This window comes from Salvelinus namaycush, chromosome 36 (genome assembly GCF_016432855.1).
Source record: "Salvelinus namaycush isolate Seneca chromosome 36, SaNama_1.0, whole genome shotgun sequence".
NCBI classification, from domain to species: domain Eukaryota; kingdom Metazoa; phylum Chordata; class Actinopteri; order Salmoniformes; family Salmonidae; genus Salvelinus; species Salvelinus namaycush.
The window spans coordinates 23,304,396-23,365,128 of NC_052342.1; the positions used below are offsets into that span (position 1 = coordinate 23,304,396).

General features: G+C 41.6%; 2 protein-coding genes across 6 annotated transcripts; one reads left to right on the top strand and one right to left on the bottom strand.

Annotated features, from left to right (window-relative positions):
- The first annotated feature begins 2,992 nt into the window (after positions 1–2,992).
- LOC120030498 (butyrophilin subfamily 1 member A1-like) lies at positions 2,993–15,109 on the top strand. The gene is made up of 6 exons (XM_038975906.1): positions 2,993–3,233; positions 3,611–3,690; positions 10,482–10,820; positions 11,886–12,185; positions 13,125–13,244; positions 14,580–15,109. Exons 1-6 carry the CDS (start codon positions 3,172–3,174, stop codon positions 15,107–15,109), a joined length of 1,431 nt encoding a protein of 476 aa, XP_038831834.1. The 5' UTR covers positions 2,993–3,171.
- A 1,075-nt stretch (positions 15,110–16,184) lies between these two features.
- On the bottom strand, positions 16,185–52,551 carry LOC120030137 (butyrophilin subfamily 1 member A1-like). Of its 5 annotated transcripts, XM_038975458.1 has the most exons (9): positions 50,935–51,153; positions 50,716–50,804; positions 50,556–50,585; positions 50,432–50,461; positions 45,742–45,813; positions 45,511–45,549; positions 45,378–45,404; positions 44,756–45,215; positions 16,185–16,268 (listed from the first exon to the last, which is right to left on the bottom strand). In XM_038975458.1, exons 2-9 carry the CDS (start codon positions 50,738–50,740, stop codon positions 16,202–16,204), a joined length of 750 nt encoding a protein of 249 aa, XP_038831386.1. In that variant the 5' UTR covers positions 50,741–50,804; positions 50,935–51,153; the 3' UTR covers positions 16,185–16,201. The 5 variants fall into 5 exon arrangements, with proteins under 5 accessions (XP_038831386.1, XP_038831387.1, XP_038831385.1 ...); XM_038975459.1 differs by lacking the exons at positions 16,185–16,268; positions 50,716–50,804; positions 50,935–51,153 and adding exons at positions 51,160–51,253; positions 52,355–52,551 and having other exon boundaries at positions 44,181–45,215; XM_038975457.1 differs by lacking the exon at positions 16,185–16,268 and having other exon boundaries at positions 44,181–45,215.
- Positions 52,552–60,733: the final 8,182 nt, after the last annotated feature.

A 60,733-nucleotide genomic window follows, 5' to 3' on the forward strand; every position in this document is an offset into this window, starting at 1 on the left:
TTTATACAGTATAAACGCAATGCTAATTTTGGATTTACATTTATGAGTGTTGAGGCAGACAATTGACATAAATGAGTTGTTCTACTAAGACAACGATACGCTCACTATACATTCAAAACCGAACTGTTGAATGCAAACCTAGTTATGCTATATACGGTGACGGCCAAATAAATTGACACCCTTGCACATTTATATTTCTTCTTAAATAAGTTGAAATTGAAAAAGACTTTGGTCCACATTGTTATATTTTCAACATCATTACAGAAACTATTTTAAGCAGTTTTTAAAACTTAAGTTTACAATTTTAATTTAGAAATTAAAAACAAATTGCATGGACAAAAAAATAGCACCCAAGAGCTTAAACGCTGGCTAGACCGGGCACGCCATTGCGCGCATGTTGGTTGTGTCCATCCACACCAGAGGAAATTGGGACTCACAGTTTGAAATATCAAAATGAACTCTGAAGCAACTATATTAATTTTGGGACAGGTCGAAACACATGAAACATTCATGGACATTTAGCTAGCTAGCTTGCTGTTGCTAGTTAATTTGTCCTGGGATATAAACCTTGTGTTGTTATTTTACCTGAAATGCACAAGGTCCTTTTTTTCATGATCTTTGTAGAATTTTGACCCATTTTGAGTCACACAAAATAATTGTTGTTCTCTACGCCAACAATTAATCCACAGATAAAAAGGGAAACCTAGTTAGTTTCTAGTAATCTAACCTCCTTCAGTCTTCTTCTTCTGTAGATTTTAAATGGCGGTTGGCAACCAACGTTAAGGTTCATTACGGCCACCAACTGGACCGGAGTAGGGACCTCAGTTCATCTTTCGATCACCCACGTGGGTATATGCGCATAAAAACCAATGAGCAGATGAGAGAGGCGGGGCTTGCAGAGCATCATGCACCAAAAATAAAACCAAGTTCTATGTTAGCGCCTGGCTATGTAGATGCTCGTTGACGCGCGCAAGCAGTTTGGATGAAATATGTGAATAACGTGTGTACATTTATTTTGCAACGCTCGCACAAGCAACATGGGTGGTGTGGTCATCATATTATACTTGGCCAAAATCTGTGTGGAGTCTTGGGTGCTAATAATTTCCCTATTATAAATCAAAATTATAAACTTAAGTTTCAAAAACCTAAATTGCTTCTGAAATGCTGAAAATCCAATAACTGAAGACCAAATTTATTTTTCAATTTACACATAAATAGTATTTTAGAAGAAACAGGGAATTATTTAAGAGAAATGCTAATATAGTACTAATATATTTGGCAGCAACTGTATATAGTTGTACATATACTGAACAAAAATATAAATGTAACATGTAAAGTGTTGGTCCCATGTTTAATGAGCTGAAATGTTACATATTCACAAAGCTTATTTCTCTCAAATTTTGTGCACACATTGGTTTACATCCCTGTCAGTGAGCATTTCTCCTTTACCAACATAATCCATCCACGTGACAGGTGTGGCATATCAAGAAGCTGATTAAAAAGCATGATCATTACACAGGTGCACCTTGTGCTGGGGACAAAAAAGGCCACTCTAAAATGTGCAGTTTTGTCACACAACACAATGCCACAGTTATCCCTATTTTGAGGGAGCGTGCAATTGGCAAACTTATCTGCATACTCGTCATCCTCACCAGGTTCTTCACCTGACTGCAGTTCGGCATTGTAACCGACTTCAGTGGGCGAATGCTCACCTTCGATGGCCACTGGCACGCTGGAGAAGTGTTCTCTTCACTGATGAACCCTGGTTTCAACTGTCCCGGGCAGATGGCAGACAGCGTGTATGGGATTGTGTGTGTGCCCGATAGTGGCGGTGGGGTTATGGTATGGGCAGACATAAGCTCCGGACAACAAACACAATTGCATTTTATTGATGGCAACTTGAATGCACAGAGATACCGTGACGAGATGCTGAGGTCTATTTATCATGCCATTCATCCGCCGCCATCACCTCATGTTTCAGCATGACAATGCACAGCCCCATATTGCAAGGATCTGTACACAATTCCTGAAAGATGAAAATGTCCCAGTTCTTCCACGGCCTGCATACTCACCAGACATGTCACCCATTGGAGCATGTTTGTGATGTTCTTGATCGACGTGTACGATAGTGTGTTCCAGTTCCCGCGGATATATACAGCAACTTCGCACAGCCATTGAAGAGAAATGGGAAAACATTCCACAGGCCACAATCAACAGCCTGATCAACTCGAAGGAGATGTGAAGGAGATGTGTCGCGCTGCATGAGGCAAATGGTGTTCACACTAGTTACTGACTGGATTTCTGATCCACGTCCCTACTTTCTTGTTGTTGTTGGTATTTGTGACCAACAGATGCATATCTGTATTCCCAGTCATGTGAAATCCATAGATGAAGGCCTAGTTAATTTATTTCAATTGAGTGACTTCCTTATAAGAACTGTAACTTAGTAAATTCTTTCAAATTGTTGAATGTTGCATTCATATTATTGTTCAGTGTATATACTGTACATAGTACCAGTCAAAACATTTGGACACACCAACTCATTCAAGGTTTTTTTTGTGTTATTTCAAAGTTTTGATGTCTTCACTATTATTCTAGATCAAAGAAAATAGTAAAAATAAAGAATATAATCCTAGAATGATTAGGTGTGTCCAAACTTTTTACTGATACTGTATATATTATGAAAACCTTTTTTGTTTTCTCTCGAGCTGTTTATGACAATGAGATTAATGATTAATAACCACCTATATATACTTTGGCATGATGGAATTAAAAAATATACTATAATCAAATATTGTAATAACAGTCACTAGATTAATTGCCAAAATAGATTTTAACCTGGCTTCATGTTTAACTAACAATTACAACATTCACAGCAGGCTAACCACACATTGTAACAAACTGGTGTATTAGAGAAACTCACCATGAACTGCTCTCACATTACCTCTGCAGCAGCCTGTAGAGGGGGCTTGTTTACCATACATCTGGGAGCTACAATATGAATACGTTATACTTTAACATACATGATAAATTTATCTAAATAATTTAATACCTATGTTCATGTTAAGACAGCTTTAACGGTAACTGAAAACCATACTATATTCTATCTTTTGAAACGTGTTTTCCCTCCTAAATGTCCAAGTGGGTGTGTGTTACAGTCATTGATGGAAAATGAAAGTGTTCTCATATCTACAACTGACTCTCCGGTATACTTTCCTGGTGCCAGCAGTCAGGTAAGAGGCTCTAGTGAATTAATGGCTAAAACATTTTATTAATAGGTATTTAATGTTTCAAAAAAAGTTGCTGTGTAATGAAAATCTAATGGTGGATTTTGTTAGGTGTCCGTTACATATTTCCATTGTATATTTTGACCATACCTTTGGTCTTGGCATTGAACTAAAACACATTGCTTCACTTCTATTAGTTTCTGTGCTTCAACTGTCATGAAAGTAAACACAATATTTGAATTGTTATTTATTTTTTATCAGCAAACATTACTCAGATGGGACTGTGAATTAAAAACAAACCAATAATTTAATGCGACTGGATACATTAGGTTATGACTTGGCAAATGCAATGATTAACAGAACCTGGTTTGTTTCCCTGACAGATGCGTAATGGAACCTTTGATTCACAAAGTCTGTTTGCTAACTTTTCTCGTCGTCTTCGATGCCACTTCATCTGTTGCAGGTAATAAATATTACAAGCATATACTGTATTAGTCCAGATATATCTAAAAACTATGGCAACTTTTTCATAAAAGCATGAATCTTGGTACACTTGTAAAGTTTGGGGCCCTGAGAATTTTCAGAAAGGGAGCCATTGCAAAAACACCTCCTGGCGGCTGTGGCAGCCATTTTGTTATGCCACCATAACCTGACAATGTATCTTCCTTCATATCTGCTGAACTAAACTAATAAAAGGTGATGTCTTCACCTATGTTTTAATGGTCAAGGATGACAATGGTGCTAAGTGCAACATAATGAGAAATTCAGATTATTATGCAAAGGTAAACTTGTGGTAAACCATTAAAAATAAATCAAATTATTTAGCTGTTTCTGACAACATACACAATATAATATTATGTCTGTTGTTGATTTGAAAATTGGACAAAACCTTTTTTCTTTACATAACGCTTGAAAGTAAAGCTCAGTTTGGGGTTTTCATTGATTGTGATGTTTTGGGGTTCCGTGTGGCTCAGTTAGTAGAACATGGTGCTTGCAATGCCAGGGTTGTGGTTAAATTCCCACGAGGGCCAAGTATGGAAAATATGTAGTGACATGACAAATTTGAAAACAAAAAAATATGAAGTTATCTGAATTTCTTTGATATGGCCAAAAATAACTTTTTGAAAAAATAAATGGTCTCCAGGTGGGTACAGAATGATTGCATCCCTTAATAAAGATGAACAAAAAAGACTATAAAATAAATAATACAAATACTGAGCTATATTGTGTGCTCAATGTTTAAATCATAAAGGCACTGAGTGTACAAAACATTAAAACAAAGACTGACCAGATGAATCCAGGTGAAAGCTATGATCCCTTATTGAGTTAAGTTAAATCCACTTAAATCAGTGTAGATGAAGGAGAGGAGACAGTTTAATTAAAGAAGGATTTTTAAGCCTTGAGACAATTGAGAAATGGTTTGTGTGTGTGCCATTCAGAGGGCAAATGGGCAAGACAAAAGATTTAAGTGCATTTGAACAAGCTATGGTAGTAGGTGGTTTGTGTCAAGAACTGCAACTCTGCTGGGTTTTTCAAGCGCAACAGTTTCCTGTGTGCATCAAGAGTCGTCCACCACCCAAATGACATCCAGCCAACTTGATACAACTGTGGGAAGTATTGGATTCAACATTGGCCAGCATCCCTGTGGAATGCTTGACACCTTGAAGAGTCCAAGTCCCAATGAATTGAGGCTGTTCTCACCCCTATCAAGAAGAAAGGGGTCAACATTATTGGATCCCCTGTTTCCAAAACCCTGGCATCCTCCTCTTGTGAGGATAACACCACAAGCCTTTTTGTAAGATGTTCTATGAGATTGGAGATATAGAAGAATCTTAGACCATTCCTCCAAACATGATCTTTCCAGATCCTTGATGTCCCTTAGAGAAAAAACACATAATTTCACCACACGTATTTGACTCAAATTGTGTATATTTATTTACAGTAAATATACATTTTATCCTCACCTGAAATTTGAACTCAAAAGCGTTTGGTTCACAGTCATTCCAATCTTCCTGCTACGCCACCATGTCTGTATTCATAATTGATTTCACCTGTATTCATACACTTTAGACTACAAAGTGATTGTCAGATTTGTTAAAAATACACATGAGGACAACTGTTATATTTATCATAGTGATACAGGAGTAACATTGAAACAGAGTAATATGCCCCGCCAACGTTAGACTATTATACAGAAAACCCTCATTAGCCTGCTGAGACCCATCAATGAATTTTTGTCCTCTCTTCTTGGTCCTTATCTCTGAGACCATACAAATCACTGTATTAAGTCCTGTTGTCCCTTTGGGAGGACAATGTGGGCTTTTCAATGATATCACGTGTGGGGGTGTGAACTTTACAACTTTATCTTCCTGGTTCTTAAAGAAATGTCTGCCTTCAAAATTAACACATTTTATGGACATTTGAAAATAAGTATGTGTAAATATTAATTATAATTTTTAGTAAGTTTGATATTCAAATTGTTTCTAGTAAATTAATATCTCAGGAGTAGTTAAGTGAGTTGTCAGGACTGTAATATGTTTTTCACAATAAATAATAGATAAGGAAGAGTAAGAGTTTATCAAGAAATGTCCTCTGTAGTGGACATCCGGATGCCACAACTACACTGAACAAAAATATAAACGCAACATGCAACAATTTAAAAAGTTTTACTGAGTTACTGTTCATGTGAGGAAATGTTTATTAATCCAAAGGGGCAGGCACAAAGGTCATAACCAGATCAGAGTTCAGGAGGTACAGAGTGGAAGACAGGCTCGTGGTCAGGCAGGCAGGTACAAAGTCCAGAAACAGGCAAGGGTCAAAACCTTGAGGACTAGAAAAAGGAGAATGCAAAAGCAGGCGAACGGGAAAACTGCTGGTTGACTTGGAAACATATAAGACGAACTGGCACAGAGAGACAGGAAACACAGGGATAAATACACTGGGGAAAACAAGTGACACCTGTAGGGGGTGGAGACAATAACGAGGACAGGTGAAACTGATCAGGGTGTGACAGCAAGAATTGTACTGTTAAGCGATTGCAGTATGTTCCCAGTAGCATTATGGCAGCTGGTTCACAGAAAGTTGAAGTTACATTTTTAATAACTTACTTTTAAATAGTGATGTGGAAAGGAAGCTTCGAGAGGAAAGGAAGCTTCCCAGCCAATTGTGTTGAAAATAGGGTCATTACACAAGGCTTTGATGTACACTAGTGGAATCTGCTGGTGAAAATAATTTAGAATAGCCAAATTACTATAGATGATGTTGCACACGCCGTAGCACGTGCTCAGGGTAGGCTTTTTGTCTTCTACCGAAACCAATATCAAACCAATCAGGTGGTTGATCAAGGAAACAAAGCTTTGGACTGATCATGTGCTTCTGAGAAAGCGATACAAACTTCAGCACGCTGATTCAAAATAAACTGCTTAGCGATTTCGACGCAGGTTCCAACTGTAGCATCACTACTGTTAACTTGCTGCAAGTGGGTTATTGTACAATTCACAGTAACAATAACATGGTGACTAGCTATAAATGAAATATTGTATGGCTATTTCACATCACATGCACTTATATAAACCTTTAACAACACTCCTAAACCAATATTGTAAAAGCTTAGTGTTTATGAAGACTAAAAAAGACTAAATTAACTGGGATGACCTTCCCTCTTATGGGACACCAAAAATACATTACTGAAAGCCACGCCTCCAATAAGCTACACCTGCAATCTTCTGATAGGCTGCCACTGCTACAGATTGCTGCCAATCAGCAAGTGACACCCATGTTGTCAACAGAAGAGTCAGTGAAGGCACAGTAGGTTACTGGCAAGGACTGCAAGTTGCCTACATGTTGCCATGACATTACTGGAAAATGCACACTAAACTCTTTACAGTGCAACACATTACAGACACATTCTCCAACATAGTTTGCAGAATAGACAGTTTTAAAGGAGGTACTGAAGTGGCATTGGCATAACCACCAAACACTTAACTCCTACAACACAGTTGCCACAAATACACATATATTTGACCATGCCCCCAAATAGGTAAATGATCCACACACTACAGTACATTGCCCCATCTATCAAAGCACAGTGATGGTTGCATCTTACATTTAAAATATTGGGTGGAAAAATGTCCAATTATATCTACAATGTACCGAACTGTACCATGTGAGTTCATTTGTGTACCTGTGAAGTTTACCCTAACCACGCCCTTGTTCTTTGAGAGAGAGTTAATACATATTCCAAGCAATACGTATGGATGTGGTGGCAATGCAGAAACAATGATGCACTCAACCAATAGGTTGCAAGTTCAAATTGCTTAAGCATTCATGTATCCTCTATGTCAAGTGTCCTTGAGCACTGATGGTTTTCTATTGATGTGACGTTGGTGGCAATGATTTGACAATTATTAACTTGCTTCTGGGCAGCTTTTATCAAAGTCCAGACCTGTTTTCTTGCCACTAAGTCTGTAGGTCTTGTCTCTTTCAGGCTCGTAGACCTGATGGTGTTGCAGGACATGTAATAAAATATTTCAGGTTGCTAGTGATCAAGAGATTACAAGTTCAAATCTCATTTCAGTGTTGTCACAGTACAAAATAATACAATATTTGTTTTATGCTAATTTAAATCAGAAGACTGAAGCATGATGTAATTGTATAGAAATAACACCTTCAAGTTAGTATATACAGCACTTTAGGCAAAGTTTAAAAATGTATTCTTTGCAATATATGCATAGCCAATCTTTTTTATGTCCACAGACCTGGTGGCACAGCAGGAATTTCGGGTAGTCGTCAACCAAGAGGTTGTCAGTACCAAGCGAGGTTGTCCCAAGCAATCAGCATACTGCAGCTTAATGTCCATTAACACCTTAACGTAGCTGTAAAAATATACTAACTTGTTTTAGATTTAATGTATTTTCACCGCACCTAGACAAAAACCTCCAGTGGACCATGACACAATGTTCTAAGCATTGTAATGAACATGTAATGTTCTCACATGTTGTCACGTGTAGTTTCATATTATCACGTTGTTTCAAATGTTGTCACATGTTATCATATTAACTTCACATAAAATCACGTGATCACACGTGAAATTCATGTGGTTATTTTGTAAGGTATCCTTTGTCTGCGTTTATGGCCTGCTCTCTTCTATTTAAACCACTGGTTGTCTGCGTTTATGGCCTGCTCTCTTCTATTTAAAACACTGGTTGTCTGCGTTTATGGCCTGCTCTCTTCTATTCAAACCACTGGTTGTCTGCGTTTATGGCCTGCTCTCTTCTATTCAAACCACTGGTTGTCTGCGTTTATGGCCTGCTCTCTTCTATTTAAACCACTGGTTGTCTGCGTTTATGGCCTGCTCTCTTCTATTTAAACCACTGGTTGTCTGCGTTTATGGCCTGCTCTCTTCTATTCAAACCACTGGTTGTCTGCGTTTATGGCCTGCTCTCTTCTATTCAAACCACTGGTTGTCTGCGTTTATGGCCTGCTCTCTTCTATTTAAACCACTGGTTGTCTGCGTTTATGGCCTGCTCTCTTCTATTTAAACCACTGGTTGTCTGCGTTTATGGCCTGCTCTCTTCTATTTAAACCACTGGTTGTCTGCGTTTATGGCCTGCTCTCTTCTATTTAAACCACTGGTTGTCTGCGTTTATGGCCTGCTCTCTTCTATTTAAACCACTGGTTGTCTGCGTTTATGGCCTGCTCTCTTCTATTTAAACCACTGGTTGTCTGCGTTTATGGCCTGCTCTCTTCTATTCAAACCACTGGTTGTCTGCGTTTATGGCCTGCTCTCTTCTATTTAAACCACTGGTTGTCTGCGTTTATGGCCTGCTCTCTTCTATTCAAACCACTGGTTGTCTGCGTTTATGGCCTGCTCTCTTCTATTCAAACCACTGGTTTTCAATGGCATACATGTCCGGAAACTGGGATGGCCATTGCAAAATGTTCATTTTGTGGTCAATTAACAATTTCTTTGTAGATTTGATGTGTGCTTGGGGTTATTGTCTTGCTAGAAGATCCACTTGTGGCCAAGTTCCAGATCCCTGGCAGAGACAACCAGGTTTTTGGCAAAAATGTCCTGGTACTTGGTGACGTTAAGATGTTAAGATGACGTTGATCTTAACAAGCACCCCAGGAGCACTGGAATCAAAATAGCCCCATAACATCAAAGATGCACCACAATATTTCACATTAAGGATGAGGTATTTTCTGCATATACATTTTTCTTTGTGCATTACCAAAGAGCTCTATTTTTATGTCATCTAACCATAGCACTGCCTGGAGTTTGCTAAACGGCATTGGCACTTGGATTGGAACCAGGCTTTGGAAATATCACACAAAAATAGAGGTCTTTGGCAACTCACACAAGCAGTGAGTTTGGCCTTCGACAGAACAATGCAGAGACATTTAAAGAAAGCTTTATGTAGAATAAACATTAGAATAGATTTTAGATTTGAAGGTAGTATTTGGTTTAATTTTGAAAAAGGCTGTACCTCAGTTGCCATGATACAAGCGTCTAGTTTTTGATTAATACACAGACTGCTTCTCAGACTCAGAAGTTACTCATTAACAGTAATAATTTATTTGCTGTAATCTTGTCATCCTTAGTTAACTATTGTGTGGACTTTGTTATAGATTTTCACATGCCAAAGACTGTTATTTTCATGTCATATAGAAAAATACTGAATGTATTACTTACTCTTTCTTTGAGCAAATGTATTAGTATTAAGTAATTGTACTTTTTTTGCTTACAATATACAGATTTAGGATCTTAATTAGAGCCAGTTTCCTACAATAGGAAAATACTATTGTGCAGCAGAAGGAAATGTGAATTATTATGTTGATTATAATTTATTAACAATTTTGTCGAGGGTGATACATTTTTTGTTAGGGCAAATCAAGTTTGAAGCTTCAAAGTGGAAATTACAAACTTTAGATTTTTTTTTTTTTTACTCAAATTAACTATAAGTTTGCATTTTCTGCTTTGTGGAAAAATTACTGTAAAAAAAAGGTGATCAAATTCATGTCCTACATCTGTAGATAAGTATTTCTATTATTATTTTATACAGTCTTTTTGCTCATCTTTATCAATGGATCCAATTATGTTTTGGGCACTGCTGGTTTAGCACTGGTAAAAGGGAACTGTGAAGATGTTACTGTCTTTGTGCTCAATATGAGCTGCTCTTAACTTTGTGACCTTCACATGCCATACTTAATACCTTCTGTAATACTTTCTCCTCTCCTCCTCTCTCCCTCCAGACCTCAGCCTCATAGTCCCTCCTGACCCTGTAGTGGCCTCTGCTGGGGATGACATCATCCTTCCCTGTCATCTCTCTCCTCAAAGTAGTGCTGTTGACATGGATATCAGGTGGTTTAAGGAGGGAGACTTCACTAACCCCCTGTATTTGTATAAGAGCAGAACGGGGGAAGACGGGGAGGGCTATAAGGGCAGAGTAAGTCTGCTCACCCAGGAGCTGGAGAGAGGCAACATGTCACTGCTGTTGAAGAATGTCAAGGTGTCAGATATGGGACGCTACAAATGTCAGGCCAGCCGCTTGGATTGGATCCAGGAACCAGCCGTTGTGCTACAAGTTACACGTAAGAGAAGCTTATCAAGATCCTAACAATTATCCAATGGAGACCCACAGTGGTGGTGTAATAATACCCATAAAACCTAGCGGTAAAACAGGGAATAGGTTCCAATCGTTTTTCCACCATTCATTTTTCCCTAAGGGATTTTTAGAAACACTTAAATTAAGGGATGTGTTTTGTGTAGACTAACCCTGGTATAACAATTTGATTTACAATGTAAATCTCTTTCGGGAAAGGTGACTTTTATCAATATATTCGGCTCTATTTAATCTCAGATTCAAAAATGCTAATTAGGATCAAAGTAGACCTCATGCAAGACTACAAATCCCTGCAAGCTCCTGCAAGTCATCTCTAGCTGACACCTTTTGCTAACAGGTATTGTGTCAATTTAAATCTTGCCCGAGACAGTTCAAAGAATACATTTTAAAGAAATGTTACCAATTTATTAGTACATTTAACTAACATTAGATAGTTAATCCAGAGATTCTTACCTTTGGCCCAATTCGTCAGTGTCGTCCAGATCATCATGGCATTTGTAATTCGTTATGATAGGCACATTAGCAGCTAAGTAGCATTTCATTTGTTGTTGGTAAATACATGTAAATACATTGATAAAAGTCACCTTGTTATCAAAATGTCATGCCAGGGTAAGCCTACAGGAAACACAGCCCTTATTTTAAGTGTTTCTAAAATCTCCTAGGGGGAAAATGTATGGTGGAATAACAATTAGAACCCTTTGCCTGTTTAATCGCTAGGTTTTATCGGTATAATGACTCATACTGTGGAACTCTATTGTCAATGGTGTCTTACCAAATTTAGACAGAATTGGTAAAAGAGATGTTATTCGTCTTTGGGTTTTTCCTGAAGATGTTGACATGCTGAATCTTAGAGAAGACAACAACTGACAGTAGATGTTTAAAATTAGGCAGTTCAGGATAATCAGAAGCTATGCAGGAACTTTCTCGTTTTGTCTGTTGACAACTCTTTGATCTAGACTAGCCTTGACAGAGCCACATAAAATCAGTTTTGGAATATCTTCCTGATTTATATACTTCCTTCCATTGTGAGCAGAGCAGGGCAGTGTCCCCAGGATCTCCATGAGGAAGCACCACAGAGTGTTCATCCAGCTCAGCTGCAGCTCAGAGAACTGGTACCCAGAGCCTCACATGCTGTGGAAGGACCGCAGTGGGAAGGAGATCACCTCAGCAGAGACAGAGAGACCCAAACAGAAGGAGGGGGGTGTCCTGTACTCCATATCCAGTCACATGAGGATAAGGATGGACCAACTGGATGGGGTCACATGTGTGGTGATGTCAAAGGGCAAGGGAACCATTCTAGAATCAGCATTACTGCAGATGACTGGTGAGTTTAGTAGTAGTAGCCACAAACAAGTGTAAAAAATGGAAACTACTGTTGATATGACATAGGATCGATCTTGACTTTGGTTCCATTTTCATGATCTAGATGTACTGCTGTGTACAGGGTTTTCTCATTAATTTTTGTAGGGCCATTGCCAAGTAGCAGTAGATCCATACCCATGGGAACAACTGGGTCTGTGGAGATCTGAGCTTCAGTCAGATGTTAAAGTGATATATCACTCATGTCACTGCAGACCTCAAAATGTGTCTAATTTCACAATGAGTCAATCATTCCAGGTCATCTGTTATGTAGATATATGCCCGCAATACCAAATGAATGAGGAAAATAGGCATTGCCTAATTGCATTATTGCAGACTGTGGGTCAAGCAGCTTCCTATGCAGACGTTTGCTAGGACGTGGAGTTACCACAGCATTAGACGACTTTTGAGTTCTGAAAACATTTGACAAACTTTTATTTTAGAGTGAAGTATCTACAGTTATTAACGTCTGTTAAAACAGGCAAGTTTAAACCAGAACATGAAGCATGATTACTAAACCAAGGAACATCACCAGGGTGACATGAATGTTTCTAAACCCAATCATCAATCATGATCCATATACATTGAACATGAATATAAATACAACATGTAAAGTGTTGGTCCCATGTTTCATGAGCTGAAATAAAAATACATTTTCCATACGCACAAAAAGCTTATTTCTCTCAAATTCTGTGCACAAATCTATGTACATCCCTGTTTGTGAGCATTATTTAAATTGACTGATTTCCTCATATGAACTGAAACTCAGTAAAATCATTGAAATTGTTGCATGTTGCATTTCTATTTTGTTCAGTATAGTTGGGTAATGTTAAACTAGAGTATTTTTTTACCTTAGAGATTTAGGAAATTGCACCCAAAACTGACCTCTGACCCTGATTGTATCTTGTTACAGAGGAGTTCTACCTCAGCAGTCTCCCTGACCGCGTCTACATCGCTGCATTTGTGATTCCTGTGTTTCTGGCACTGGTGTGTATCACTGCATCAGTGCTCTTTGTCATGCATCAGAAAAGAGGTTGGTCTCTCTTTCTATTTTAATAAGAACAAATGTAGTATTTCTCTTGAACATCTCTATTCACGTGATAAGGGTTTCACAGATCATTGAATTTAAGAGATATGTTTTCAACTTCCAGATATTCAGGAGAAACTGAAGCCTATTAGTAAGATCAAATATGTTTACTTTCATTAACTCACTTATTTAACGCATCAATAATTAATTTCATGAAATAACAGATTTGTAGTATTCAAAATCCAAAAGTTTAACAGAATGTTTTTTCTTCTTTACTGTTCATCATTACAGATGAAGTCAAAGCAGAACTAAAAAAGAAGAATAACGGTATCTAAAATGATTCCACAATGTGAATATATGAAGTATTAAGCTCGGTTTCACTCAATCTTTGTATGGTTTCATATGGATTTTCTCAGAAAGATTAACGATGTTCCTTTTACAGAACTCACCAAAAAAGATCAGTTATTTGGTATGTATATCGTGCTATACATATATGTGACATTATTTGGTTCATTAATATCAAATGCAGAATAATGTACAGTAAAAAAGTCATTTTGTATCAACACAGGAATAGCTGGAACAATTCCAGACACCGGTAACTATATGCTCTTTTCCCAAGTCAATGTGAAATCATTTGATTATTTCCCATTATATCCCATATAGTTTTGTTCATGAGACCCATTATGTAAAACATGAATTACCTCTTTCTATACAGTTTGGACCTTAATGGTGTCTCATCATGCAGGTGACACACACACACACACACAATGTATTTGAAGAGACAACTTACATATTTACTACATGTATTACTTTTGGGCAAATGTCTAGCACACACCAGGTTCATTTCAACAGTCAAGTGTTATAGCTTTCTTCAACAGTCAAGTGTTATAGCTTTCTTCAACAGTCAAGTGTTATAGCTTTCTTCAACAGTCAAGTGTTATAGCTTTCTTCAACAGTCAAGTGTTATAGCTTTCTTCAACAGTCAAGTGTTATAGCTTTCTTCAACAGTCAAGAGTTATAGCTTTCTTCAACAGTCAAGTGTTATAGCTTTCTTCAACAGTCAAGTGTTATAGCTTTCTTCAACAGTCAAGTGGTATAGCTTTCTTCAACAGTCAAGTGGTATAGCTTTCTTCAACAGTCAAGTGTTATGGCTTTCTTCAACAGTCAAGAGTTATAGCTTTCTTCAACAGTCAAGTGTTATAGCTTTCTTCAACAGTCAAGTGTTATAGCTTTCTTCAACAGTCAAGTGTTATAGCTTTCTTCAACAGTCAAGTGTTATAGCTTTCTTCAACAGTCAAGTGTTATAGCTTTCTTCAACAGTCAAATATGTATTTCTTTCAGTGCATGTGACTCTGGACCCTGACACTGCAAACCCCAGACTCACAGTATCTGACAAAAACAAGTCTGTTAAGTTTGGAGATCTACGGAAAGAAAGCAGAAATGAGAAGAGGTTTGAGGAAAAGCAGTGTGTATTGGGAATGGAGGGATATGATGCAGGTAAACATTACTGGGAGGTTGACCTGGGAGAGAAGACTCAGTGGAGTGTTGGAGTCGCCCAGGACCCAGAGAACAGAGGTTCAAACATCCAAATGATGCCAGAGAATGGCTACTGGAGCATACGTTTGGAAAACGGAGTATTGAAAACTGTTCAACAGTCTTCGAAAGTCCTTCCCATTGAACTGAAACCTGTGAAGCTGGGGGTGTTAGTGGACTATGTGGGGGGGGAGATAGTATTTTTCAACGTTGAGAAGAAATGCCACATCCACTCCTTCGCTGGAACATTTACCAAGAAACTCTATCCCTTATTTGGTCCTTTATTAGATTGTAAATTGGAACTCAAAATTTCACAAGACATAACCCTTTCAAGCTGAGAAGTGAACCTGTAAAAGATTGCAGTTGTCAGGCAAGTCCATATCATTTTATGTTCTTTCTTTGGTTACAACTGCCTGCGCCTTTATTAGTACTCTAATACCCCACAACTCTCTGTGGTTTTATTTGACCATGGGGAAAACAGCTGATGCGTAGAGTGCAATGCAGATTATCTTCCATTGTTTGAGCATTTATTTAGCTTTAGCAATTATTAACTTTGTGAAGACTGAGTTACTTACAATCTTTTACTTATTTTATCCCACACAAATTGATCTGAGCGATGTGAGATGGAATGTTTTCCCCTTTTTGTATAGCTGTACTGTTTTCTATATTTCTGTTTTCTGTTTTAGATGTAACTGTAAAAATCGACAAAAATCTCTGTTTTGATTCTGTATATACTCATAACTGTAAAGTGAGACAAAATCATTTGCTATAATGATGTATCGACTAATGTATTCCGTTTTGTCAAATTCATTTGTCATATTTTAATGTTCATATTGTATAGCCATAGTTCTTTTAAAAACAAATCAAAGAATCTCTTTATATCCCAGACTGATTGAACTAACATGTTGTTAGAAATATCTGCAATGATAATATGGTCAAACTAGATGTTACACTGGACAGGCTTCACGGGGTGAATATATTGTGTCCAGTCTCTGGCTAACTAGCTTGCATTGTTGGTCATTGTAAACATTATTATCTTTCCAATGACCAAGATAGTATTTTTAATGTGACGGATCATTACCAAACTTGTCAAAACAACTACTTATTAGCCAGTAGAAGCTAATTGTTTCTCTCAATCCTAGTAATCAATAGACCTACATCCAGATACCAAATAAGATCTTGTATTTTTCACAAATCAACATTTCATGTTTTAAAACAAAAATAGGTGTTCAATGTCACACAATAAACTACTGAAATAAAAATGTATAATACATTAATAAAGAATATGGAACACAACGTAGATGCCTGGTTAGATGACACCAAAGGATCATACAAATTAATCCACAATTCTGGATATTACTTAATCGAAAATTATTCACATAGCTTTGTACCACAATAAGCTGTTGACAGCTGTGATCATTTATGTTTTTCTAAGTTGCCGTGATGGGCAAAATTGTGATTGGTTTTGCATCATTGTTCCAGGGTGAGAAAAGTGGGTTAAGTTTACAGGTTTTATTTATTCGCACCAAAGAAAATAAGTGAAATACATAACACTGATGCAGGTTGGAAGACCAAAGGGCTGATATGAAAACAACACCACTAATATTGTAACGCTCGTCGTCCTCCTCATCTGAGGAAGAGAAGTTTGAAGGATCGGAAGACAAATATGCAGCGTGGTAAGTGTTCATCTTGATATTTATTAACACAGAGAACACTTAACGAAACTATACAAAAATAACAAACAACGAACGTGAAGCTAATGAATAATAGTGCTGACACAAAGACAATCACCCACAACTCACAATGACAAAACAGGCTACCTAAATATGGTTCCCAATCAGACACAACGACTAACACCTGCCTCTGATTGAGAACCATATCAGGCCAAACACAGAAAAAGACAAACTAGACATACAACATAGAATGCCCACTCAGATCACACCCTGACCAAACAAAACATATAAACATACAAAGCAAACTATGGTGACAAATATAAGTACAAAAATACAAGTTTGTTCAATTAGTTAAACAAAGCATATTAATTATAATTGTACATGATATACTCAGTATAGAAGAAAAAATATGTGTGTGCGTGTGTGAGAGAGAGAGAGAGAGAGAGAGTTAGGCTACATGGAGGGGATTATTGGGTAGTTTTCACTTGAAGTCATTGAGGGTTAATGATGTTTTGGCAATGTGAAGATAAGAATTCCAGAGTATGGTACCTCTGTATCTGACAGAAAATTGACTATGTGAGATGCGGCAGAGGGGAGGGTGAAGGTTATCACAGTCTTGTGTTATATAGATGGATTTCAGAATGAACCTGGAAGAATCCATTGAAGAGTTTAGGTAAACTGTCTGGGAGTTATAAGTATTTGTAGATGAAAGTAAATAATTAACGTACATTAATGTTGTAAATGGAGAAGATATTGAGTTTCTTAAACAAAGGTGCAGATGGAGCCAGGTAATTAGAGAGGGTGGCTAGTCTTGAAAATGTATTTTGTATGATGAGTAAGTTGTGAGGGGAATTTGGCATATGTACTGGCCCAGACAATATTATTACAGTTGTCGTGTCTTTGGCATCATTAAACTGAAGATTAATCTTTATAAAAAATTCTCTGTAATTATTATTACGCGATTAAACGGATTAATCATGTAACTGTAATTAACTAGGAAGTCGGGGCACCAAGGAAAATATTCAGATTACAAAGTTAGAATTTTCCTAATATAACTTTCAGATATTTTAATATCTGATCACTTAGTCTTCTGATTAATGAATTATTATTAACCTCACGTCAGTCTCATTCCAAACGTCGTAAATTGTTGGTTATCTGCACGAACTCAGTCTTCACTATGAGTCATCCATACATCAATTGTCTTAAAATAATTTATTTACTAACTAAGTACTCACAGAAATGCATAACAAACAGTAATTATGGTTACAAAGAAATGATAGGGGAATGTGTCCTAGTCGGCTAAACCGGCATGGCGGCTTGTTAGACAGAGGGACTGATAAGGGCGCAAAAGATAAGACACTACAAAGTTGATAATTATATCAATTGAAATGCTAATCATTTGCACATGAACGCTGAACTCATTCGGGAATAGTTGCAATAAATATATATATTTACGCTCAGTGTGTCGTCGGGATCTCTGTTGAATATTTGTTTCTGTTTTGAGAGTTTGTCCGCCCTCTCTCTCTCTCTCTCTCTCTGTCGTGGCTAGAATGGATAGTTCAGAGTGACATTCATTCATGTCCTTATAGATTAGATGTTTCGGTGGTTGTCGGTCTTCGCGTTCAATGATACCGAATTCCTAGCTGCAAACTAGTAATTAATATCAAAGACTTGTTCTTATTCTCTCGGTATCGATAGTCTAAGAGTTTAACCACGTGGGATGGTTAAAAGATTCAGCAATCTACTTAAACCTTATTTCCCTCTGTGATACACCTCTGTGTGGTCTCGTCTCAACCCTTAGCCCTCTCGTTATTGAGGTAAGCTGGTCTGGTGATAGAAAACCCAGGTGGGGTTTTATTCGGAACATAGAAAAGGGCTGTCTCATGACGCCAGGTCCTGCCTGTGCCCCTGGGGGCGGGCCAATGACTTAGTGAAACTTTAAACAGAAATACAAATATCTCACATTAACATCATTACATAGCATCACATCATTTCACAAATAGTTTAATCTTTACTCATTCATTTTATACAACAATTAGATGTAAGCCTCATAACTGATGCTATTGTATAAACAGCGTTATGGTAATGTGGCTGTATTGTCTCATGAGTTTCACAAAATTGTACCAAACGGACCAGTTCGTAGCTGGATTCTTCACCAATCTTTTATACATTCTCCAGAACATAAATACTGTTCGGACCTCCCGTTCTGTGAGGTGGAAGAAATTCCTTTGTTCTCTCTATGAAAACTCACTCTCTCTATACTGTCTGGCCATGAGGCAGGATTCTCATCCAGGAATTTATGACCTCTCTGACCACAGCAGCCTGAGTGTAACAGAGAGAGAGGTAGGGGGATGGTGCAGAGGTAGGGGGATGGTGCAGAGGGAGGGGGGAATAGTGCTCGCTGTACCCAAAGAGTGCAACGTCATGACACAGAAAATGAGATATGGATAAATTAAACTATAGTATAGAGTTAGGAAGCAGGCCTGATGAACCAAACCACAAATATTTCTGAAGATACCAACACTGCTGCAGACAAATAGAATATGATCTTTTCAGGATAACTTTCCATTAATTAGAACTCAGAGGAATCTAGTGGATTTTACTTGTTCCATTTCATTCCCACCGATTGAGAGTCTCTCTTATTAGATTTTTTTTATTATTTTTTATTATTATTCTTACTAGTAAATACAATAAAGTTAGATTTTTTTTTACATTTAAATATCATTTGTTTACCTGGAACCATTCAGAAAATGTATCCATACCTGAGTTGGCTTCATAAAAAATTATTGTGTGGTAAAATCCAATTGAGGTCATCAGCAAAGAAAACGGGAAGTACATTAGAAGACATAGCAGCAAGTGTATCCTGTGTGAAATGGCTAGCTAGTTAACGATACGCGCTAGTAGCGTTTGAATCGGTGACATCACTCGCTCTGAGACCTTTTAAGTAGTTGTTTCCCTTGCTCTACAAGGGTCGTGGCTTTTGTGGAGTGATGGGTAACGGTGCTTTGAGGGTGACTGTTGTCAATGTGTGCAGAGGGTCCCTGGTTTGAACCCAGGTAGGGGCGAGGAAAGGGACGGAAGCAATACTGTTACACAAGGTCATTGATATAGATTATGAATAACAAAGGTCCACTTATCGAACCCTATGGCACACCACATGATATCTTGGCCCTGGTAGATGCACAGACGTTTGCATAAACACATTGTTCTCTATCGTAAACATGACTATATAACCAATTATAAAGATGCCTAGAGCGTTTCCATTGTTGTTAACACTTCTTATGGCTGCAAGCCCGGTGTCGGTACACTTATGACAACAGCCAGCTCAAGTGCAGGGCGCGAAATTCAAAATATATTTTTTAGAAATATTTAACTTTCACACATTAACAAGTCCAATACAGCAAATGAAAGATAAACATCTTGTGAATCCAGCCAACAAGTCCGATTTTTAAAATGTTTTACAGCGAAAACACCACGTATATTTATGTTGGCTCACCACCAAATACAAAAAAGGACAGACATTTTTCACAGCACAGGTAGCATGCACAAAACCAACCTAACTAACCAAGAACCAACCAAACTAACCAAGAAACAACTTCATCAGATGACAGTCTTATAACATGTTACACAATAAATCTATGTTTTGTTCGAAAAATGTGCATATTTGAGGTATAAATCAGTTTTACATTGCAGCTACCATCACAGCTAACGTCACAAATAGCATCGAAGCAGCCAGAGTAATTACAGACACCAACATGAAATACCTAAATACTCATCATAAACCATCTCTGAAAAATACATGCTGTACAGCAAATGAAAGACAAGCATCTTGTGAATCCAGCCAATATTTCCGATTTCTTAAGTGTTTTACAGCGAAAACACAATATAGCATTATATTAGCTTACCACAATAGCCAGAAACACAAGCCATTTACCAGCAGCAAAAGTTAGCGATCGTAACAAACCGGCAAAAGATATATAATTTTTGACTAACCTTGATAAGCTTCATCAGATGACAGTCCTATAACATCAGGTTATACATACACTTATGTTTTGTTCGAAAATGTGCATATTTAGAGCTGAAATCAGTGGTTATACATTGTGCTAACGTCCCAGAATGTGCGGATATTTTTATGACACTCAACTATTCTGACCAAATAACTATTCATAAACGTTACTAAAAAATACATGTTGTATAGGAAATGATAGATACACTAGTTCTTAATGCAATCGCCGTGTTAGAATTCTAAAAATAACTTCATTACGACATCCAGCTTAGTTATAGCGAGAGAGTGCCCAAAATCTGGGCGCAAACTACTAGTACACATGTTCGACAGATATATGAAATAGCATCATAAAATGGGTCCTACTTTTGATGATCTTCCATCAGAATGTTGTACAAGGGGTCCTTTGTCGGGAACAATCGTTGTTCGGTTTTAGAATGTCCTCTTCTCCAGTCAATTAGCACGGAAAGCTAGCAAAGTGGCGCGAAGCTCTCCTTCGTGAACAAACGCAGACAAAGCAACACGCCTAACGTCCCGAAAAAATTTCAATAATCTAATAAAACTATATTGAAAAAACATACTTTACGATGATATTGTCACATTTATCAAATAAAATCAAAGCCGGAGATATTAGTCGTCTATAACGACAGCTTTACAGAAGGCAATACCAGGTCCCTTCTCGCGCGTTCCAGAAAACAGGAAATTGGGGTCACGTCATGCCAAGAGCTTTTATTCGACCTCAGATCACGCCCTGACCAGTGTATTCTCTATGTTGGTTGGGGCGTGATAGTGACTAAGGTGGGTCATCTAGGTGATTTGTTTGTCTATGTTGGCCTGGTATGGTTCCCAATCAGAGACAGCGGTTTATCGTTGTCTCTGATTGGGGATCATATTTAGGCAGCCATTTCCCCATTGTGCTTTGTGGGATATTGACAATGTATAGTTGCCTAGTAGCACTGTTAGCTTCACGTTTCATTTGTGCTTTATTGTTTTGTTTGGTGAGTTTTGATTTATTAAAATATGTGGAAATCTATGCACGCTGCGCCTTGGTCCAATCATTAATTCGAACATCGTGACAGAAGATCCCACCACCAAAGGACCAAGCAGCGTGGCCAGGAGGAGCAGGGATCCTGGGCCCGGGAGAAAAGTGAGTGGAGGACATCAAGGACATGGGAGGAGGTTATGGCAGGTGACAAGACCCTGCCATGGAAGCAGGCAGAGGCAGCGAAGGAGGATCAAAGGCAACTCCGAAGTTCACGACCACGACGGAAGCCCGATAGGCAGCCCCAAAAAAATGTTTGGGGGGAGCACACGGGTTGGTCAGCAAAGCCGAGGGGCGAGTCTGAGAGCGAAGAGGAATATTGGGATAGACTGAGCGAGGAGTATTGTGAGATAGTTGAGGGGAGTGATGAGGTAGAGTGGATGTTTTGGTGTCTGGAGCAAGACAGTTGCTGTGAGGAGCGTGGGACTAGTCAGGCACCATGTTTTGTGGTGATACGCAATGTGTCTCCAGTGCGCATCCACAGCCCGGTGTGTTCTGTGCCAGCTCCTCGCACTTGCCGTGCGAAAGGGAGCATCCATCCAGGACGGTTGTGCCGGCTCAGCGCTCCTGGTCTCCAGTACGTCTCCTCGGTCCAGGATATCCTGCACCGGCTCTACGCACTGTATAGCCAGTGCGCCTTCCCAGCCCAGTGCGTCCTGTGTCAGCGCTCCGCACTTGCCGGGCTAAAGTGAGAATCCAGCCAGGACGCGTTGTGCCAGCTCTACGCTCCAGACCTCCAATGCGCCTCCACGGCCCAGTATATCCTGCGCCGACCATACGTACTGTGTCTCCAGTGCGCCTCACAGTCCAGTACGTCCTGTACTGTCACGCCCTGACCATAGAAAGCTGTTTATTCTCTATGTTGGTTGGGGCGTGATAGTGACTAGGGTTGGACATCTAGGTAATTTGTTTGTCTATGTTGGCCTGGTATGGTTCCCAATCAGAGACAGCTGTTTATCGTTGTCTCTGATTGGGGATCATACAGTATTATACGAAGAGTGCCTTGGTCCTCCTTTCTATTTATTTGTGTTGTTCCAAATGTCTGAATAAAAATTACAGTTAGTGCGGAATGGTGTTTTTTTTTGTTTTTTGGGGAGGCGCTGAAGGGGGGGTTCGCCCAGGGAGCCATACAAACTAGAACTGCCACTGGTGTTATGATACAGAACACGTAGAGTATAGATAATGCTTGCAGTAACTAAAATGGCCATGGTGGGCAGTTTTCCTATAAAGTACTGAGGAAGCCAATAAGATACATTCTACAATACAATGTGTTGTCTTGATAAAACCTGGACCCTCCCAGTTTCCTCCCATGTGATTCTTTCTGGAAGGTGTCAACTGACTGCTTACACATTAACCAGAGGAGCTGCAGTATGTTGTCTCTTTATCAAATCTTTCTGTTCTCATATGGACACTCACTAGCATTTAGCATTAATTAGTGGGTAAATGGGTAGTTGGTATAAATAATATTTGAGACTATAGTGGTACGTATACAACAAAACAGGACAAGTGTAATTACCATAAGAACTGGAAATCTCTCTCTCTCTCTCTGATACAGTCTACTCAGTAAAATGTCAAGGTCAGCATTTGTGTCACTCATACTTGTCTCTTGGTTTTTGTTAGCAATGTGAAAAAGGCCTACCAGACGTGAAATAAGGCTGACGATTTCTTTATAGGTGCCACGGCTGACTGTTACAGAAGGACAAGACAGAGTTGTTCTGGGACTACTTAGGACTACTTCATTGTTAGCTGTTTCCATTTAGCCACCACCATGGGTAAAGCTGCTCGCATATACAAACCTAAATCATTAGCCCTAAATACATGAATTTACCCCTGACTACAATATTCAGTACAGCTAGGCTGGGTTTCTGTACAGCACTTTGTGACATCAGCTGATGTAAGAAGGGCTTCATAAGTACATGTCATTGATACATTTGATTGAGCTACAGTACATATTCCATTGGATCAAAATAAGCCACAATTCTTTCTTTCTTTTACAGGATGATGTGGATCAAATCCAGAAGAACAGAGTAAGTTTGTTTTCTTCTCTGTCACGATGTTCGTAATAATGATAGGACCAAGGCGCAGCGTGCGTAGAGTTCCACATATTTTATTATTTTAATGCTACTTGGCTACTATACATTGTCAAGATCCCACAAAGTACAATGGGGAAATGGCTGCCTAAATACGGTACATTTAAATGCCTTTACTTGTAAGGCATGTTCAATAGGAGCAAAGTTTTTCAAATCCGACGTGTTTCGGCTGCATGGCCTTCGTCAGGGATAAATAATCATAACATTTTAAACTATATAAAAATAAAAATATATACAAAAATAAGACTCATAAATATAAAAAAGAAGTAAATATTCACATATTCATGTGTTGTACACTCTTAGAAAAAAAGATGCTATCTAGAATTTAAGGTAGGGGGCAGTATTTTCACGTCCGGATGAAAAGCATGCCCAGAGTAAACTGACTTCTACTCAGCCAGAAAAGCTAGAATATGCATATTATTAGTAGATTAGGATAGAAAACACTCCAAAGTTTCCAAAACTGTCAAAATATTGTCTGTGATGCTAACAAAACTGATTTTGCAGGCAAAAACCTGAGGAAGTCTAATCCGGAAGTGCTTTTAAAATGTTTATCCCTGTTTCATTGCCTGCCCCTCTTCCATTTAAAGGGGTATCAACCAGATTCCTTTTCCAATGGCTTCCTCAGGCTGTGCCCAGGCTTTAGACATAGTTTCAGGCTTTTATTTTTTTAAATGAACGAGATTTTTCAAAAGTAATCAGGTGTCCTCTGAATAGTGCTTGCGCGCCAGAGGGGAGCTCTCCCTTTTCCTTTTGTCTCTTAAGGTTATGGTTCGGTTGAAATATTATCGATTATGTTTGTTAAAAACAACCTGAGGATTGATTATAAAAAACATTTGACATGTTTCTACGACCATAACGGATACTTTTTGGAATTTGTTGAACGGAACGAGGCTTTGGTTTTCTCAACATAACGCGCAACCCAAATGGCGTTTTTTTGTGATAAAAGTAATATTTATCGAACAAAAATAACATTTATTGTGTAACTGGGATTCTCGTGAGTGCAAGCATCCGAAGATTATCTAAGGTAAGCGATTAATTTTATTGCTTTTCTGACTTTCGTGACCATGCTAATTTGGGGCTAGCTGTTGTAGCATTGAAAGCTACACTCACAAAAGCTTGGATTTCTTTCGCTGTAAAATATATTTTCAAAATCTGACACGATAGGTGGATTAACAACAAGCTAAACTGTGTTTTGGTATATTTCACTTGTGATTGCATGATTATAAATTGTTTTAGTAATATTTTTGCATTTGGCGCCCTGCAATTCTAGCGGTTGTTTAGGAAAGTGATCCCGTAAAAGGGATCCGTAGCGCAGAGAAGTTAATGACTGTAAAAAAACATAACTCCAATACTATGAATAAAAATAAAACAAAGTGGGTACGAGGACCTGTCGCGCACCAATATAAACACGAAATCTGAAATAACAAACAATTTCTGACAAAGACAATGGGATTGAAACCAGGTGTGTCGGAAGACAAGACAAAACCAATGGAAAATGAAAAATGGATCAATGATGGCTAGAAGACCGGTTACGTCGACCGCCGAGCACCGCCCGAACAAGGAGAGGCATCGACTTAGGCAGAAGTCATGACAAAAACCCTTTAATGAATAGGTGTTCCTTAACTTTTCACCTGTAGTATATATACTGTATATATATATATATATATATATATATATATATACACATTTGAAGTCGGAAGTTTACATACACTTAGGTTGGAGTCATTACAACTCGTTTTTCAACCACTCCACAAATTTCTTGTTAACAAACTATAGTTTTGGCAAGTTGGTTAGGACATCTACTTCTTGCATGACACGAGAAGTCATGCAAGACTGTGTTGGAAAAGTCATTTTTCCAACAATTTTTTACAGACAGATAATTTCACTTATAATTCACTGTATCACAATTCCAGTGGGTCAGAAGTTTACATACACTAAGTTGACTGTGCCTTTAAACAGCTTGTAAAAATCCAGAAAAGGATATCATGGCTTTAGAAGCTTCACATAGGCTAATTGACATAATTTGAGTCAATTGGAGGTGTACCTGTGGATGTTTTTCAAGGCCTACCTTCAGACTCAGTGCCTCTTTGCTTGACATCATGGGAAAATCCAAAGAAATCAGCAAGACCTCAGAAAAATAATCAGAGACATCCACAAGTCTGGTTCATCCTTGGGAGCAATTTCCAAACGCCTGAAGGTACCACGTTCAGCTGTACAAACAATAGTACGCAAGTATAAACACCATGGGACCACGCAGCCATCATACCTCTCAGGAAGGAGACGCGTTCTGTCTCCTAGAGATGAAAGTTCTTTGGTGCGAAAAGTGCAAATCAATCCCAGATCAACTGCTAAGGATGTTGTGAAGATGCTGGAGGAAACAGGTACAAAAGTATCTATATCCACAGTAAAACTAGTTCTCTATCGACATAACCTGAAAGGGCGCCCAGCAAGGAAGAAGCCACTGCTCCAAAACCACCATAAAAAAGCCAGACTATGGTTTGCAACTCCACATGGAGACAAAGATGGTACTGTTTGGAGAAATGTCCTCTGGTCTGATAAAACAAAAGTAGAGCTGTTTGGCCATAATTATCATCGTTATGTTTGGAGGAAAAAGGGGGAGGCTTGCAACCCGAAGAACACTATTCCAACCGTGAAGCATGGGTGTGGCAGCATCATGTTGTGGGGGTGTTTTGCTGCAGGAGGGATTGGTGCACTTCACAAATAGATGGCATCATGAGGAAATTATGTGTATATATTGAAGCAACATCTCAAGACATCAGTCAGGAAAATAAAGCTTGGTCGCAAATGTGTCTTCCAAATGGACAATGGCCCCAAGCATACTTCCAAAGTTGTGGCAAAATGGCCTAAGGACAACAAAGTCAAGATATTGGAGTGGCCATCACAAAGCCCTGACCTCAATCCTATAGAACATGTGTGGGCAGAACTGAAAAAGCATGTGCGAGCAAGGTGGCCTACAAACCTGCCTCAGTTACACCAGCTCTGTCAGGAGGAATGGGCCAAAATTCATCATACTTATTGTGGGAAGCTTGTGGAAGTCTACCCAAAACATTTGACCCAAGTTAAACATTTTAAAGGCAGTGCTACCAAATACTAATTGAGTGTATGTAAACTTCTGACCCACTGGGAATGTGATGAAAGAAATAGAAGCTGAAATAAATAATTATCTCTACTATTATTCTGACATTTCACATTCTTAAAATAAAGTGGTGATCCTAACTGACCTAAGATAGGGAATTGTTTCTAGGATTGAATGTCAGGAATTGTGAAAAACTGAGTTGAAATGTGTTTGACTGAGCTGTAATTAAACTTCCAACTTCAACTGTATATACAGTATATATGTATATATATATATATATATGTGTGAGCAGATGTGCAGAAACAGGCCCTGGGAACAGAGTTGTAAATGTAATTTAGCTTGTTTGTGTAGATCAAGATTGTTCCTCGCTGCCCTTCCCACACTGCTGAATTTCTGCCGATCGTAAACACAGGTCACATACTGTGGTCGCACATAAGAGGCTCGGATTCATGAATAAGTCACACAAGACAAGGTTGTGTCAGTAAAAAGATACTACCATATAATAATGAAAAAACACCTCCACTTCGCTGATCCTCAACACTGGGGCACCACAATGATGCATGCTCAGCCCCCTCCTTTAATCCCTGTTCACCCATGACTGCGTGGCCACGCACGCCTCCAACTCAACTATCAGGTTTGCAGACGACAGTAGGCCTGATCATCAACAATGACAAGACAGCCTACTGCTTGCTCGTGTTTCTTGGCCCAAGCAAGTCTCTTCTTCTATTGGTGTCCTTTAGTTGTGGTTTCTTTGCATCAATTTTACCATATTTCTAGCTTAAACTGACAGATTTTTATGGGGATTTTTTTATTATGCTACTTAGATTTTCACGGTGGCGCAGACATCAACCTGAGGTGGTTAAGATTCACATACACACATACACACGCACTACACACACAATTCAACAGTGAAAGTGTGACATGTACACACAAGTGTGACATATGTACACACAATGACATATGTACTTACTTACAGCGGATGTGACTCTCGACCCATGCACTGCACACCCCAGACTCACTGTCATTGTAAATAACTGTCTTGCCTAGTTAAATAAATGTTAAATAAAACATATAAAACAATTGACAATCTCAAATCAGTGAAATGTGGAGACCTACGGAGAGAGAAGGGAACTGAGAAGAGGTTTGAGGAAAAGCACTGTATTTGAAATGAAGGGATATAATACAGGTAAACATTACTGGGAGGTTGACCTGGGGGAGAAGACTCAGTGGAGTGTTGGAGTCGCCCAGGACCCAGAGAAGAGAGGTACAAACATCCAAATGATTCCAGAGAACGCCTACTGGAGCATACGTTTGTAAAACAAAGTATTGAAAGCAGTCTCCTACTGTACTTCCCGCTGAACTGAAACCTGAGAAGCTGGGAGTGTTAGTGGATAGTATTTTTCAATGTTGAGAAGAAATGCCACTCCTTCACTGGAACATTTACTAAGAAACTCTATCCCTTCTTTGGCCCGTTGTTAGGTTGTAAAGAGGAACTCAAAATCTCACCCATCTGACAAGCGATATCCTCCTCATGCTGAGAAGTGAACCTGTAAAAGATTGCAGTTGACAGGCAAGGCCATATCATTGTTTGTTCAGTCTTTGGTTACTACTGCATGTGTGTGTGACTATTAGTTACTCTAAAAAAAACAAAATCTCTGTGGTCTTATTAGTACTCTAATAACTCCAAACTTTGTGGTTTTCTTAGTACTCTAATACCCCCAAACTCTCTGTGGTTTTCTTAGTACTCTAATACCCCCAAACTCTCTGTGGTTTTCTTAGTACTATAATACCCCCAAACTCGGTGGTTTTAAGTACTCTAATACCCCCAAACGCTGTGTATTTATTAGTATTCTAATACCCCCAAACTCTGTGGTTTTATTAGTACTCTAATACCCCCAAACTCTATGTGGTTTTATTAGTACTCTAATACCCCCAAACTCTGTGTTTTTATTAGTACTCTTATACCCCCAAACTCTGTGGTTTTATTAGTACCCTTTAAAAAAAAAGTTCTATGTGGTTGTATTTAACCATGGGGAAAATAACTGATGGGTAGAGTGCAAGGCGGATTATCTTCCATTGTTTGAGTATTTATTTAGCTTTAGCAGTTATCAACTTTGTGAAGATTTAAGTTACTTCAATCTTTTACATATTTTATCTCACAGAAATTGGTCTGAGCGATGTGAGATGGAATGTTTTGCCCTTTTTTTTGTCTACTGTTATCTAATGTTTTAGATGTAACTGTAAAAATCTATTAAAATCTCTATAATGATTCTATATATACTCAATATTTTAAAGTTAGTAAATATCCCTTGTTACAAAGATGTATAGACTAATGTATTCCATTTTGTCATACTCATTTGTCATATTGGTGTTTTTTTATGTTCATATCGTACAGTCATATTTCTTTTAAAAACAATATAAAGAATCACTTTATATCTCAGACTGATTGAACTAGCATGCTAGAAATGTCTGTAATACGGTCAAAATAGATGTTACACTGAACAACTTCAGGCTTTACAGGGTCAATATATTGTGTCAAATCTCTGGCAATCCAACTTTCATGCTTGGTCATTGTAAATATAATCAAAGTTTTACGTGATGGATGATTACCAAACTTGTCAAAATAACTACATACAAGCCATTAGAAGGTAGTTGTTTCTCTCAATCCTAGTCATCAATAGATCTACATCCAGATACCAAATAAGATCTTGTATTTTTCTCAAATCAACATTTAGTATTTTAAAACAAAATGTTTGTTTAATTTCATACACAAAAATCTACTGAAATAATGAACGAATAATATATTAATACAGATAATGGAACACAACGTAGATGCCTGGTTAAATGACAGCAAAGGATCAAACAAATTAATCCACAATTCTGGATATTACTTAATCGATAACTATTAACACAGCTTGATACCATGATAAGCTATTGACAGACAGGGAATGTGATCAATTTTGTTTTTCTATGTTGCTGTGATGGACAAAATTGTGATTGGTTTTGCATCATTGTTCCAGGGTGAGAAAAGTGGCAGGACATCATCCTGATAACTTGGTCCGTCGATAAATGAGTAGATGAGTGAGCCGTCATCTGCATTAAAGAAAGTCACCTTCTTTTCCTGATAATCCAGATAGATACCAACTTTATCTGGAATACCTTTCTCAAGAACATGTTCTTCATCCTCCATTGCTTTAAGTCTTTGCCCATTGGATAGTCTGATTACCCAGAAGCCACCTTTTGGTCTGAAAACCAGCGGCCCCTTCCTGTGAGCCGTTGCCTTGGTAACGCCAAGCACCCAGTCGTCCTTCTTCACTTTCACCTCCCAGTAACTCTTCCATGCACGGCCCATTTTGCCCAACACAAAAGGCTCTTCATCAAAACAGTTCTCAATGTTAATGTTTCTCTGCTGTGATTCATCTATCCACTGTAGTGATTTCCCATCTATCTTCAGCTTAGGGTGAGCTGTGTCCACATCCAGAGTAACATCCACTGTGGAGAATAGGAAAACAGATTAAATTACAAAATAATCTCCATTGATTAAAATTTGGCATGTAGGGCAAATTAAGTATTTTTATTTTATTAAGTAATTTAATTGAGTTGAAAAACTGATTCTGTTGACAGAGCCCATTACCTTCATGTGAGCGTGCTTGATTTATATCTGGAGAAAGAACAAACATTTTTAAGCGTAACAATGACAAATTCAGTGTCTCACATTTCACATTAATATTATTTGAAATTATATTGTATTTTAAAGAGACACATTACCGAACTCTGCAGTGTTCTTCCTGGAACTGGCTGATGCATCTACAATTGCAATGATAAACCAGAATAAGGTATGGAATACAAAGTTAATAACTGGGAAAGATACTGTGCAATTAAAAAATATATACTGACTTAATACTGATGCGCTTGGGTAAGAGGGTGTACTAGGGTAAGTTGGTGTAACGTTGGTGCTTACACAGAATATACACAGCACCAACTGTATTGATGTAATATACTTCACACCTTTCTTAGGAGGTGGTTTGAACTGAGTTTCTGTCTGTAAAGGGTTTTCTTGCCTTGCAATTGAGTCATAACCTTCATTTCACCAAAACAATAGAATTCTCCTTAAATAATTTTAAATATACAATCTTCATCTGAAATATTTTGTCAGACCCTGTAACTGCACATGCTTTCAATCAATGTCATGTTTGTGTTGTTTATTAGATAACACATGTTAGGTTATAACATCAAACACTAAAATATTAAGTCCTTAAGAATCAGAGATCATATTTTCAATTTACCAACTCATGATTGGCTTATTTTGTATTATGATGATGATCCACTAAATGATCCACTAAAAGTATTGATATTAAGAGACTTAAAGCTTACCTTTATCCTTTGTTGAATCCCTGATGATCGGCACTGTATAAAGTAATATGGTGTTGAATAATACAGTTTTCTTCTTTTGAAAGACAATTATCCATAATAATCTTTTCATGAAGAGAAGAAAACAAACTTACTCTGGTCTTCTGGTTTTGATCCACAACATCCTGTAAAAGAAAGAAAGAGTTGTGGCTTATTTTGATCCAGTGGAATATGTACTATAGCTGTACTGAATATAGTAGTCTGGGGTAAATTCATGTATTTAGGGTAATGATTTAGGTTTGTATCTAAGCAGCTTTACCCATGGTGGTGGCTAATTGGTAACAGCTAACAATTAAATAGTCCTAAGTAGTCCCAGAATAATTCAGTTTTTTCCAATTCTCAGCCACAGCGCCTATAAAGATATTGTCAGCCTCATTTCACGTCCACTAGACCTGATTCACATTGCTAACAAAAACCAAGAGACACATTTAAAGGAAGCATGATGCCATAAACTTTTATATTGTTACCACAAAAAGAAGTGAAAAAAATGCTTACCTTGACATTTTACTAAGTAGACTGTATCAGAGAGAGAGAGATTTCCAGTTCTGATGGTGATTATTTTTCAGATAGTTACGTTGTGTATCAATGTCTGTCCTGTTTTGTTGTATATCACCACTTAATGTCTCAAATATGATTTATACCAAGTACCCATTTACCAAATTGCTAATGCTAAATGCTGTGGCCATATGAGAACAGAAAAAATGGATAAGGAGACAACATACTGCAGCTCCTCTGGTTAATGTGTAAGCAGTCAGTTGTCACCTTCCAGCAAGAATCACATGGGAGGAAACTGGGAGGCTCCAGGTTTTATCAAGACAACACATTGTATCTTATTGGCTTCCTCAGTACTTTACAGGAAAGCTGCCCCCCATGGCCATTTTAGTTACTGCAAGTGTTATGTATAGTCAGTGTGTACTGTATCATAACACATATTCATGTGTTGTAGATCTTAGAAAAAAAGTGCTATCTAGAACCTAAAAGGGTTCTACATGGAACCAAAAAGTGTTCTACCTGGAAGCAAAAAGGTTTATCATATGGGGATAGCTTAAGAACCCTTTTGGAGCCTTTTTTCTAAGACTGTGCTGTGCCTCTTGGCATTGAGGCAGTAACACACTCTTAGACAGATTTACCAAATGTTTATGCCTTAGGGAATATTGCAACTGAAAGTATAAAGGATTTGGCAATTGATGATGAGGCTATTGATTGGAAGGATGTCTGGCAGAATACACAGTGTTTCACTCCTCAAAGAACCCAAAACATCTGTAATTGTAAGGCTGTCATAGGTCGTACTGGACACATCTTGTAAGTTTTTATACAAAACAGGCTCCAAGCCCAAACTGTGACCTATGTTACCTCTGTAACACTTTATTTCAAGGGGTCCTTTTTACAGTTTAATTACACATCCGTTTTGTAACGAAAGCCCCATATACTACCCACCACTGTGACCTGTATGCTCTCGTTGGCTGGTCCTTGCTACATATTCATCGCCAAACTCACTGGCTCCAGGTCATCTATGTCTTTGCTAGGTAAAGCTAAGCCTTATCTCAGCTCACTGGTCACCATAGCAATTCCCACCCGTAGCATGCGCTCCAGCAGGTATATTTCACTGGTCATCCCCAAAGCCAACACCTTCTTTAGCCGCCTTTCCTCCAGTTCTCTGCTGCCAATGACTACAATGAATTGCAAAAATCACTGAAGTTGGAGACTTATATCTCCCTCACTAACTTTAAGCGTCAGCTGTCAGAGCAGCTTACCGATCACTGCAGCTGTATACAGCCACTCTGTAAATAGCCCATCCAACCAACTACCTACCTCATCCCCATATTTCTTTTTGTTTTTCTGCTCTTTTGCACACCAGTATTTTTACTTGCACATCCTCATCGGCACATATATCTCTCCAGTGTAAATTGCTAAATGTAATTACTTTGCCACTATTGGACTATTTATTGCCTTACCTCCTTACTTCATTTGCACACACTGTATACAGATTTTTTTCTATTGTGTTATTGACTGAACTTTTGTTTATCCCATGTGTAACTCTGTGTTGTTTTTGTCGCACCGCTTTGTTTTATCTTGGCCAGGTCGCAGTTGTATAGGAGAACTTGTTCTCAACTGGCCTACCTGGTTAAATAAAGGTCGATAGCCATGGTTTCTCAATTGATTGCCTCGCCTGGTTCACCAACTACTTCTCTGATAGAGTTCAGTGTGTTAAATTGGAGGGCCTGTTGTCCGGGCCTCTGGCAGTCTCTATGGGGGTGCCACAGGGTTCAATTCTTCGGCCGACTCTTGGGCCGATGTCGCTCTTGCTGCTGGTGAGTCTCTGGTACACCTCCACGCAGACGACACCATTCTGTATACTTCTGGCCCTTCTTTGGACACTGTGTTAACAACCCTCCAGACGAGCTTCAATGCCATACAACTCTCCTTCCGTGGCCTCCAACTGCCCTTAAATACAAGTAAAACTAAATGCATGCTCTTCAACCAATCGCTGCGTGCACCTGCCCGCCCGTCCAGCATCACTACTCTGGACGGTTCTGACTTAGAATATGTAGACAACTACAAATACCTAGGTGTCTGGTTAGACTGTAAACTCTCCTTCCAGACTCACATCAAACATCTCCAATCCAAAGGTAAATCTAGAATTGGCTTCCTATTTCGCAACAAAGCATCCTTCACTCATGCTGCCAAACATACCCTTGTAAAACTGACCATCCTACCGATCCTCGACATCGGCGATGTCATTTACAAAATAGCCTCCAATACCCTACTCAACAAATTGGATGCAGTCTATCACAGTGCCATCCGTTTTGTTACCAAAGCCCCATATACTACCCACCACTGCGACCTGTACGCTCTCGTTGGCTGGCCCTCGCTTCATTCTCGTCGCCAAACCCACTGGCTCCAGGTCATCTACAAGACCCTGCTAGGTAAAGTTCCCCCTTATCTCAGCTCGCTGGTCACCATAGCAGCACCCACCTGTAGCACGTGGTCCAGCAGGTATATCTTTCTGGTCACCCCCAAAAGCAATTCTTCCTTTGGCCGCCTCTCCTTCCAGTTCTCTGCTTCCAATGACTGGAACGAACTACAAAAATCTCTGAAACTGGAAACAATTATCTCCCTCACTAGCTTTAAGCACCAGCTGTCAGAGCAGCTCACAGATTACTGTACCTGTACATAGGCCATCTATGTATGGCCCAAACAACTACCTCTTCCCCTACTGTATTTATTTATTTATTTTGCTCCTTTGCACCCTATTATTTCAATTACTACTTTGCACATTCTTCGACTGCAAATCAACCATTCCAGTGTTTTACTTGCTATATTGTATTTACTACGCCACCATGGCCTTTTTTTTGCCTTTACCTCCCTTATCTCACCTCATTTGCTCACATCGTATATAGACTTATTTTTCTACTGTATTATTGACTGTATGTTTGTTTTACTCCATGTGTAACTCTGTGTTGTTGTATGTGTCGAACTGCTTTGCTTTATCTTGGCCAGGTCGCAATTGTAAATGAGAACTTGTTCTCAACTTGCCTACCTGGTTAAATAACTTATTAATCAAACTGTTTAAAACTGATAACTACTGAACCAGAATTGTATAGTGCGTATATAGTTTGATAACTGGAACACTGTAAAATTCAATATTTTTACCTCATAAATGTATCAATTTGACATCAGTGTCTGTTGTAAGGTAAAACTGAATCATACTTGGATGTGGCTTTAAATACTACATCATTCTCCATCAGCCAGTGTGCTTCAATAGGACAAAGTGGAAAGAGTCACTATGTGCTACCATGATAGTGTAGTGTACAATCCACTGCTGAAATACCTGGGTTATATAGAAAAAGATTCCCCTCATCATCTGAATTTCATTGATCCACTGTCAGCTGATTAATTTCTAGCAGAGAGACAGACAGTACTGTATCAGTCACGTAGAAAAGGTGATCTTGTACAATGTTGCATGGGGAAGAAATGGCATACAACACTATACTACGTTTTTACAGTTTCCAACTGCTTTACAATACCCATATTTCTGATTATTTGTCCTAAGTATGTATTGCATAAGGATAATGAAACTGTAAGACTGACACATTTCCCAACATCCTCATAACCTGCCATTGGATACAAGTTATTATTTTAAAATGTGAGTGTCAAGTTTTTGTCAAAAACAGTTTGGAAAATTATATTTACCATCTACTATTCGTTCTATTCAGCTCTTCAAAAATAACAGCTTTGAAATGTGTATCTTGTATTCTTTGCTATTAGATGTAATGCATCACCGGGGGTAAACTACCTGCCCTCCAGGACACCTACACCACCCGATGTCACAGGAAGGCCATAAAGATCATCAAGGACAACAACCACCCCAGCCACTGCCTGTTCACCCCGCTATCATCCAGAAGGCGAGGTCAGTACAGGTGCATCAAAGCAGGGACCGAGAGACTGAAAAACAGCTTCTATCTCAAGGCCATCAGACTGTTAAACAGCCACCACTAACATTTAGTGGCTGCTGCCAACATACTGACTCAACTCCAGCCACTTTAATAATGGGAATTTATGGAAATGTATGTAAAAATGTATCACTAGCCACTTTAAACAATGCCACTTAATATAATGTTTACATACCCTACATTACTCATCTCATATGTATATGTATATACTGTACTCTATACCATCTACTGCATCTTGCCTATGCCGTTCTGTACCATCACTCATTCATATATCTTTATGTACATATTCTTTATCCCTTTACACTTGTGTGTATAAGGTAGTAGTTGTGGAATTGTTAGGTTAGATTACTCGTTGGTTATTACTGCATTGTCGGAACTAGAAGCACAAGCATTTCGCTACACTCGCATTAACATCTGCTAACCATGTGTATGTGACAAATACATATTTTATTTTATTTGATTTAATGGTAGTTAAAATAACTACATGGTGAGCCTATCATTATCTGATGTTTTGGTGTGTCACGACTTCCGCCGAAGTCGGTCCCTCTCCTTGTTCGGGCGGCGTTCGGCGGTCGATGTCACCAGCCTTCTAGCCATCGCCGATCCACTTTCATTTTCCATTTGTTTTGTCTTTGTATTACACACCTGATTTCAATTCCCCAAATACGTGTTCATTATTTAACCCTCTGTTCCCCCATGGTTTTTTGTGAGTGATTGTTTGTATGTATACGGTCCGTTATTGTGGGCTAGTTATTTGTGTTGTATTTATTGATTCCTTGAGTAAATTACATTCCTTAGTAATTTCTGCTATCCTGCGCCTGACTCCTCCACACCAGCTACACACAGGCTGATTACATGGTGAATAAACTAAATGTTCTCATTGTATTTCATAGAAAACACATTTTGCATGAATGGCTCACGGTTGAAAGATGTGTGAAACCTCAATTAATCAAAGGTTCTGAACATAAGATAGGGGGCATTACAAGTGTTATCAGTTTAGAGTTTAGTACTTAGAGTTTTAAAAATTCACCACATACTTGTGAAAATACCACCACTCCAAACAGCTAGACAGAATTGAACCACCTCATGCTGCCATTCTGTTTAAACAAACGGATAGCACACTCCTCTTCCATGAAACTGATGTTTTCTGAAGAGTGTCAGTAAGTATTATTTGACTCTGACATGTGTGTTTGCGTGTACTTAAGGGAGGGAGGGAGAGAGAGAGGGAGAGAGAGAGAGAGGGAGGGAGAGGGAGAGAGGGAGAGAGGGAGAGAGGGAGAGAGGGAGAGAGGGAGAGAGGAGAGAGAGAGAGAGAGAGAGAGAGAGAGAGAGAGAGAGAGAGAGAGAGAGAGAGAGAGAGAGAGAGAGAGAGAGAGAGAGAGAGAGAGAGAGAGAGAGAGAGAACTAGATCACCTTTAATTCTTGTGGTGAAACTTGATTCAGTGTTAAGGCCCCCTGTGATGTTGCTGAACAGGTGGGACTGCATTTTTGTGGGGCATCAGAAGATCTATACACCCAACCCTTCTGTCTCAACTACTATCCACCTTATCCTGGTAGCCAGATCTGTTTATGCTTTGACCAACTCTTACGACATTTACTGTCATGTGATCCAGCAGTTGGTTAAGAACCAGCCAATATCCAACCTATAGCATACACTAGTTTATTTTATATTTTTTTACAATCATATTTGAATCGTTTTGGGTCCATGCTGGATGACAAAGAATTTGTTAGGTGGGGTTGTACAGGTCCTTGTTGTGCCAACATTTTAACCAAAACTCGTCAGACCTGATGTTATTGTGTGTGTGTGTGTGTGTGTGTGTGTGTGTGTGTGTGTGTGTGTGTGTGTGTGTGTGTGTGTGTGTGTGTGTGTGTGTGTGTGTGTGTGTGTGTGTGTGTGTGTGTGTGTGTGTGTGTGTGTGTAAAGCCATAGTCACACTGCTTTGTGAGTATGACCCTAATGTGTTTCTGTAACCTTTATTTTTACAAGTAGTCATACTGAGAACAAGGTCTCTTTATACAGATGAGCCCTGTAATTACAAAGATACCCACATCAAATACAAATATACAATGCAAATACTGGTAGCCATGTTACTTAACACTCTGTGCTTGCCTACAACCAACAACAAGGAAGAATGCAGCTACTATTGACACATCCTACGCATTTGCTCTGAGTGGAAAAATTGTGCTATTCATCATTGTTGTTATTATTTGCATGTTTGGGACACTTATTGTCAGTCGGGTTATTCAATTCATATTGACCATCCACCCAACCTAGTCTGACATTTAAATATTTGTTTGATGATACAGTGTTTTGATGTCACAGTGGTCAGCATAGGTAGCAGCATACAGTCCTGTATGTAAGATAACTGCATGTAACATACATGTAGACCCAACCTATGGCTTTACTAGGGCTGCACCTGAAATGACACTCTATTCCCTATTTAGTGCACTACTTTGATAGGACTCTGGTTAAAAGTAGTGCGTTGTACAGAGATTTGGGATTTCCCCTTACGTTCCAAGAAAATGAGAAATTGTCGCTCAAAAAGAAGGGGGAAGTAACAAAGAGTCACTGATAACAACCAAAATGAAACAGGTGTGGTTTTAGTAGAGGTTCTGAAAGACACTCATGGGAGTGTCCACTGAAAGTTGACTAGCAACAACAGACTTTTGTCACGGAGGGATAAGCAATTGTTTTTGAGGTATTGGCTGAGCTGCCTGAGGCTAACGTTGTTGCTTCCATGCCTCTTGTTTGCAAAACCTGTGCTCAAACGAGTGACTCCCTGAACACATCGACACGTGTCACCGACAAAGTAGTGTTAACAGCCGTGTCACAAAAACACTGGCAGAGCAAATGAAACAACCACTTCTAGGTCTCAGAGCGGGTCATGTCACCGCTAGCACACTGCTAATTAGCTAGCCGATGCACATACACATACATATGAAATTCAAATCAAATCAAATTGTATTAGCCACATGCGCTGAATACAACAGGTGTAGACCTTACAGTGAAATGCTTACTTACGAGCCCCTAACAAACAATGCAGTTCCCAAAAAATATGGATAAGAAAAAGAGATAAAAGTAACAAGTAATTAAAGAGCAGCAGTAAAATAACAATAGCGAGACAATATACAGGGGGGGTTACCAATATTTAGTCAATGTGCGGGGGCACTGGTTAGTTGAGGTAGTATGTACATGTAGGTAAAGTTATTAAAGTGACTATGCATAGATGATAACAGAGAGTAGCAGTGGCTTGTCTTATGGCTTGGGGGTAGAAGCTGTTTAGAAGCCTCTTGGACCTAGACTTGGCGCTATGGGACTGCTTGCCGTGCGGGAGCAGAGAGAACAGTTTATGACTAGAGTGGCTGGAGTCAATTTTTTGGGCCTTCCTATATGACCGCCTGGTATAGAGGTTCTGGTTGGCAGGAAGCTTTGCCCCAGTCATGTACTGGGCTGTTCGCACTACCCTCTGTAGTGTCTTGCGGTCGGAGACCGAGCAGTTGCCATACTAGGCAGTGATGCAACCAGCCAGGATGTTCTCGATGGTGCAGCTGTAGAACTTTCTGAGGATCTTAGGACCCATGCCAAATCTTTTCAGTCTCCTATGGGGGAATAGGATTTGTCGTGCCCTCTTCACGACTGTCTTGGTGTGCTTGGACCATGTTAGTTTGTTGGTGATGTGGACACCAAGGAACTTGAAGCTCTCAACATGCTCCACTGCAGCCCCGTTGACGAGAATGGGGGTCCTCTTTTTCATGTAGTCCACAATCATCTCCTTTGTCTTGATCACGTTTAGGGAGAGATTGTTGTCTTGCACCTTACGGCCAGGTCTCTGACCTCCTCCCTATAGGCTGTTTCGTCATTGTTGGTGATCAGGCCTACCAATGTTGTGTCATCAGGGAGTACAGGAGGGGACTGAGCACTCACCTCTGAAGGGCCCCTGTGTTGAGGATCAGCGTGGCGGATGTGTTGTTAACTACCCTTACCACCGTCAGGGTAGTTAGGAAGTCCAGGATCCAGTTGCAGAGGGAGGTGTTTAGTCCCAGGGTCCTTAGCTTATTGATGAGCTTTGAGGGCACCATGGTTTTGAACGGGACCCAGAGAAGAGAGTTTCAAAAATCCAAATGATTCCAGAGAACGCCTACTGGAGCGTACATTTGGAAAACAAAGTATTGAAAATAGTTGACTGGACTGAAACCTGAGAAGCTGGGAACATTTACTAAGAAACTCTATCCCTTCTTTGGCCCGTTGTTAGGTTGTAAAAAGGAACTCAAAATCGCACCCGTCTGACTAGCGATAACCTCCTCAAGCTGCAAAGTGAACCTGTAAAAGATTGCAGTTAACAGGCAAGGCCGTAGCATTGTTTGTTCAGTCTTTGGTTACTACTGCCTGTGATTTTATTAGTACTCTAATACCCCACAACTCTCTGTGGTTTTATTAGTACTCTAATACCCCACAACTCTCTGTGGTTTTATTTGACCATGGGGAAAACAGCTGATGCATAGTGTGCAATGCAGATTATCTTCCAGTTTGACCAATTATTTAGCTTAATGTAACGGCTTTCTTCCTGGGATGAAGGAGAGGATCAAAATGCAGCGCAGTTAGTGTTCAACATGTTTAATTTACCGAACTGTGAACACTTACAACAATACAAAACAACAAACGTGAAAACCGAGACAGTCCTATCTGGTGCACACAAAACACAGAGACAGGAAACAACCACCCACAATCCCCAACACAAAACAAGCCACCTATATATGATTCTCAATCAGGGACAACGATTGACAGCTGCCTCTGATTGAGAACCATATTAGGCTGGACACAGAAACAGACAAACTAGACACACAACATAGAATTCCCACCCAGCTCACGTCCTGACCAACACTAAACAAGCAAAACACATAAGAACTCTGGTCAGGACGTTACAGTACCCCCCTCCTGAGGTGCGGACTCCGAACGCACCCCTAAAACTCAAGAGGAGGGTCTGGGTGGGCATCTGTCCGCGGTGGCGGCTCCGGCGCCGGACGAGGACACCACTCCACCACTGTCTTTGTCCCCCTCCTTAGCGTCCTTTGAGTGGCGACCCTCGCCCACGACCTTGGCCTAAGAATCCTCCCCAAGGCCCCCACATGATTTAGGAGGTAGCTCAGGACAGAGAGGTAGCTCAGGACAGAGAGGTAGCTCAGGACAGAGAGGTAGCTCAGGACAGAGAGGTAGCTCTGGACTAATGGCAGCTCCGGACTGAGTGGCAGCTCCGGACTGAGTGGCAGCTCCGGACTGAGTGGCAGCTCCGGACTGTAGGGCAGCTCATGACTGTAGGGCAGCTCATGACTGTAGGGCAGCTCATGACTGTAGGGCAGCTCATGACTGTAGGGCAGCTCATGACTGGAAGGCAGCTCATGACTGGAGGGCAGCTCATGACTGGAGGGCAGCTCATGACTGGAGGGCAGCTCATGACTGGCGGGCAGCTCATGACTGGCGGGCAGCTCATGACTGGCGGGCAGCTCATGACTGGAGGGCAGCTCTTGACTGGCTGGCGGCTCTGGCAGCTCCTGACTGGCTGGCGGCTCTGGCAGCTCCTGACTGGCTGGCGGCTCTGGCAGCTCCTGACTGGCTGGCGGCTCTGGCAGCTCCTGACTGGCTGGCGGCTCTGGCAGCTCCTGACTGGCTGGCGGCTCTGGCAGCTCCTGACTGACGGACGGCTCTAGCGGCTCCTGACTGACGGACGGCTCTAATGGCTCGGGACAGACGGGCGGCTCTGAAGGCTCTTGGCAGACGGATGGCTCAGATGGCGCTGGGCAAACGGATGGCTCAGATGGCGCTGGGCAGACGGATGGCTCAGATGGCGCTGGGCAGACGGATGGCTCAGATGGCGCTGGGCAGACGGATGGCTCAGATGGCGCTGGGCAGACGGATGGCTCAGATGGCGCTGGGCAGACGGATGGCTCAGATGGCGCTGGGCAGACGGATGGCTCAGATGGCGCTGGGCAGACGGATGGCTCAGATGGCGCTGGGCAGACGGATGGCTCAGATGGCGCTGGGCAGACGGATGGCTCAAATGGCGCTGGGCAGACGGATGGCTCAGACGGCGCTGGGCAGACGGATGGCTCAGACGGTGCTGGGCAGACGGATGGCTCAGACGGCGCTGGGCAGACGAGCAGTGCAGGCGGCGTTGGGCAGACGGCCGACTCTGACCTGCTGAGGCGCACAGTAGGCCTGGTGCGTGGTGCCGGAACTGATGGTACCGGACTGGAGACACGCACCTTAAGGCTAGTGCGGGGAGCAGGAACAGGGCACACTGGTTTCTCAAAGCGCACTATAGGCCTGGTGCGTGGTGCCGGAACTGGTGGTACCGGACTGGAGACACGCACCACAGGGAGAGTGCGTGGAGGAGGAACAGGGCTCTGGAGACGCACTGGAAGCCTGGTGCGTGGTGTCGGCACTGATGGTACTGGGCTGGGGCGGGAAGGTGGCGCCGGATATACCGGACCGTGCAGGCGTACTGGCTCCCTTGAGCACTGAGCCTGCCCAACCTTACCTGGTTGAATGCTCCCCGTAGCCCGTCCAGTGCGGGGAGGTGGAATAACCCGCACTGGGCTGTGTAGGAGAACCGGGGACACCATTCGTAAGGCTGGTGCCATGTACACCGGCCCGAGGAGGCGTACTGGAGGCCAGATATGTTGAGCCGGCTTCATGGCACTTGGCTCAATGCTCATTCTAGCCCGCCCAGTGCGGGGAGGTGGAATAACCCGCACCGGGCTATGCACACGTACAGGAGACACCGTGCGCTCTTCCGCATAACACGGTGTCTGCCCGTACTCCCGCTCTCCACGGTAAGCATGGGAAGTGGGCACAGGTTTCCTACCTGCCCTCGCCACACTACCCTTTAGCCTCCCCCCAATAAATTTTTGGGTGAGCCTCTCGGGTTTCCAGCCGCTCTGCCTTGCAAGCGCCTCATAATGCCGCCTCTCCGCTTTTGATGCCTCCAGATCCACTTTGGGGCGGCGACACTCCTCTGGCTCTGCCCAGGGTCCTTCTCCGTCTAGAATCTCCTCCCATGTCCATTCCTCCTTTACTACTGCTGCTGTTGCTGCTGCCCGTTTCCACGCTGCTTGGTCCGGGTTTGGTGGGTGGTTCTGTAACGGCTTTCTGCCTGGGATGAAGGAGAGGACCAAAATGCAGCGCAGTTAGTGTTCAACATGTTTAATTTACCGAACTGTGAACACTTACAACAATACAAAACAACAAACGTGAAAACCGAGACAGTCCTATCTGGTGCACACAAAACACAGAGACAGGAAACAACCACCTACAATCCCCAACACAAAACAAGCCACCTATATATGATTCTCAATCAGGGACAACGATTGACAGCTGCCTCTGATTGAGAACCATATTAGGCTGGACACAGAAACAGACAAACTAGACACACAACATAGAATTCCCACCCAGCTCACGTCCTGACCAACACTAAACAAGCAAAACCCATAAGAACTCTGGTCAGGACGTTACACTTAAGCAATTTCTACTTAGTGAAGATTGAGTTACTTCTATCTATTACTTCTTCTATCCCACACTGATCTGAGCAATGTGAGATGGAACGATTACCCCTTTTAGATGTAACTGTAAAAATCTTCAAAATTCTCTGTTTTGATTCTGTAAATACTCATTACTGTAAAGTCAGACAATATTATCTGCTGTAATGATGTACAGACTAACATATTTTGTTTAGTCATACTAATTTGTCATATTAATGTTTTGTATATTCATTTTGTATAGTCATAGTTATTGTCAGATCAGGAGAAACAAGTTCCGAAGAAAAGGGCGTTTTATTCAACCAGCTCAAAAAATAACAGGACACCGGACTACAGCAGTAGCCACGAAACCCCACTCAGACACAGTCCAGGGAAAAACCACCTGTTAAACATGAACTAATGAAAACGAAACCCAAACTAACTGACAGTCAAACGAAAACAATCCCGCACAAAATCCCAAAGGAAATGACGAGATAAATACCCCCCCTAATTAACCAAAATGAAACCAGGTGAAACACAAAACAGACATAACCAAAAGAAAAGGAAAAAGGATCGGTGGCTGCTAGTAGACCTGCAACGACGACCGCCGAGCGCCGCCCGAACAGGGAGAGGAGCCCCCTTCGGTGGAAGTCGTGACAGTTATTTAAAAAAAAAAATAATAGAATCGCTTCATATAACAGACTGAATAAACTAAAATGTTGGTAGAAATATCTGTAATGATATGGTCTAACTAGATGTTGCACTGGACAAGTAGCTACAGGCGTCACTGGGTCAATATACATATTGTGTCAAGTATCTGTGTAACGATATTCCTCTTCGTCTGATGAAGAGTAGTCAAGATCGGACCAAAACGCAGCGTGGTAAGTGTCCATGTTAAATTTATTTAACTCAGAACACTAAATAACAAAAACAACAAAAAGACGAACGAAACCGAAACAGTTCTGTCTGGTGCAGACACAAAGACAGAAAACAACAACCCACAAAACACAGGTGGGATGAGGCTACCTAAGTATGGTTCTCAATCAGAGACAACGATAGACAGCTGCCTCTGATTGGGAACCATACCAGGCCAAGAAATACAAAACACATAGAAATACAAAACATAGAACAACATAGAACACCAGACCTAGAATGCCCACCCAAACTCACGCCCTGACCAACCAAAATAGAGACATAAAAAGGATCTCTAAGGTCAGGGCGTGACAATCTGGCTAACCAGATTCCATTGTTGGTCATTGTTTAGATAATCAAGGTTTATGTGATGGATGATTACCAAACTTGTCAAAACAACTATATACAAGCCAGTAGATGGTAGTTGTTTCTTTCAATCCTAGTCATCAATAGATCTACAACCAGATACCAAATAAGAACTTGTATTTTTCACAAATCAACAAAAATGCATGTTTAATGTCACACACAATACACTACTGAAATAATGAATGTCTAGTATATTAATAAAGAAGATGAAACACAACGTTGATGCCTGGTTTGATGACAGCAAAGGATCATATGAATTAATCCACAATTATTTATATTACTTAATCGAAAAGGATTCACATAGCTTTATACCACAATAAGCTATTGACAAATAGGGTATGTGATGAATTATGTTTTTCTATGTTGCCGAGATGGGCAAAATTGTGATTGCATCTGCATCGTTGTTCCAGGGTGAGAAAAGTGGGCGGACATCATCCTGATAACTTGGTCCATTAATAAATGAGTAGATGAGTGAACCTTCTTCTGCATTAAAGAAAGTCACCTTCCTTTCCTGATAATCCAGATAGATACCAACTTTATCTGGAATACCTTTGGCAAGAACACATTCTTCATCCTCCATGGCTTTAAGTCTTTGCCCATTGGATAGTCTGATTACCCAGAATCCATTAGTTGGAGTGAAAGCCAACGGCCCCTTCCTGTTAGCCGTTGCCTTGGCAACGCCAAGCACCCAGTCATCCTTCTCCTTCACATTCACCTCCCAGTAAGTCTTCAAAGGACTGCCCATTTTGCCCAACACAAAAGGCTCTTCATCAAAACAGTTCTCAATGTTAATGTTTCTCTGCTGTGATTCATTAGTCCACTGTAGTGATTTCCCATCTATCTTCAGCTTAGGGTGAGCTGTGTCCACATCCAGAGTAACATCCACTGTGGAGAATAGGAAAACAAAATATTTATTTACTCATAATTTTCATTGTAATTTAATCTTCAGTGATTTAAAGCTTAGTTATACAGGACAGAGAAAGTATTTTATTTTATTAGGTATTTTAAATGAGTTGAAAAACAGATTCTGGTGTCACAGCCCATTACCTTCATGTGAGCGTGCCTGATTTATATCTGGAAAAAAATACATTTAAAAAAGTATAGCAATGAGAAATTCAATGTCTCACATGTCATATGAATATTTTCTGAAATTATATTGTATTTAAACGAGACGCATTACCGAACTTTGCTGTCTTCTTGCTGGATCTTGCTGATGCATCTACAATTGCAATGATAAACTAGAATGAGGTATGGAACACAAAGCTAATAACTGGGAAAGATAATGTGTAACTAACAAAAATATACTGACTTAATATTGCGTAAGATGGTGCACTAGGGTAAGTTGGTGCAAAGTTGGTGCATACCCAGAAGTTATACAGCATCCTCTGTATTAATGTACAATATCTCTCACCTTTCTTAGGAGATAGTTTGACATGAGTATCTGTCTGTAAAGGGTTTTCTTGCCCTGCAGTTGAGTTATAACCTTCATATCACCAAAACAATAGAATAAAGTAAATTAACACTCTTCATGTGAAATATTTTGTCAGACCCTATAACTGCACATGCTCCAAACCCCACCCCACCCCCACCCCACACAAACACTTCCTCCACTATTTATAACATCAAACACTAAAATATTAAGTCCTGAAGAGTCAGAGATCATGTATTTAAATATACCAACTAATGATTGTCTTCTTTTGTAATAAGTATCCACTAAAAGTATTTACACGAAGAGATAAAAAGCTTATGTAACGGCTGTCGTAGTCGTTCTCCTCCTCAGACGAGGAGGAGCATGGATCGGACCAAGATGCAGAGTAGTTAGTGTTCATTATTTAATGAAAAATCAACAAAACACTTCAAAATACAAAACCAACAAACGTGACAAACCCGAAACAGTCCTGTGTGGCCCAAACACAGTCACAGGAACATGACAGAACCTCCCCCTTAAGGTGCGAACTCCGGGCGCACCAGCACAAAGTCTAGGGGAGGGTCTGGGTGGGCGTCTGTCCACGGTGGCGGCTCTGGTGCTGGTCGTGGTCCCCACCCCACCATAGTCAACCCCCGCTTCCGTGGCCTCCTCCCAATTGTAACGGCTGTCAATGTCGTTCTCCTCCTCAGACGAGGAGGAGCATGGATCGGACCAAGATGCGGAGTAGGAGGTATTCATGATTTTAATGGCAAACCAACAAACACTACAAATAAACAAAACAACAAACGTGACTAACCTGCAACAGTCCTGTGTGGCCCAAACGCTAACACAGGAAACAAACACCCACAAAACACCAGTGAAACCCTGGCTGCCTTAGTATGACTCTCAATCAGAGACAAACGATACACACCTGTCTCTAATTGAGAATCATACCAGGCCGAACACAAAACCCAACATAGAAATAGAAAACATAGACTGCCCACCCAACACTCACGCCCTGACCAATAAATACATATAAAACAAGAGAAAACAGGTCAGGAACGTGACATAACCCCCCCCTTAAGGTGCGAACTCCGGGCGCACCAACACAAAGTCTAGGGGAGGGTCTGGGTGGGCATCTGACCACGGTGGTGGCTCAGGCTCTGGGCGAGGTCCCCACCCCACCATAGTCACTCCCCGCTTCCGTATCCCCCTCCCAATGACCACCCTCCAACTCAACCCACCTAAATGAAGGGGCAGCATCGGGATAAGGGCCAGCACCGGGATAAGGGGCAGCAGGGGACAGACGGGCGGCTCTAATGGCTCGTGGCAGACGGATGGCTCAGATGGCGCTGGGCAGACAGATGGCTCAGACGGCGTTGGGCAGACAGATGGCTCAGACGGCGTTGGGCAGACAGATGGCTCAGACGGCGTTGGGCAGACGGATGGCTCAGACGGCGCTGGGCAGACAGATGGCTCAGACGGCGTTGGGCAGCCGGGCAGTTCAGGCACCGCTGGGCAGACGGGCAGTTCAGGCACCGCTGGGCAGACGGCAGACTCTGGCCGGCTGAGACGCACAATAGGCCTGATGCGTGGTGCCGGAACTGGAGGTACCGGGCTGAGGGCACGCACCTCAGGGCGAGTGCGGGGAGGAGGAACAGGGCTCTGGAGATGCACTGGAAGCCTGGTGCGTGGTGTAGGCACTGGTGGTACTGGGCTGGGGCGGGAAGGTGGCGCCGGATATGCCGGACCGTGAAGGAGGACACGCGCTCTTGAGCACCGAGCCTCTCCAACCTTACCAGGTTGACTGGTCCCCGTAGCCCTGCCAGTGCGGCGAGGTGGAATATTCCGCACTGGGCTATGCAGGCGAACCGGGGACACCACCTGTAAGGCTGGTGCCATGTACGCCGGCCCGAGGAGACGTACTGGAGGCCAGATACGTTGGGCCGGCTTCATGACATCCGGCTCGATGCCCAACCTAGCCCTCCCAGTGCGGCAAGATGGAATAGCCCGCACTGGGCTAAGCACGCGTACTGGGGACACCGTGCGCTTTACCGCATAACACGGTGTCTGACCAGTACGACGCCCTCTCACTCCACGGTAAGCCCGGGGAGTTGGCTCAGGTATCCAACCCGGCTTCGCCACACTCCCCTTTAGCCCCCCCCCAAGAAATTTTTGGGTGAGCCTCTCGGGTTTCCAGCCACTCTGCCTTGCAAGCGCCTCATAATGCCGCCTCTCCGCTTTCGCTGCCTCCAGCTCCGCTTTGGGGCGGCGACACTCCACTGGCTGTGCCCAGGGTCCTTTACCGTCTAGGATCTCCTCCCAAGTCCATTCCTCTTCTCTCCATTGCTTTGGTTCTTGCCGTCCTTCTCCAATCCGCTTGGTCCTGGTTTGGTGGGTGTTTCTGTAACGGCTGTCAATGTCGTTCTCCTCCTCAGACGAGGAGGAGCATGGATCGGACCAAGATGCGGAGTAGGAGGTATTCATGATTTTAATGGCAAACCAACAAACACTACAAATAAACAAAACAACAAACGTGACTAACCTGCAACAGTCCTGTGTGGCCCAAACGCTAACACAGGAAACAAACACCCACAAAACACCAGTGAAACCCTGGCTGCCTTAGTATGACTCTCAATCAGAGACAAACGATACACACCTGTCTCTAATTGAGAATCATACCAGGCCGAACACAAAACCCAACATAGAAATAGAAAACATAGACTGCCCACCCAACACTCACGCCCTGACCAATAAACACATATAAAACAAGAGAAAACAGGTCAGGAACGTGACACCAATATCCACCCTCCATGTCAATCCCACTATTCCAAAGGGCAGTAACGGACTGAGGGGCAGCACCTGACTGAGGGGCGGATCCTGGCTGGCTGGCTCTGGCGGATCCTGGCTGGCTGGCTCTGGCGGATCCTGGCTGGCTGGCTCTGGCGGATCCTGGCTGGCTGGCTCTGGCGGATCCTGGCTGGCTGGCTCTGGCGGATCCTGGCTGGCAGGCTCTGGCAGCTCCTGGCTGGCTGGCAGCTCCTGGCTGGCTGACTCTGGCTGGTCCTGGCTGGACGGACTCTGGCTGGTCCTGGCTGGACGGACTCTGGCTGGTCCTGGCTGGACGGACTCTGGCTGGTCCTGGCTGGATGGCGGCTCTGGCAGATCCTGTCTGGTTGGCGGCTCTGGCAGATCCTGTCTGGTTGGCGGAACTGGCAGATCCTGACTGACGAACGGCTCTGACGGCTCGGGACAGACGGGCGGCTCTAATGGCTCGGGACAGACGGATGGCTCGATTGCGCTTGGTAGACGGATGGCTCAGATGGCGCTGGGTAGACGGATGGCTCAGATGGCGCTGGGTAGACGGATGGCTCAGATGGCACTGGGCAGACGGATGGCTCAGATGGCGCTGGGTAGACGGATGGCTCAGATGGCACTGGGTAGACGGATGGCTCAGATGGCGCTTGGCAGACGGGCAGCTCTGGCCGGATGAGGCGCACTGTAGGCCTGGTGCGTGGTGCCGGAACTGGAGGTACCGGGCTAAGAACACGCACCTTCTGGCTAGTGTGGGGAGAAGGAACAGGGCATACTGGACTCTCAAGGCGTACTATAAGCCTGGTGCGTGGTACCGGCACTGAGGGCACGCACATCAGGGCGAGTACGGGGAGAAGGAACAGTGCGTACAGGACTCTGGAGACACACAGGAGGCTTGATGCGTGGTGCCGGAACTGGAGGCACTGGACTGGAGACACGCACCACAGGGAGAGTGCGTGGAGGAGGAACAGGGCTCTGGAGACGCACTGGAAGCCTGGTGCGTGGTGTAGGCACTGGTGGTACTGGGCTGGGGCAGGGAGGTGGCGCCGGAAATACCGGACCGTGCAGGCGTACTGGCTCCCTTGAGCACTGAGCCTGCCCAACCTTACCTGGTTGTATGCTCCCCGTCGCCCGACCAGTGCGGGGAGGTGGAATAACCCGCACCGGCCTACACCATGCGTAAGGCTGGTGCCATGTAAGCCGGGCCCGAGGAGACGCACTGGTGGCCAGATGCGTTGGGCCGGCTTCATGACATCCGGCTCAACGCTCAATCTAGCCCGGCCGATACGTGGAGCTGGAATGTACCGAACCGGGCTATGCACGCGTACAGGAGACACCATGCGCTCTACTGCGTAACACGGTGTCTGCCCGTACTCTCGCTCTCCACGGTAAGTCCGGGAAGTTGGCGCAGGTCTCCCACCTGACTTCGCCACACTACCCTTTAGCCGCCCCCCAAGAAATTTTGGGGTTGTACTTGCGGGCTTCCAGCCTTGCTTCCGTGCTGCCTCCTCATATCGCCGCCTCTCTGCTTTCGCTGCCTCCAGCTCAGCTTTGGGGCGGCGATATTCTCCTGGTTGAGCCCAAGGTCCCTTACCATCCAATTCGTCCTCCCATGTCCAGAAATCCTGTGTAGGTGGGTCCTGTTGCCGCTTGACACGCCGCTTGGTCCGATTCTGGTGGGTAATTCTGTCACGGCTGTCGTAGTCGTTCTCCTCCTCAGACGAGGAGGAGCATGGATCGGACCAAGATGCAGAGTAGTTAGTGTTCATTATTTAATGAAAAATCAACAAAACACTTCAAAATACAAAACCAACAAACGTGACAAACCCGAAACAGTCCTGTGTGGCCCAAACACAGTCACAGGAACATGACAGCTTACCCTTCTTTGTTGAATACGCTGGGATCTGTACTGTATAAAGTAATATAGTGTTGAATAATACATTTTCTTCTTTTGAAAGACAAATATCCATATTTTTATGGCAAGGACAAGAAAACAAACTTACTCTGGTCTTCTGGTTTTGATCCACAACATCCTGTAAAAGAAAGAAAGAGTTGTGGCTTATTTTAATCCAGTGGAATATGTACTATAGCTGTACTGAATATAGTAGTCTGGGGTAAATTCATGTATTTAGGGCTATTGATTGTATATCCGACCAGCTTTACCCATGGTGATGGTGGCTATTGCCATGGTGATGGTGGCTAAATGGTAACAGCTAACAGTCAAATATTCCCCAGTACATCACATCATGTACTTAGGGTAATGATTTAGGTTTGTATATCCGACCAGCTTTACCCATGGTGATGGTGGCTATTGCCATGGTGATGGTGGCTAAATGGTAACAGCTAACAGTCAAATATTCCCCAGTACATCACATCATGTATTTAGGGCTAATGATTGAGGGCTGGATTCAATCCATATTGCAGAAGTATTGCGGATCGGCATTATGGCTTGACTGAAATTTAACTGCAATGTTCCAGAATTTGTGGCGACTACATTCACGGTAAATGTTGCATACCGTATGTTGGCTCAATCGGAAATTTGCTTTAAAATTTGACCGCGTATGGATTGAATCCAGCCGTTAAGTATCTATATCCGGGCAGGTTTACCCATGGTGATGGTGGCTAAATGGTAATAGTTAACAGTCAAATAGTCCCAGAACACCTCTGTGTCTTGTCCTTCTCCAATACTCAGCCTCGGCACCTATAAAGAAATGATCAGCCTTATTTCACGTCTGCTAGACCTGATTCACATTGTTAACAAAAACTAAGAGACAAGTGTAAAGGAAACATGATGCCACCTTAATTTCTTAATTGGAGAAAGTAACTTGCAATGCCTCTGGCCAGTCTCGAATACAGACTTGTCATTGTGTTACCACCAAAATAAGTTGGTGATGCTGAACGGTTTTGTGATACGCTCAACCCTGTGGTATTAAGCACATTCATAACTGTTTTATAGCACCTCAAATTAATGTCACTTTATTTAAAGTGTCTGTGCACACTCCATAACGGCATGTGACATGGTTATGACACCCATCATTCCAGTAATAATGTGACACAGAGTTTGGTAAATTAAATAACGCCGTATTACAACATCTGGTACGTAGACACTTATGTAGCATGTAATAACATATGAAATAAGATGTCATGCAGACTGTGTAATAGCAGTTGTTATTAAAAGGTGACATAAGCATATATGACAACAGGATGAACAGTCCTTTATAACACCCATTGTAACTTATAAATCTTCTGCCCTTACTCATAACAATTTAAAACTACTCATTACAGTTTATGACAAATGTTATAATGTGTTATATAGCTGTTGTAAAGGCTTTGCTGAATGTATCAATAAGGACACCTACAGTAAACTGTTACCTTTGGGACTCATTGGATCAAGCACTAAAAAGCATTTGGTATCAGGTAGTTACCAATTGGGTACAATTATTTGAAGTAAGTACCAGAAAGTACCCATTGATACCATATAATGTCCTAGCAAATGTGTAATTTATATACCGTAAAATAAAGTACTACCCATATCACTTCCTACTGTGCTAGTTCAATTCTAGAGACATTTCAAGAAGGATTACATTCTAAAAGTGATTAGTTAGTTTTACAAAGGCAGTACTTCAGTTATCCTGTTGAAGGGGTTCTGTTTCAGGGTTATTTCAAGTTGTCTCATATCAAAAGGATTATTGTTTAACCCACTAGTATAATAGTTCAACGATACAGTAATAAAACAATAACGCTGAATGAATCAAAGAAGATTGATTTCAGGACATTATGGTGAATATTTTCAGACACTTACCTTGTGTATAAATTAATGTCCTGTTATGTTGTATGTGTACCACTTATAGTCTCAAATATGATTCATACCAAGTACCCATTTACCAAATTGCTTATGCTAAATGCTAGAGAGTGGCCATAATTACGAGAACAGAAAGAAGTGATAATGAGACAGCATGCTCCAGCTCCTTTGGTTAATGTGTAAGCAGTCAGTTGAACCTTCCAGCAAGTATCACGTAGGGAAACTGGGAGGGTCCAGGTTTTATCAAGACATCAATATCTTATTGGCTTCCTCATTACAGTACTTTGTAGGAAGCTGCCCCTCCCCATGGCCAGTTTAGTTACTGCAAGCATTATATTTACCAGGGGTTCCCAAACTTTTTTGTCCCACGACCCCATTATGATACAGTGGGGCAAAAAAGTATTTAGTCAGCCACCAATTGTGCAAGTTCTCCCACTTAAAAAGATGAGAGAGGCCTGTAATTTTCAGCATAGGTACACCTCAACTATGACAGACAAAATGAGAAAAAAAATCCGTAAAATCACATTGTAGGATTTTTTATGAATTTATTTGCAAATTATGGTGGAAAATAAGTATTTGGTCAATAACAAAAGTTTATCTCAATACTATGTTATATACCCTTTGTTGGCAATGACAGAGGTCAAACGTTTTCTGTAAGTCTTCACAAGGTTTTCACACACTGTTGCTGGTATTTTGGCCCATTCCTCCATGCAGATCTCCTCTAGAGCAGTGATGTTTTGGGGCTGTTGCTGGGCAACACGGACTTTCAACTCCCTCCAAAGATTTTCTATGGGGTTGAGATCTGGAGACTGGCTAGGCCACTCCAGGACCTTGAAATGCTTCTTACAAAGCCACTCCTTCGTTGCCCGGGCGGTGTGTTTGGGATCATTGTCATGCTGAAAGACCCAGCCACGTTTCATCTTCAATGCCCTTGCTGATGGAAGGAGGTTTTCACTCAAAATCTCACGATACATGGCCTCATTCATTCTTTCCTTTACACGGATCAGTCATCCTGGTCCCTTTGCAGAAAAACAGCCCCAAAGCATGATGTTTCCAACCCCATGCTTCACAGTAGGTATGGTGTTCTTTGGATGCAACTCAGCATTCTTTGTCCTCCAAACACGACGAGTTGAGTTTTTACCAAAAAGTTATATTTTGGTTTCATCTGACCATATCACATTCTCCCAATCTTCTTCTGGATCATCCAAATGCTCTCTAGCAAACTTCAGACGGGCCTGGACATGTACTGGCTTAAGCAGGGGGACACGTCTGGCACTGCAGGATTTGAGTCCCTGGCGGCGTAGTGTGTTACTGATGGTAGGCTTTGTTACTTTGGTCCCAGCTCTCTGCAGGTCATTCACTAGGTCCCCCCGTGTGGTTCTGGGATTTTTGCTCATCGTTCTTGTGATCATTTTGACCCCACGGGGTGAGATCTTGCGTGGAGCCCCAGATCGAGGGAGATTATCAGTGGTCTTGTATGTCTTCCATTTCCTAATAATTGCTCCCACAGTTGATTTCTTCAAACCAAGCTGCTTACCTATTGCAGATTCAGTCTTCCCAGCCTGGTGCAGGTCTACAATTTTGTTTCTGGTGTCCTTTGACAGCTCTTTGGTCTTGGCCATAGTGGAGTTTGGAGTGTGACTGTTTGAGGTTGTGGACAGGTGTCTTTTATACTGATAACAAGTTCAAACAGGTGCCATTAATACAGGTAACGAGTGGAGGACAGAGGAGCCTCTTAAAGAAGAAGTTACAGGTCTGTGAGAGCCAGAAATCCTGCTTGTTTATAGGTGACCAAATACTTATTTTCCACCATAATTTGCAAATAAATTCATTAAAAATCCTACAATGTGATTTTCTGGATTTTTTCCCCTCATTTTGTCTGTCGTTGAAGTGTACCTGTGATGAAAATTACAGGCCTCTCTCATCTTTTTAAGTGGGAGAACTTGCACAATTGGTGGCTGACGAAATACTTTTTTGCCCCACTGTATCTGAAAATTGCAAATTAGTCTGACATGATGTATCTCTCCAACACTAATGAGATGGGTGTGTTTTATGCATGTTGCGCTGGAGCTTCTCAAAATCAGGAAGTGTGTTCGACAGTGTGGACCTCATCTCTGCTGTCACATCCAACCTGGATCGATATTTGGTTTTAATGCAAATGAGAGCACTGAATCAAGCATCACACAGATATGAACTGGCAAAGTGTACCATGTATTTTATTGTCCTTTCAAGACAACATGGACCTCGATACAGTAAGTTTAAAGATACAGTAATAAAACAATAACGCTGAATGGTTAGTCAGCGAGGGGAGAGAGAGAGAGAGAGAGAGAGAGAGAGAGAGAGAGAGAGAGAGAGAGAGAGAGAGAGAGAGAGAGAGAGAGAGAGAGAGAGAGCGAGAGAGAGAGAGAGAGAGAGAGAGAGAGAGAGAGAGAGAGAGAGAGAGAGAGAGCGAGAGAGAGAGAGAGAGAGAGAGAGAGAGAGAGAGAGAGAGAGAGGGAATCAAGGAAGATTCATTTCAGGACACTATGGTGATTAGTTTTCAGACACTTACCTTGTGTATATATGAATGGCATGTTTTGTTGTATATGCACCACCTATAGTCTCAAATATGATTCATACCAAGTTCCCATTTACCAACTTACTCATGCTAAATACTAGTGAGTGGCCATATGAAAACAGAAAGTTTTGATAAGGAGACAACATACTGCAGCTCCTCTGGTTAATGTGTAACCAGTCAGTTGAACTTTCCAGCAAGAATCACGTAGGGAAACTGTGAGAGTCCAGGTTAAATCAACACAACAGCATCTTATTAGACTTTCTCAGTACAGTGATTTATAGGAAAGCTGCCCCCCTACCTTCCCCCTGAAAATGATCACCACCCCAACCATGTCAAAAAATATATATATAAAAAATCATTAACAGCCATTGTTTACTTTTTATTTGGGGCTATGACCGTCAATTGAAAAACATTCTAAAAGTGTTTCTGATTGTCTTCTCAACTCACCATGATGTATCCCACCAGCACTAATGAGATGAGTGTGCTTGATGCATGTCGCGTTGGAGCTTCTCAAAATCAGGGGGTGTGGTCGACAGTGCGCACCTCATCTCAGCTGTCACATCCAACCTGAATCGATATTTGGTTTTAATGCAGACGAGAGCACTGAATCTAGCTTCACACAGATATGGGCTGGCGATGGGTACCATGAGTTTTATGGTGCTTTTAAGACAATATGGAACTCGAGGTCAAATCATATAAGGTCAAATCATGACGTCAGTGATTTTCAGGTCAGAAAGTCGGAGCTCTAGAAAGAGGACCGACTTCCTGAGTTGGAATTCCGAGTTGGATGACCATTCAAAACAATTTTTGAAGTTGGAGATTTCCAGTTCCAAGTTCCCAGCTGTTTTGAGCTCTCTATTAATGCTCAGAGGGAGACTGCAGGGTATTCCCTTTGAATCAAGTACCAAAACTCCTTCGTAGTGACCTGTGAATGCAGTCGGTCACATGAAAGCTCAATCAGCTGTTCAATTTCACTTACCAGCATGTTAACTGAGCCAGGATCGCAGTCAAATGGATTGGGAGGTAGGTCTCTCTCCAATTATGATTATTTCTGAATCCACTGATTCGTTCACTCATCTGTAGAATGTTTTTGTATTTCCCCTGCGTGCTTGCGTTCAATTCATTCAGTTTCCCAAATATGTCTGTTACATAGGCAAGGAGACACATTTTCTTTTCATTACACAGAAAATCAACCAAGTCAACCAAACAGTTCCTCTCTCAATGTGAAAAATCTTTCCAACACTCCCCTTCGAAAACCATCAAGCCTCGGTGTGTATTAGAACATCGTCATGCTCTGATCCCATATCTCCACATAGTTTTGCAAACAGGCGTGCGCACAGTGGATGTGGTTTGATGTAGTTTACAATCAAAGTTACCTGCTGCAGTATATCTCCGAGTTCTGTGCTCAGCTCTTTTGCCACCAGTTGCTCTTGGTGTATCATATAATGTGTCCATATGGCAGAGTGAGACACATTCATAACTAGAGTGCAGAGGCCTGCCTGCAGTCCCACCATAGATGGAGCCCCATCTGTGCAAAAGCCCACCATTCGATCCCATGGAATCGGATTTTCATCAATATAGCCATGCAGCTGAACATACACTGAACATCCACTGTGCTGTTTCATCCTTGGGAACCGTGAGACACAACAATATGTCCTCGTGAATACCATCCCTTGACATGTATAGTGAACAAACGTCAACGCATGGGCATCTCGGCCCTCAAAGCTAACGTCCATTTGGAGAGCATCAGGTGGAGAGTTGTTGAGTCGTTCAGGCAGTTTCCTCTTTCTTGCTAGCAACAGCATAAATGATTTGTTTAACAGTGTTACCTGACAAAGGTATTGATGTGAGTTTCTGTGCCTCTGCCTCCCCACACATTGTTTTTACCTTATCATTTGCGGCCGGTAATATAAAAGTCTGTGCAGTAGTGTGTGGTTTCACAGTGTTGCGGACCTAGCCATTCACTGTGGGAATGATCCAAGTGTGGCCTTTTCCCATGATCTAAGGATGCTCTCTGTTTGAATTTTATCTTTTTGACTAGAATTATTTTCATTTAGATTTTTAAGGTTGACCACTTAAAATGATTTTGAGATACAAAGACGATATTATAATATACCGTTGAAGTCGGAAGTTTACATACACCTTAGCCAAATACATTTAAACTCAGTTTTTCACAATTCCTGACATTAAATCCTAGTAAAAATTCCATCTTAGGTCAGTTAGCATCACCAATATATTTTAAGAATGTGAAAAGTCAGAATAATAGTAGAGAGAATTATTTATATCAGCTTTTATTTCTTTCATCACATTCCCAGTGGCCAGAAGTTTACATACACGCAACTAGTATTTGGTAGCATTGCCTTTAAATTGTTTAACTTGGGTCAAACGTTTCGGGTAGTCTTCCACAAGCTTCCCACAATAAGTTGGGTGAATTTTGAGCAGTGGCTTATTCCTTGCTGAGCTGCCTTTCAGGTTATGTCGATATAGGACTCGTTTTACTGTGGAAATAGATACTTTTGTACTTGTTTCCTCCAGCATCTTCACAATATCCTTTGCTGTTGTTCTGGAATTGATTTGCACTTTTCGCACCAAAGTACGTTCATCTCTAGGAGACAGAACGCGTCTCCTTCCTGAGCAGTATGACGGCTGCGTGGTCCCATGGAGTTTATACTTGCATACTATTGTTTGCACAGATGAACGTAGTACATTCAGGTGTTTGGAAATTGCTCTCAAGGACGAACCAGACTTGTGGAGGTATTCAATTAGTTTTCTGAGGTCTTGGCTGATTTCTTTTGATTTTCCCATGATGTCAAGCAAAGATGCACTGCGTTTGAAGGTAGGCCTTGAAATACATCCACAGGTACACCTCCAATTGACTCAAATGATGTCAATTTGCCTATCAGAAGCTTCTAAAGCCATGACATCATTTTCTGGAATTTCCCAAGCTGTTTAACGTCACAGTCAACTTAGTGTATGTAACCTTCTGACACACTGGATTTGTGATACAGTGAATTATAAGTGAAATAAATTGTTGGAAACATTACTTGTGTCATGCACAAAGTAGATGTCCTAACCGACTTGCCAAAACTATAGTTTGTTAACAAGAAATTTGTGTAGTGGTTGAAAAACGAGTTTTAATGACTCCAACCTAAGTGTATATAAACTTCCAACTTCAACTGTATATTTTGTTCTATATTTTGTTCTTCTGGATTTTGGACATTCTCACGCAACACCATTTTCATATGGGGTTGCGACCCCTAGTTGGGGAACCACTTACTTAATGACGATTCAGGTATGCAGCTGAATGAAAAACAGTGTAAAATTTGGCTTTGTTGACTGCTTAATCAGCATGGCTACCACAGCATTCTATAGTGATACGCCATCCCATCTGGTTTGCGCTTAGTGAGACTATAATTTGATTTTCAACAGGACAATGACCCAAAACTCACCTCCAGGATGTGTAAGGGCTATTTGACCAAGGAGAGTGATGGAGTCCTGCATTAGATAACCTGGCCTCCACAATCACCTGACCTCAACCCAATTGAGATGGTTTGGGATGAGTTCGACTGAGGAGTGAAGGAAACGCAGTCAGCAAGTGATCAGTATTTGTGGGAACTCCTTCAAAACTGTTGGAAAAGCATTCCAGGTGAAGCTGGTTGAGAGAATGCTAAGAGTGTGCAAAGCTGTCATCAAGGAAAATGGTGGCTACTTTGAGGAATATATTTTGATTTGTTTAATGCTTTTTTGGTTGCTACATCATTCCATATGTGTTATTTCATAGATTTGATGTCTTCACTATTATTCTAGAATATAGAAAATAGTACAAATTAAGAAAAACCCTTGAATGAGTAGGTGTGTCCAAACTTTTGACTGGTACTGTATATATATATATATATATATATATATATATATATATATATATACACTGCTCAAAAAATAAAGGGAACACTAAAATAACACATCCTAGATCTGAATGAATGAAATATTCTTATTAAATATTTTTTTCTTTAAATAGTTGAATGTGCTGACAACAAAATCACACAAAAATTATCAATGGAAATCAAATTTATCAACCCATGGAGGTCTGGATTTGGAGTCACACTCAAAATGAAAGTGGAAAACCACACTACAGGCTGATCCAACTTTGATGTAATGTCCTTAGAACAAGTCAAAATGAGGCTCAGTAGTGTGTGGCCTCCACGTGCCTGTATGACCTCCCTACAATGTCTGGGCATGCTCCTGATGAGGTGGCGGATGGTCTCCTGAGGGAATTCCTCCCAGACCTGGACTAAAGCAGCCGCCAACTCCTGGACAGTCTGTGGTGCAACGTTGCGTTGGTGGATGGAGCGAGACATGATGTCCCGGATGTGCTCAATTGGATTCAGGTCTGGGGTACGGGCGGGTCAGTCTAGCATCAATGCCTTCCTCTTGCAGGAACTGCTGACACACTCCAGCCACATGAGGTCGAGCATTGTCTTGCATTAGGAGGAACCCAGGGCCAACCGCATCAGCATATGGTCTCACAAGGGGTCTGAGGATCTCATCTCGGTACCTAACGGCAGTCAGACTACCTCTGGCAAGCACATGGAGGGCTGTGCGGCCCCCCAAAGAAATGCCACCCCACACCATGACTGACCCACCGCCAAACCGGTCATGCTGGAGGATGTTGCAGGCAGCAGAACGTTCTCCACGGCGTCTCCAGACTCTGTCACGTCTGTCACATGTGCGTGTGAATCTGCTTTCATCTGTGAAGAGCACAGTGGCGAATTTGCCAATCTTGGTGTTCTCTGGCAAATGCCAAACGTCCTGCACGGTGTTGGGCTGTAAGCACAACCCCCACCTGTGGACGTCGGGCCCTCATACCACCCTCATGGAGTCTGTTTCTGACCGTTTGAGCAGACACATGCACATTTGTGGCCTGCTGGAGGTCATTTTGCAGGGCTCTGGCAGTGCTCCTCCTTGCACAAAGGCGGAGGTAGCGGTCCTGCTGCTGGGTTGTTGCCCTCCTACGGCCTCCTCCACGTCTCCTGATGTACTGGCCTGTCTCCTGGTAGCGCCTCCATGCTCTGGACACTACGCTGACAGACACAGCAAACCTTCTTGCCACAGCTCGCATTGATGTGCCATCCTGGATGAGCTGCACTACCTGAGCCACTTGTGTGGGTTGTAGACTCCGTCTCATGCTACCACTAGAGTGAAAGCACCGCCAGCATTCAAAAGTGACCAAAACATCAGCCAGGAAGCATAGGAACTGAGAAGTGGTCTGTGGTCACCACCTGCAGAACCACTCCTTTATTGGGGGTGTCTTGCTAATTGCCTATAATTTCCACCTTTTGTCTATTCCATTTGCACAGCAGCATGTGAAATTTATTGTCAATCAGTGTTGCTTCCTAAGTGGACAGTTTGATTTCACAGAAGTGTGATTGACTTGGAGTTACATTGTGTTGTTTAAGTGTTCCCTTTATGTTTTTGAGCAGTGTATATATATATATATATTTATATAATTATGCTCTTTAATTGTCAGTGTTCCAAACTAGACATGATTTGTCTTTTTACCTACACATGCAAACACCATCAGATGGAATTCATAGCAAGCAGTGGTAATGAAACAGAACAGAACAGATGAACTGGAATGATATTCACTCTCATGGGATGGGTTGCCAAAAATAACTTATTGAAAGACACTTCCCCAATAAGCCACGAATATGACTGCATTGAGGCATAGAGTGCCGTCAGAAAGTATTCACACCTCTTGACCTTTTACAAATGTGTGATAAAGTGTGATAAAAATTCTCTACTGTCAAAGTGGAAGAATATTATAC

Coding starts and splice junctions, on each gene's coding strand:
- LOC120030498 (XM_038975906.1), top strand. CDS start 3,172: ATGAAAGTGTTCTCATATCTACAACTGACTCTCCGGTATACTTTCCTG. Junction 3,234..3,610: donor TTCCTGGTGCCAGCAGTCAG/GTAAGAGGCTCT, acceptor TTTCCCTGACAG/ATGCGTAATGGAACCTTTGA. Junction 3,691..10,481: donor TGCCACTTCATCTGTTGCAG/GTAATAAATATT, acceptor CTCTCCCTCCAG/ACCTCAGCCTCATAGTCCCT.
- LOC120030137 (XM_038975458.1), bottom strand. CDS start 50,740: ATGGCAATAGCCACCATCACCATGG. Junction 45,814..50,431: donor AGCGTATTCAACAAAGAAGG/GTAAGCTGTCAT, acceptor GGTGATATGAAG/GTTATAACTCAACTGCAGGG. Junction 16,269..44,755: donor AGTTATCAGGATGATGTCCG/CCCACTTTTCTC, acceptor CTGTAAACTTAA/CCCACTTTTCTCACCCTGGA.